At 43.5% G+C, this 72,089-nt stretch overlaps 1 protein-coding gene and 2 long non-coding RNA genes across 7 annotated transcripts; 2 read left to right on the top strand and 1 right to left on the bottom strand.

Annotated features, from left to right (window-relative positions):
- Positions 1-16,002: 16,002 nt before the first annotated feature.
- LOC130272977 (uncharacterized) lies at positions 16,003-63,404 on the bottom strand. Of its 5 annotated transcripts, none has more exons than XR_008843808.1 (5): positions 63,066-63,404; positions 51,081-51,231; positions 49,227-49,327; positions 33,942-34,037; positions 16,003-16,678 (listed from the first exon to the last, which is right to left on the bottom strand). It is a non-coding gene; the product is annotated as an uncharacterized LOC130272977 (long non-coding RNA). The 5 variants fall into 5 exon arrangements; XR_008843807.1 differs by having other exon boundaries at positions 33,942-34,034; positions 63,066-63,398; XR_008843809.1 differs by lacking the exon at positions 33,942-34,037 and having other exon boundaries at positions 63,066-63,389.
- On the top strand, positions 31,982-33,933 carry FZD1 (frizzled class receptor 1). Its single transcript, XM_056519054.1, has one exon. It carries the CDS (start codon positions 32,143-32,145, stop codon positions 33,817-33,819), a length of 1,677 nt encoding a protein of 558 aa, XP_056375029.1. The 5' UTR covers positions 31,982-32,142; the 3' UTR covers positions 33,820-33,933.
- A 250-nt stretch (positions 63,405-63,654) lies between the features above and the next one.
- LOC130272978 (uncharacterized) lies at positions 63,655-69,083 on the top strand. The gene is made up of 3 exons (XR_008843811.1): positions 63,655-63,930; positions 68,409-68,518; positions 68,632-69,083. It is a non-coding gene; the product is annotated as an uncharacterized LOC130272978 (long non-coding RNA).
- The last annotated feature ends 3,006 nt before the right edge of the window (positions 69,084-72,089 follow it).

Below are 72,089 nucleotides of genomic sequence, written 5' to 3'. Positions count from 1 at the left end.
TATATAAATATATATATATATATATATATATATATATATATATACATACACATATATATATATATATATATATATATATATACAGTGACCCCCCCGACCTACGATGGCCCCGACATACGATCATTTCAACATAAGATGGCCTCTCAGAGGTCATCGCAGGTTGAAGGCAGCATCAACATACGATGATGTCGGGGCCATCGCATAAACGGCTATCCGGCAGCGCAGACTCCTTCAGCTGCCGCCGGATAGCCGTTTAAGGTGCCCCGTGTGGTCTGGTGATGATCACTCACCTGTCCCCTACATTCCAGACAGTCCTCTTGAGGATCCCCTGCATAGCCATCGCTCTCCTTTGTCGTCATCACGTCGCCGTGCACACCGTCCCATCAACTAATAAGAGCAGCGTGCACAGTGACGTGATGACGGAAAGTGATGATCCCCGGCAGCAGAGACGGTCCGGAGCGGCGGGGACACCCTGGGGAAGTGGTGACAGCGATGGAGGGCGACATCCAGAGCAGTGGTGACGGTCCAGAGCGGCGGCGACAGGTGAGTATGACTTCCTATTCTTTCCATTGCACGGATCCCTCAACATACGATGGTTTCAACAAACGATGGTTCATTTGGAACTGATTACCATCATATGTTGAGGGACCACTGTATATATCATCTGGCTCCAGAAAGTTAAACAGATTTGTAAATTACTTCTATTAAAAAATCTTAATCCTTCCATACAGCAGCTGATACCTACTGGAAGGATTAAGATTTTTAAAAGAAGCAATTTACAAATCGGTTTAACTTTCTGGAGCCAGACGATATATAAAAAAGTTTTTCCCTAGAAAACCCCTTTAAAAAGGTCCACACACACAAATCTGACATTTTTTTTTACAACCACTAGCTGAGATCCCACAAGATTTTGAGCAGATATGGACCCACTTTGCCAACCTCATCAGTTTGACTTTTGGCTACTCCAAAGGGTGTTGTCTAAGTGGTCCCTGGTTTTCAGTTGTGGTGGCCCAGTGCAGGAGATGTTACCCTGTACCCTTGCTGTCCTGTCAGGCAGCCTCCTTCAGTGTCCTCGGCCCCTTGCACCTGTTTCCCCCCTGTACATATGTTCTGCAGTATATTGTATTATAAAATGTGTTGTATCTTTAAGAGTTATGTCATGTGATTATCCAGGAGGTACCAGTGACCAGGTGACCCCAAGAGTGACCTATGGGCTCCCTGCTAGTCTCCCCCATATAAGCCCTGTGTGGAGCTTCTCTCTCTCTTCTGCTGAGGTCCAGTGCAGTCTTGTCTAGTGTGTGTGTCCAGAGTGTTGGAGGCCTCAAAGTCCAGTCCTGCAGCCGCCATCAAGTCAAGTAAGATAAAGTCACAGCTTTATGAGTCAAGTCACGTCAGTCCCTGTCATCTGTCAAGTCAGCGTGGTCTGCATTCAATTGTCCAGTCCTACTACAAGTCCCAGCAAGCCCTCAAGGACTCTGAGTCACTGGTCACCTCCTTGGGCCCTGGCTGAACTGTATAGACTTTACCATCTGTCTACCCTCAATAAAGCTACCGTTGTCCGTAACTTGGCGTTGGAGTCAATATTGCCCCCGTGCCTAGCCCAGGATCCAGCGGTATACCTTCGGGTGGTTATAGGCTAAACCACGCCCTGGCATCACGAATACAAGGGGTTAATGCCATCTGCCCCTAGGGTAACAACATCTGCCCTCATCACACCCTACCTACACTATCTACCACACAGTATTAAAAATAATTTGCTGTAGAGGACTTCCTGGTCACCATCGCCACTGGAGATTGGCCTTGAAGGCCAAGAAATGCTGGTGCAGAGCACCAAGGGCCAACGTCTGGGGTTGGCATTTTATGTGCATGGTCAAACAGGCAAAGTAGGGTTATGTTCTGTAATGGAACCTATAAATGGAGCACCTTCGCTGGAACACAAGACATGTAGGAACCTTATTAGTCAGGAAAGGTGGACAAGGTTGGGCTCAGGGGCATAACTATGTGAGGGTACAAAGGATGCAATTGCACTAAGTCCCTAGAGCCTGGGGGGCTCATTAGTCCCCGTTTTCCTATTAAAGGAGTTTTAGATTTGGCATTGGGGCCCCACAACTTTATGTTACTGGTGACACCATGTAACTGAAGGTGACTGTCTGGAAACTGGTTAGGATGCGTGTGGTGTCCCTTTAAGAAGCAGAAAAGGAGCGCATGTACACCCTGTGGGCAGAGTCAGGAACAGCAGGGAGTAGATGTCAACAGGAACAGGGACCACAGAACATGGAACAAAGGTAACCTGCCAACCGTGCCCACCGGGATGTTGGAATTACCTCCTCATGACCTTGTGACATCTCTTTGTAGGTCCTAGTGACTGTGTGATCACCAGGACTCATAGGGTTCTTGGAGAAAAGGAGGCCAGTCCTGACTAGTCCTATCTCATTTGGTATGGGTTGGTAAGGTCCTATGTAGTAGAAGTAGTTGGGGTTTTGTCTCAAGGGTCGTAGAAGGTGGATAACATCCCTGCACCATAATGGGGGCTCATCATGATGATATTTGGAGCCCACTGCCCCCAGGACAGGCACTGCCCCCAGGACAGGCACTGCCCCCAGGACCAGCACTGCCCCCAGCACCGGCACTGCCCCCAGGACAGGCACTGCCCCCAGGACCGGTACTGCCCCTAGGACTGGTACTGCCCCCAGGACCGGCACTGCCGCCAGGACCTGCACTGCCCCCAGGACCGGTACTGCCCCCAGGACAGGCACTGCCCCCAGGACCGGCACTGCCCCCAGGACCGGTACTGCCCCCAGGACCGGCACTGCCCCCAGGACCGGCACGGCCCCAGGACCGGTACTGCCCACAGGACCGGTACTGCCCCCAGGACCGGCACTGCCCCCAGGACCGGCACTGCCCCCAGGACCGGCACTGCCCCTAGGACCGGCACTGCCCCAAGGACCGGCACTGCCCCCAGGACCGGTACGTTCCCAAGTTCGGTGTACCATCTCTAAAGCCATTGTGAGCCCGGTGCAGTGTTGTCTCCTGTTAGCTCACTGCAGGCAGTTCATGGACTCAAAGGGTTCACCGCTCGATGCTTTTTTTATCGTTTCATAAAGAAAGAAAGAAGACAAATTGGCACAAAATGTAGCGATTTGAAAGTCCTGATTAATGTAATGTGTTCAATGAATTCTGATGAACCGAGGTTAAAAGAGCTGCACTCCGACGCTGATCACAACCCAACAAGTAGTGTACTAGAAGCACTTGTTATAGTCTCTGTTTGTAGTACAGAGGTGACCCCCAGATATATACATTCTACATAATTCATCAATATATCCTTTATACTCCTCCTATTTTATCTCTAGCCCTCTGATGTGCAGAACAAAGGCTGAAGTCGGCTGTGCTTTTACATAGGACTGCAGGTAAATCATTTGCTTTAGCTTACAGGGTTTTTTTTTCCCCAGGAATCTTCATTGATGGCCCTAGGGCCCCTCTGGAGTATAACAGGTGGGGGCCCAGGAGCCTGAAGTTAGGTTCATGGTGGTCTTTCATTAGGCATTGTGCGGCACTGTAGTATAGTACCTTATGTTTTTTAGTGCATAGTGGTGGGGGCACTTTGTATAATATTGGTATTTAAATAACGGTATCCAATGTTTTGCACTGCTATTTGGGCACCATCCTGTATCCTATATACCAGTGGTCTCCAACCTGCGGACCTCCAGATGTTGCAAAACTACAACTCCCAGCATGCCCGGACAGCCGTTGGCTGTCCGGGCATGCTGGGAGTTATAGTTTTGCAACATCTGGAGGTCCGCAGGTTGAAGACCACTGATATATACAGTGATTTTGCTCCAAAAGACCACCAGTGAGAAGATACCTCCCCCATATGCTAGAGCAGTGGTCTCCAAACTGCCCTCCAGATATTGCAAAACTCCAACTCCTAGCATGCCCGCACAGCGTTTAGTATGGTAGCCTATGTTAAAGTCTGGTCGGGCTTACTGGGAGTTGGCGTTTGGGGACCACTGTCATAGACTACCCTTAGCAAGGATGTAGTTTGAAAGAAAAGTGGCCTAGGCTATAAAGTCTCAGGTGGCATAGGAGCTAGCAACACAGACAAGGCTATGCAGTTCCTTCCTCTCTCACAGACTGCTCCCCATGATAGCTCATTCCTCACAGACTGTTCACCATGTCAGCTCCTCTCTCATAGACTACTCCCAATGTCCCTGCCTCTCTCACAGACTGCTCTCTATGTTCCTTCCTCTCTCACAGACTGCTCCCCATGATAGCTCCTCTCTCACAGACTGCTCCCCATGATAGCTCATTCCTCACAGACTGTTCCCCATGTCAGCTCCTCTCTCACAGACTGCTCCCCATGTTAGCTCCTCTCTCACAGACTGCTCCCCATGTCAGCTCCTCTCTCACAGACTGCTCCCCATGATAGCTCCTCTCTCACAGACTGCTCCCCATGATAGCTCCTCTCTCACAGACTGCTCCCCATGTCAGCTCCTCTCTCACAGACTGCTCCCCATGTTAGCTCCTCTCTCACAGACTGCTCCCCATGATAGCTCCTCTCTCACAGACTGCTCCCCATGTCAGCTCCTCTCTCACAGACTGCTCCCCATGTCAGCTCCTCTCTCACAGACTGCTCCCCATGATAGCTCCTCTCTCACAGACTGCTCCCCATGTCAGCTCCTCTCTCACAGACTGCTCCCCATGTTAGCTCCTCTCTCACAGACTGCTCCCCATGTCAGCTCCTCTCTCACAGACTGCTCCCCATGTCAGCTCCTCTCTCACAGACTGCTCCCCATAATAGCTCCTCTCTCACAGACTGTTCCCATGTCAGCTCCTCTCTCACAGACTGCTCCCCATGTTAGCTCCTCTCTCACAGACTGCTCCCCATGTTAGCTCCTCTCTCACAGACTGCTCCCCATAATAGCTCCTCTCTCACAGACTGCTCCCCATGTTAGCTCCTCTCTCACAGACTGCTCCCCATGTTAGCTCCTCTCTCACAGACTGCTCCCCATGATAGCTCCTCTCTCACAGACTGCTCCCCATGTTAGCTCCTCTCTCACAGACTGCTCCCCATGTCTGCTCCTCTCTCACAGACTGCTCCCCATGATAGCTTCTCTCTCACAGACTGCTCCCCATGATAGCTCCTCTCTCACAGACTGCTCCCCATGATAACTCCTCTCTCACAGACTGCTCCCCATGTCCCTTAATCTCTCACAAACTGCTCCCCATGCCCCCATCCCCTATTTAGAGTGCCCTGACACAAAATGGCAGGCAAAGAATATTGCTTGGGTGGCACCCTTACAGGCCCCGCCTCCATTACATTTCTATTAAAGTAGCTTGAATTAATAAAACAGCTGAAACAGTAAGATTTTTCACAAGGACCCATCATGTTTGAGCATTACGCAGGCTGCCCATTCATATAATGTTTTTTTTTTTTTAGTTTAGAAAACATTTTCAGACACCATAATAGTGAATTAATGGAGGGCTTCCCCTGTTAAAGATACTCATCTCATGTTGTCTCTCATTTTGGAGGCCCTGTCCTGTCCTGTATTACACAAACAGTAAATTGATGTGAATGGACGCTGTGTAATGCTTAGTCTCCCCTCAGGGGGCACTGCAGGGAAATTGAACCAGGTTTCTACACCGATTGCAGCCGATCACTAGAAGTCCCAGTTGGGGAAATGTGAACAGATCAGACAACCTTTTTAGTAATACTGACTGCCAAGTCTTCATTTCTACTAGAGTTCCTCTTTAACCCCTTAACGATGCAGGACGTATATTTACGTCCTGCGCCGGCTCCCGCGATATGAAGCGGGATCGCGCCGTGATCCCGCATCATATCGCGTGGGTCCCAGCGCTAATCAACGGCCGGGACCCGCGGCTAATACCACACATCGCCGATCGCGGCGATGTGCGGTATTAACCCTTTAGAAGCGGCGGTCAAAGCTGACCGCCGCTTCTAAAGTGAAACTGAAAGTATCCCGGCTGCTCAGTCGGGCTGTTCGGGACCGCCGCGGTGAAATCGCGGCGTCCCGAACAGCTGATCGGACACCGGGAGGGCCCTTACCTGCCTCCCTGGTGTCCGATCGACGAATGACTGCTCCGTGCCTGAGATCCAGGCAGGAGCAGTCAAGCGTCGATAATGCTGATCACAGGCGTGTTAATACACGCCTGTGATCAGGATGAAAGATCAGTGTGTGCAGTGTTATAGGTCCCTATGGGACCTATAACACTGCAAAAAAAAAGTTTAAAAAAAGTGTTAATAAAGGTCATTTAACCCCTTCCCTAATAAAAGTTTGAATCACCCCCCTTTTCCCATAAGAAAAATAAAACAGTGTAAAAAAAAATAAAAATAAACATATGTGGTATCGCCGCGTGCGTAAATGTCCGAACTATAAAAATATATAATTAATTAAGCCGTACGGTCAATGGCGTATGCGCAAAAAAATTCCAAAGTCCAAAAAAGCGTATTTTGGTAACTTTTTATAACATTAAAAAATGAATAAAAAGTGATCAAAAAGTCAGATCAAAACAAAAATCATACCAATAAAAACTTCAGATCACGGCGCAAAAAATGAGTCCTCATACCGCCCCGTACGTGGAAAAATAAAAAAGTTATAGGGGTCAGAAGATGACATTTTGAAACGTATAAATTTTCCTGCATGTAGTTATGATTTTTTCCAGAAGTGCGACAAAATCAAACCTATATAAGTAGGGTATCATTTTAACCGTATGGACCTACAGAATAATGATAAGGTGTAATTTTTACCGAAATATGCACTGCGTAGAAACGGAAGCCCCCAAAAGTTACAAAATGGCGTTTTTTTTTCGATTTTGTCGCACAATGATTTTTCTTTCCGTTTCGCCGTGCATTTTTGGGTAAAATGACTAATGTCACTGCAAAGTAGAATTGGCGACGCAAAAAATAAGCCATAATATGGATTTTTAGGTGGAAAATTGAAAGGGTTATGATTTTTTAAAGGTAAGGAGGAAAAAACGAAAGTGCAAAAACGGAAAAACCCTGAGTCCTTAAGGGGTTAAAGGGGTACTCCGGTGGTCAGCGTGTTTTTCCGTTTTTGACTTACCCTATTTGTTTTGTTTCATTTCTATTCTTGTTGTTTAGCCTACTCTATTTCCGTTCTTTGTTGTCTTTTTATCCCCCACTTTGTTTTCCTATCTTTGCTTCTATTTCCTGTTTCTTGCTGTGCTGAAAACTACAAATCCCAGCATGCCACATGCCTTGCTGGTTTGGGGCGGCTCCTTTTTTTTTTTTTTTGTTCCGCCCTTTACCCATCCTACTATTTTCCCGAGTCAGCCCCCTTATACACAGCACACTAATATAATCAGCCTTGGTTGGGATACACTGGCATACACACACACAAAAGGGACTACAACTCCCAGCATGTGTCATTCAGGAGTATTCAGTCTGTGGTATAACACCAGCATGCTGCCTCTGTAGTCTCCTGGGGGTTGTAGTTCACCACACCTCTGTAGGGCATACACCAGTGTTTCCCAACCAGGGTGGCTCCAGGTGTTGCAAAACTACAACTCCCAGCATGCCCTGACAGCCTTTGGGCATGCTAGGAGTTGTAGTTTTGCAACAGCTGGAGGCACACTGGTTGGGAAACACTGGTGTAACATGATGTGTATGCTGAATAGGCTAGAACAGTGTTTCCCAACCAGTGTACCTCCAGCTGTTGCAAATCTACAACTCCCAGCATGCCCAAAGTCTGTCTAGGCATGCTGGGAGTTGTAGTTTTGCAACAGCTGGAGGCACACTGGTTTGTAAACACTAGCATACACACACACACAACAGGGACTACAACTCCCAGCATGTGTCATTCAGGAGTCCCCCCCCCTCCCCCTTCACATATAGAGATCATTCCCAGTATGAGATTTATTCCCCTGCAGTCCATACATCCCCAGCCCCTGCACCTTCTCATCCTCCCCTTCAGATAACACTTATCTTCTCAGTGAGGTCCTTCTCTTGTGCAGACCTGCGTCCTTAGAATACAGAGCAGGGGGGAGGGGAGGAGCTGTGTACTCAGCTGGATGAGATGAGGGGGTGTGGCTTATTTATCTCATGCAGACAGAAAAAAAAAAAAAAAAAAGCTGTGACATCTTGTCCACAACAGACTCAGAACTGTGGACAACAGTAAAAGAAAACTCTCTGAACTACACAACTTCCTGCCCAACAAACAGGTAAGAAAAACACACACATGCTGCCAAAACATATAACACATGTATATTGCAAAAAAACTAAACTTACAAGGAAGATGCCATATAGTCAAAAAAAATTAACCACCGGAGTACCCCTTTAATGACAATGAAGCACGTTTTGTTTAGCTTGTACATGTTGATTTTTTGTCCTCTTCTCCTATTCTCTGATATCATGTGCACAGGGCACGTCAGGAAATCACAATGCTACTCAGAATATCGCATTACCCATATACTTTCCTTTTAGGAAACGGAGAGACAAGAACTTTGAAATACAAGATGTTCATTGAAGCATCAGAAATGTTCATTAAGCAGAATAAGAAAGCCGTCCCTTGTCTGCCCAGAAATGCCTGATTCAAGAACATAAAATTAATTCTCTGTCTGTGAGAGATACCCGTCTGGCACAACCTATTAACTCTTCGCAGGGCGGCACTTAACTTGTCATCTTCCTCTATTAATGTCTGTTTATTGTGGGATTTTTTAACCTTTAATTAGGTCTTTACATGGAATTTCCAGGAGACTTGACACTTTTTCTTTCCTAACAATAAAATAATATTTTGCTCTATGGAAAGATTGAGACGAGTGAAGGAAAAAGGAGGAAGAGACAACGCCCACAAGGCCTCCGACCAATTTTTGAACTTATTTTGTAGCTGGGTTCTTAAAGGGGTACTCAGCCCCTAGACATCTTATCCTCTATACAACGGATAGGGAATAAGATGTCTGATCGTGGGGTCCTGCTGCTGTGCAGCACCCGGCATTCTTTAGAACACTGGCAGCGGGTGGTGGGGTCATGACATCACGACCAAGCCCCCTCAATGCAAGTGTATGGGAGGGGGCATGGTGGCCACCATGCCCCCTCCCATAGACTTGCATTGAGGGGGCGTGGCCATGACATCTCGACCCTGGCAACCGCTCCAAGAATTCGGAACATAATGTACCGAATGCTGGGGCAGCAGAGTACCTCTTTAAGCAATAAGGATTAGGTTATTTATATTTTTAGCACAAGGGATTCTCATGGCAATAATCTGATCAGAAAAGGTCCTCCTGCTGGGAGCGCGGGCGATCAGCTACCATCTGTGGGGAAACCTTATTGGAAGCTCCAGCTCTGTAAAGCACCCGCTGCACCGCAGACTCTGCAAAAACCAACGATAGTCTATATCAAGTCCCCGTTGCCCCTAGCCATCAGTATTAACCCGGTAGTGCCGGCCAGTCTGGTTGCAAGACTATACACAACCGGGTGCCTGCAAAATAGAGGGGGAGCATCCATTACAGTACCCCCATTAGTCAAGTCAAAGCCGCTACAGTGCTACAGTAAGCATCTTAAAGAAGAATACACCATATTTCTCTTAAAGCGACTGGGCACTCAAAAATCAACAAGCTGTCAGAACACAGCTCTCCAGATCAACCAGGCGACAGCGCCCCTTCATCTCCAGCAATGAGGTCATCACCTGCCCCAGCAGTCGGGACCTTGTCCCCCCTGCCTGCAGTCAACATCAACAGTCCTGGTGTTCCAGCGTCTGCCTCGGTATTCATGGGGAATCCTGTCCTTCCCACCTACAATGGAGACCCCTTCACCTCGAAGGATTTCAAAGAAAGGATCTAGAGTTTGTTTGTCTTTTACTCTTTCCCTCCTAATCAACAGGTGCAATTGTTCACATGACGCCTCCAGGGACCAGCGTTAGAGGAGGCAGCACCTGGCCAGCCTCCGAGAAGGCGACTGTAGAGCAGATTTTTGAAGGACTGTACCAGGTATTTGAGTCACATTCTCCATCAGAGGTACATCTCCGGCTGTATGAAAGGCGACAGAAGCCAGGTAAGACCTTGAGAGCATATGCTGTAGCCCAACAGAATGCCCTAGAGACTGTCCAAAAATGATATGGTATAACCCCGGAGCAGGGCAACAAGGTGTTAATGGACAGTTTATTGATGGGGCCCTTAACAAATGGGACACAGCCAGAATGTTAGCGGTCCAAAGCTGAGAATGTTAGCGGTCCAAAACCCTAATATGTCATTCCCCTCTTTCAAAAGACTGGCTATCCAAGTGATTGAGTCCGGGACTGAGTTAGAGGAAGTTTGTGTACCCCTTAAAGGGGTACTCCGGTATAAACCTTTTTTCTTTTAAATCAACTGGTGCCAGAAAGTTAAACAGATTTGTAAATTACTTCTATTAAAAAAATAATTAATCCTTCCTGTACTTATTAGCTGCTGAATACTACAGAGGAAATTCTTTTCTTTTTGGAATTCTCTCTGATGACATCACGAGCACAGTGCTCTTTGCTGACGTAATTATAATAATAATAACAATAACTCTTTATTTGCTGTTGTCCTTAGTGGGATTTGAACCCAAGGCCCCAGCACTGCAAGGCAGCAGTGCTAACCACTGAGCCACCATGCTGCCCTTAGCATGCATCTGCTGTGCATGGTTGCTAAAATGGACAGAGATGTCAGCAGAGAGCACTGTGGTTGTAATGTCATCAGTGTTCCAAAAAGAAAGGAATTTTCTCTGTAGCATTCAGCAGCTAATAAGTACTGGAAGGATTAAGATTTTTTAATAGAAGTAATTTACAAATCTGTTTACCTTTCTGGCACCAGTTGATTTAAAAGAAAAAAGGTTTTCACCGGAGTCCCCCTTTAAACCCGTACAAGAGCCACTTGGGGCGGTAGCCAGACCTATACCACCACCGTCACCAGCCCCAGCCCCAGTGCCATATTCTTTGCCAGTCACTGCAGCCTCAGACTTACAGACTGTTAGGCAGGACATTGAACACCTGACCAAGGCTATGAAGGATCTTGCCACCTGGGCCACTCCACCTGACTGTGAACCGCCCCTGCCTAGAAAACCTGCCCCTGCATCTACCTCCCTCAATCCCAACTACCGCAATCCTCCACCCAACAGACCCTCGGGGACTCAAAGACCCCTTTGCACTTACTGTAATAAGTCAGGACATTGGAAAAAGCAGTGCTGGGATTTAAACGGATTTCCCCTGAGGTCGCGGACCGGCCCTGAGGAAAACAGTCACCAGGTCCAATCCTCGAATGACCTAAGTCAGGACTCTCATTTTATGTGGCCCCCTTCCCCTATGTAAAAGTTATTGTAGAAGGTGTACCATTGGAGGCATTGATAGATACAGGGTCACACGTGTCTACTATACCTAAAAATGTTTTCTATCAGCATTGTGATGCTAGTTTACTGTATGAGCCTGATGATGTTAACTTCAGGGTAGTTGCGAAAAATGGGCAACCAGTCCCCAGACATGGATACTGGGAGCCAACCATTCAGTTGGTAAAGCATGTACTTACCGGGCCGGGAGTGATTGTAACTAATGTGACAGATAAGGGGTCTGCTGAGTTTATATTGGGGATGAACACTATGAAGAATTGTTTCACTGAAGTGTTAGATGCCTTGTATGCCTCTCTTCCCCATATATGTCCCCTTCAGGCCAGCGGGCTATGCAGCACCACTTGAAGGTCCTACAAGCGGAGCAGAAGTTTGCCAACAAGCAAGGTGAAATCTGCAGAGTACGAGTTCAAGACATCAGGTCAGTGACCTTACAACCCAACACGGAGACCATCATCTGGTGTCGTGCACTTCTCGGAGTCAAGAATAGGGACTATCAGGCCCTGCTGGAACCTATGCAACTAGAAAATCCTCCTCTTGTTCAAGCTGCGAGAAGCCTTGTCACTGTCACCAATGGGAGAGTCCTGGTGCAGTTAGTCAACCTGTCTGATTCTGCTGCCTAAATACATCCCAGTAGCCCAGTTGTACTTCATAGAGTCGAAGGACATTTTTGACAGAATGTCTGGTTGCCCGACAGCGCGCAGCCCAAGTGGCCGAAGGATCCAGTGCGAGTCCTCAAGAGCCCTGGTGGGCGCAACTCCAGGTTGGAGATGACACTACCCCAAGGGACCAAGTCAATGAGTCATCAATCTCGCCAAATGGTACCATAAGGCTTTTAGCAAACACCCTACAGACTTCGGGCATACGTCCATGATCCAGCATAGAATCCTCACAGTCGACAGCCCACCTATCAAGAAAAGGCACCAGACATATATCAGACTGTCAAGAAGATGCTGGCCGACATGAAAGAAGCGGACGTGATCCAAGAAAGTCAGAGCACCTGGGCGGCGCCACTTGTCCTGGTCAAGAAGAAAGACAGAACCATCCACTTCTGTGTTTATTACAGGAAATTGAACAACGTTACACATAAAGATGCTTATTCTCTGCCAAGGATCGAGGAGTCACTCACAGCCCTCGGGTCTACTGCTTACTTCTCCACCTTGGACTTAACCAGCGGATACTGGCAAGTGCCCATGGCCGTGGAGGACCGGGAAAAAACTGCCTTTGTGACACCCATGGGGTTGATCGAGTTTAAAAGTATGCTGTTTGGGCTGTGCAATGCCCCTTCTACATTCCAGTGTCTGATGGAAAGGTGCCTGGGCCACCTGAATTTTCAGTGTGTCTTGTTATACCTTGATAATGTCATTGTGTATTTTAATTCTTACCAGGAACACCTCAGTCATCTGTCAGATGTCTTCCAAGTCCTGATTAAGCATGGGCTGAAGATTAAACCATCCAAGTGTCACCTGCTCAAACCACAGGTTCATTACTTGGGTCATGTCGTCAGCGCAGAGGGAGTCCAGCCAAATCCTGAAAAGGTGGAAGCTGTCAAGAACTTGCCGGGGTTGGCCAGTTCTTGACAACTTCCACTTTTCAGGATTTGGCTTGGGAAAGAAGCGGCGGTAGTTGCTGGCAAATCCCAGGAAGCTCCTGAATTCTTTCACCGTGAGGGGTTGTGCACGGTGAAAGATGTTAGGAGCTTCCTGGGATTTGCCAGCAACTACCGCCGCTTCATTCCCCACTTCTCCCAGATTGCAGAACCCCTTACAGCTCTCTTACGGGGTACGGCAAAGAACAACTACAATGGGAAACTCTCTGTTGAATGGGCTGAAGAACAAGAGACAGCGTTCTGACAGAACCACCCATCTTGGCGTATCCAGACTACAGTCAGCCGTTCCAGCTATATACTGATGCCAGTTTTGAAGGTCTGGGAGCTGTCCTGTCCCAAGCTTAGGATGGACAAGAGCGATTAATTGCTTATGCTAGTCGTAATCTTCGAGGCAGCCTCCCTGCAGTGTCCCCTGGGGTCCTGACACCTGTCCCCTTATGTATGTATATTTTCTGCTATATGTTATCCTGTAAAAATGTATCTAAGAGTGTTATTGCTTTAAGAAATCTTAACATGTGATCACCAGTTGTCATGTGAGTTGTCATGTGAATGTAACCCTGTGAGGGATCAGTGACCATGTGACCTAAGGGTGACTTATAGGAGCCCTTCTGGTCTCCCCCATATAAGCCCTGGGGGGAGCTAGCTCTCTCTCTCTTATGCACTTGATTTCCAGTTAAGTCCTAGAGTCCATAGGAGCCTCAAGTCCGTCCTGCAGCCACAAGCCTTCAAGTCTACCAGAGAGCTACAGTCACAGCTTAGTCAGTCTCAAGTCAAGTCAGTCACAGTCATCTATTGTCAAGTTAGAGTGGCCTGCACTAAAATTGTCCATATCTACTGCAAGTCCCAGCAAGCCCTTAAGGTCTCTGAAGTCACTGGTCACCTCCGTGGGCCCTGGCGGAACTGTATAGACTTTACCAACTGTCTGACTCAGTAAAGCTACTGTTGTCCGTAACTTGGCGTCGGGGGTCATTATTGCCCCCGTGCCTAGCCCAGGATCCTGCAGTATACCTTCAGGTGGTACTGAGGATAAACCACGCCCTGGCATCACGAATACAAGAGGTTAATGCCATCTGCCCCTAGGGTAATTCCCTCTGCCCTGTATAACACCCTCTACCACATTCTTAATAGAGTACCTGGTAGCCACTAGGGAAGATGATGTAGGTAATACTAGGCATAGTAGTCCCCGCTTTATATGTCACCTGGCAGAGTGGTAACTACCCCAATGTTCCTCTGTGACCCCCAACAAATTTGTCAGTGAATTTGTTCCTATATATACAAAGTGCAGGAATGGGACCTCTGGACATATGGATTCCATAAAACAACTTATAAACATTACTGAACTCCTTGTGTAAATCCAATGTAAGGCAGTAGGTAGGTTACAGCATTGGAGTCAGACTAATGGATATTTGGTCACTGTCCCTTTAATTAGTGCTTTTTCAGCAGCTTAACTGAATTTAGCAATCTTTGGGTACTCTCAGCATTTATTGGTGTAATGACAAATGCAGATCTTAATGGGGTTCTCCACCATAAAGTGATTTTAGTACTTACCTGCCAAACAGTAATAGACATGTGTAGGAAGGATCTGTGCTTGTCTTGGGCTAAATGACTGTGTTGTGAGTCCATTATAATGCTGTGGCTTTCTTTTTGTGAAGTGGCTATTTCCTGTTGGAGTTTCCTCCCTCTAACTACAAGACACAGGGTTCCTTGTTTGTAAGTGTGAGGTTACTTTTCTCCCTCCCAAACATCAACCACCCCACCCATTGCAGTACACCTGAGCTGCCTTCCATGCTGTTGTGCTGTAAACAACAGACCAGTGTTTTTTAAGCAAGGTGCCTCCAGCTGTTGCAAAAATACAATTCCATTCAATCCCCCCCATCATGAAAATAAACATGTTCATCTGATTGACAAGAGAAGTCCGGGTGAGTGCTTCGTGCTTTCCATTTCTAAAGTTTGTGTTTAGTAATATGTTTGACATGAGCGCCATATACCAGTGGCTCAAACAAATGCCGGAGGAGATTGTACCAGATCGTTAATCTGTGACAGTGGTGCCGAGACGCTCTATGAAGTGACTGTAAAAAATGTAGACGTCACTTTATTCACTCTGCGGTGACTTTTGTGACACAAACAGAGAACATCCAGGGAAATCATCCTGGCGTGGCAGATCGACAACACTGATCCGACCATAGGCTAAAAAAAAAATCAGTGTAATTCAGAGAGGCCCTTGTAAAACTTCTTCTCTCTTACGAAGATGACATTCTCTCTCTTAGAGACAGAAACAATGTAGAACAATTTCCTCTCAGCATAGACAGAAACTAGGAGAAGGAACATTGGCTAGATTGTAGGTCTAGGTGTGGGTATGTCTAGTAATAACAGGGGCTAGGAACTGTACACTTTGCTGGCTGACTATAATTCTTAGCAAGTGCAGGAGATTACTCTGTCAAGAGCCAGGCCTAGACTAACAGGTTTTGTTCCACCTCTTCTTCTGGGGAGAGAGAGGTTAGGATAGGGACTACTTCTGAAATCACTGGCTAGGAGGATCATGTGACCAAAGCATCATTCTTCTGTATGAAGTATATGCAAAAACCCAAACCACTCTCTGCATCTTCTTTTACTGTATATTATTCTAAGAGTAAAATATTTTGGACAATTGTAAAACAGCCAAAATGCATGAAAAAAAAATGCAGTAAATGCATGAAAAAAAATGCATGAAAAAATGCAGTGAAAATTCTACATGTGAACAAACTAAAGACTTTAAACGCTGGAGACGATGCCAGGAGCTCGTGACGTCATAGCCCCGCTCATCATGACATCACTTCCCGCCCCCTCAATGCAAATCTATGGGAGGGGGCGTGACAGCGCCACGCCCCTCCCATAGACTTGCATTGAGGGGGCGGGGCATGACAGCATGAGAGGGCAGGGCTATGATGTCACAAGCTCCCGTCGCCGTCTCCAGCGTTCGGAACAGTATGTTCCAAACGCTGAGCAGCAGAGTACCCCTTTAAATCTTCATAAAACCCCTTAATAAACATGTCTGATCGCGGGGGGGGGGGGGGGGGGGGGGTCTGGCCACTGGGGACCCCTGCGATCTCTGCCACAACACCCCATTCATTCGGTACACGGAGCGAATTCTGCTCCTTGCCGGATGACTGGCTATCGCTGCCGCCACTCCTCCTCCATTCATGTCTACGATTGGAGGGGGCGTGGTGTGATGTCACGATCACGGAAGCCCCAGGCTTCCTTGAATGTAACGCCGCTGTGCCGGGCCCGGAGATCGCGGGAGATCCCAGTGGCCGGACCCTCCGCGATCAGACATGTTTTGGATAGGGGATAACATGTCTAAGGGCGGAATACCCCTTTAAATTAGAAAGGTAGGGTAACTCCATATTAAAAAACTATCCTTGACATCAAAGTCTCCCACCAGACCAGAATACGGATGTTCTATGTAAGTCGGTTGTTACTATAATTTGGAAAGAAAATCAAAGAAAGGAAATGATTAAAATAATAAGACATTTAACACCAAAGTAGTTTACAGAAAGTGTCCTTCTCATCCGGACACAAGGAACCTTTCTAATTTGAGCGTTTTCAGACAACACATCTCCACCCCGGAGCATGTAGCAACATTGATCCAGAAATTGCGCATCATCAATTATTCTCCGTCTTTCTTCTACAACAATGAGGGATTAGGCCTCCATTTCAGACTTGTTTCCTTTCTTAACTTTAGTCTTTCGATCAAACCTCTGCGAAATCAGAACAAGTTACCAAACTTTATTTATTGTAAGTATTTACCAAACAAAGTTTATTGTAACACATTGTAAAGCAGTGATCTCTGATGTTACTCTCCGGCTATCACGAAATTACAACTCCCAGTGGGCTCTGACGACCACATATGTCAGTGTTTCCCAACCAAGGGGCCTTCAGCTGTTGCAAAACTACAACTCCCAGCATGCCCGGACAGCCTGCGGCTGTCCGGGCATGCTGGGAGTTGTAGTTTTGCAACAGCTGGTGGCACACTGTTTGGCAAACACTGCTATAAATGTATGTGTGATCCGCAGGCTGTCCAAGCATGCTGGGAGTTGTAGTTTTGCAACAGCTGGAGGCACACTGGTTGGCAAACACTGTTATAGATGTACGTGTGCTCCGCAGGCTGTGCAGGCATGCTGGGAGTTGTAGTTTTGCAACAGCTGGAGGCACACTGGTTGGCAAACACTGCTATAGATGTACGTGTGCTCCGCAGGCTGTGCGGGCATGCTGGGAGTTGTAGTTTTGCAACAGCTGGAAGCACACTGGTTGGCAAACACTGCTATAGATGTACGTGTGCTCCGCAGGCTGCCCAGGCATGCTGGGAGTTGTAGTTTTGCAACAGCTGGAGGCACACTGGTTGGCAAACACTGCTATAGATGTACGTGTGCTCCGCAGGCTGTTCAGGCATGCTGGAAGTTGTAGTTTTGCAATAGCTGGAGGCACACTGTTTGGCAAACACTGCTATAAATGTACGTGTGCTCCGCAGGCTGTCCGGGCATGGTGGGAGTTGTAGTTTTGCAACAGCTGGAGGCACACTGGTTGGCAAACACTGCTATAGATGTACATGTGCTCCGCAGGCTGTCCGGGCATGCTGGAAGTTGTAGTTTTGCAACAGCTGGAGGCACACTGGTTGGCAAACACTGCTATAAATGTACGTGTGCTCCGCAGGCTGTCCGGGCATGGTGGGAGTTGTAGTTTTGCAACAGCTGGAGGCACACTGGTTGGCAAACACTGCTATAGATGTACGTGTGCTCCGCAGGCTGTTCGGGCATGCTGGAAGTTGTAGTTTTGCAATAGCTGGAGGCACACTGGTTGGCAAACACTGCTATAGATATAATTTTTTTTCCTACCTGTGCTAGAACTACAACTCCCAGCATGGAAAGCACAGAATGTAAAGATGGTACTACCTCTCTCTGTATGCGCAATAGTAACTGAGGCCAGGTCAGCGGGCACATTTCTTTCCTACACTATTGACGTAGCAGTAGCAGGGACTCCTGTCTATTGCTTGATTCTCTGCTCCTGCGCAGAAGTGAGCAGCGATGCATACACTATATGCATTGCCGCTCACTTTACATCCATAGGGCTAGGCTAGGGGGGGGGGGATATAGATTCTGCATCCCTCAGCTTTGGCAACCACCCCTGTGTCATCATCCAAAATGTAACGCCATTGTCACCATGGACATGGACAGAGGTTTCAGCAGAGAGCACTATGGTCAGACAGAAAAGATCTACACAACTTCCTGTGGAGCATACAGCAGTTGATAAGTCCTGGAAGGATTAAGGATTAATTTTCAAATCTTTTTGGCACCAGTTGATTAAAAAAAATAATAATAATTCAGCGGAGTACCCCTTTAACACACTTTGGCCCAGATTTATCAAACTGTGTGAGCGAAAAAGTGGAGTGATTTTCCCACAGCGACCAATCACAGCTCAGCTTTCACTTTACCAGAGCTCCTTAGCTCAGCTGTGATTGGTTGCTGGGGGAAAATCACTTAATTTTTTCACACAGTTTGATAAATCTGGAAATTTGTGTTTCAATTTTCAAGATCTCTGCTTGCAGTCAACAAATGGGAATTCCCTAGCTTACAGCCAGATCAGTGTTCCCCAACCTGTGGCTCCACAGCTGTTGCAAAACTACAGATCCCAGCATCCAGTTGTTGTGTGCATACTGGGGGAGTTGTGGTTTTGCAACAGCTGGAGGCACATATTTGGAATCGTGCTCTAGCTGTAAACAAGGAAATTCCTAATCATTGACTGCCAGCAGAGATTTTGAAAATGGAAACACAAAGTATGTTAGAAAAGTTGTAGTACTTTTCAATAGACAATAGTTGTAATTGACAGTTGTAACAATTATAATCGTAATTTTAATTAATCCATTTTAATTGAAGAACTATAAGTATTATAATAATATATATATATTATTATTATTATTATTTAATCACATCTATTATCTATAATCATGTGACTACTTATCTCTACTCATGTTTATGTAACATGTTACACGTATCAATACTTTTTTTTATACTTTCTACTCCTTTTAGATGATACAGTCTTTTTACATAAGGACAATACTAAAATATTTCCGGGACAGAGAAGGGGTTAATAATCTTGTCTTCCCTGTTTTCCCAAAAAAGAAAAGAAAAAATAGTGTGTTCAGTCAGCCCCCAGATTTCGGGTACTCCCTTTACACCCCCCCCCCCCCCCCCCCCCCTCTTCCCCTTGGCCTCTCCCTCGGGCCAATCACAGCCAGGAACACCAGAACTGGGATTAAACTTGTAAGGGAACGTCTGCATTTTTACCATCACGCACAAAAAGGCAAAAAAGTAGCTTAGTCTATAAGGAAGGAGGGAATCATGTGACTGCAATTATTTTGGGGGGATATAAGAGAACAGCTGTTTGGACGTAATGGAGTAGAAAAAAAAAAATATTGCCACGCTTTTTATTTTTCACCGCAATTTAAAGAAAACTGAACGGCATGAAAATTGAAAGGCAACCCTGCGCGTTGCAGCATTTGCCGCTGTTTTTGGAAACGCATGTTTATGTCCAATTTTTGGAGGTACACAGCAGTTTTAAATTACACCTTTAAATTGATATGGCGCTGTCTTGACCTGATACATTTTGCCTTCCTCTAATACAGTGTTTCCCAACTTGAAAGCCTCCAGCTGTTCCAAAACTACAACTCCCAGCATGCCCGGACAGCCGTGACTGCAATTATTTTGGGGAGATATAAGAGAACAGCTGTTTGGACGTAATGGAGTAAAAAAAAAAATTGCCACGCTTTTTATTTTTCACCGCAATTTAAAGAAAACTGAATGGCATGAAAATTGAAAGGCGACCCTGCACGTTGCAGCATTTGCCGCTGTTTTTGGAAACGCATGTTTATGTCCAATTTTTGGAGGTACACAGCAGTTTTAAATTACACCTTTAAACTGATATGGCGCTGTCTTGACCTGATACATTTTGCCTTCCTCTAATACAGTGTTTCCCAACTTGAAAGCCTCCAGCTGTTCCAAAACTACAACTCCCAGCATGCCCGGACAGCCGTGACTGCAATTATTTTGGGGGGGATATAAGAGAACAGCTGTTTGGACGTAATGGAGTAAAAAAAAAATTGCCACGCTTTTTATTTTTCACCGCAATTTAAAGAAAACTGAACGGCATGAAAATTGAAAGGTGACCCTGTGCGTTGCAGCATTTGCCACTGTTTTTGGAAACGCATGTTTATGTCCAATTTTTGGAGGTACACAGCAGTTTTAAATTACACCTTTAAATTGATATGGCGCTGTCTTGACCTGATACATTTTGCCTTTTCTAATACAGTGTTTCCCAACTTGAAAGCCTCCAGCTGTTGCAAAACTACAACTCCCAGCATGCCCGGACAGCCGTAGGCTGTTGGGGCATGCTGGGAGTTGTAGTTTTGCAACAGCTTGAGGCTTCCAAGTTGGGAAACACTGCCTTAAGTTGTTGCAAAACTACAACTCCCATCATGCATGCCTTAAGGCATTTGCAATGTATTTGGGGTAGTGTTTTCCAAACAGTGTGTCTCCAGCTGTTGCAGCCGTAGGCTGTACGGGCATGCTGGGAGTTGTAGTTTTGAAACAGCTGGATTCACCCTGGTTGGCAAACACTGCCTTAAGCTGTTGCAAAACTACAACTCCCATCATGCATGCTTTAAGGCATTTGCAATTTATTTGGAGCAGTGTTTTCCAGTGTGTCTCCAGCTGTTGCAGCCATTGGCTGTCTAGGCATGCTAGAAGTTGAAGTTTTGCAACAGCTGGAGGCACCCTGGTTAGGAAACACTGCCTTAAGGCAAGATATTCGAGCCTGATGATCATGACTTCTTGTTTTAACTTCTAGCGATCAGTTGTCATCACTAGGGGGAGCAACATCTGGATAATTATTTCCTCTGACCAGGCCATAGAGGGGTCCCGACACCCCTATGATGTCCATGTCAGTGTTTCCCAACCAGAGTGCCTTCAGCTGTTGCAAAACTACAACTCTCAGCATGCCCGGACAGCCAAAGGCTGTCCGGGCATGCTGGGAATTGTAGTTTTATCAACAGCTGGAGGCACTCTGGTTTGGAAACACTGCTATATAGAAGTACATGTTCTCCAACCTGTTTTCAAACTACAACTCCCAGCATGCCCGGACATCCCAGGATGTATAGCTGGTACTACCTCTCTAAGAACGCACAATAGTAGCTGAGAATTCTGCAATTGTTGGAAAGTTACAAAAAAAAAAAAAAAAAATCAGAATTCCCTTTACGTTGATCCTCAGTTTGTCGCTAGTAATGAACAGCAGGGGCCATATTCGAATTAGCGATATGTCGCGAATATATTGACGATTATTCGCCTATTCGCTATGATCGTTCACTTTTTATTCCTTGCGAAAATTCGCCTTTGAAAATTTGCATAAAAATTTGCAAGTGAAAAACAAACACATAAAACGAATATCCGGCATTACGAATATATAGCACTATATTCTAAATATTCGCGCATGGCGAAGTGACGATATTCGCGCTATAAATACGCATTACAAATATTCGTGCTCAACACTATTTGTCGCATGTCCCCATGTAGTTCCAACCTAAATGTGTAGTTGAAGAACCGACCCGCGGGATGTCACTACAATGGCGTAAGAAAAATATATAACAACAACAACAACTAAAAAAAAATCATTGTAAAGGATCAAAGCTGATCTGTTTCTTATGTATCCATTGTGTTATGCCAAGGGCAGGAGGGGGCAGAGCATGGCACAGGAACTCTGCCCCCCTCTCTACTTCATGACATATTTAGAGCCTCCGCATTGTGTTACGGTGTTACCTTCGCATTTCACATTACAGTGGTCCCTCAACATACGATGGGAATCCGTTCCAAATGGACCATCGTTTGTTGAAACCATCGTATGTTGAGGGATCCGTGCAATGTAAAGTATAGGACAGTGGTCTACAACCTGCTGACCTCCAGATGTTGCAAAACTACAACACCCAGCATGCCCGGACAGCCGTTGGCTGTCCGGGCATGCTGGGAGTTGTAGTTTTGCAACATCTGGAGGTCCGCAGGTTGTAGACCACTGTTAGAGGAAGTTGTACTCACCTGTCCCCGCCGCTCCGGATCGTCACCGCTGCCCTGGATGTCGCCGTCCATCGCTGTCGCCGCGTCCCCAGGTTGTCCCCGACGCTCCGGCAAGGCCTCTGCTTCCCCGGCATCCTCGCTCTCCGTCGCCGCCATCACGTCGCTACGCACGCCGCTTCTATTGGATGACGGGACGGCGTGCGCAGCGACGTCATGAAGACGATGGAGAGCGCCGACGATGCAGGGGATCCCGAAGAGGACGCGCCGGAGCCCCGAGGACAGGTAAGTGATCGTCAGCGGACCACACGGGGCACCGTAAACAGCTATCCGGTGGCAGCTGAAGCAGTCTGCGCTGCCGGATAGCCGTTTATGCGATGGCCCCCGACATACAAAAGCATCGTATGTTGATGCTGCCTTCAACATGCGATGAACTCTGAGAGGCCATATTGCATGTTGAAATTATCGTATGTCGGGGCCATCGTAGGTCGGGGGGTCACGGTACTTTCCATCTGTTTGATACCTCTAAACATAAAGCCGCTTTAACTTAGGATGTATCCAATTGTAATTTATTTATATTGTACTAGGACAATGTAGACAATGAAAATCACAATAAGCAGATCTGCAGCTACAAATCCACAGTAGTCAAATCTGCAAATCGCAGTGTGTAAATTAGTGTTGAGCGGCATGGGCCATATTCGAATTCGCGATATATCGCGAATATACGGACGAATATTCTTCATATATATATTCGCTAAATTCGCATATTCGTAATATTCGCGTAATAGTTTCGCATATGCAAAAAATTAGCGTATGCGAAAATTAGCATGAGCGAAAATTCACATATGCGAAAATTCGTACGCCAGTCTCACACAGTAGTATTAGAGTCTTCTTTACACCACACAAGCTGGAAGCAGAGACGGATGATCACTGTGATGTGTACTGTGAAAAAAAATTTAAAATAAAATAACAAATATTCGTAATTGCGAATATATAGTGCTATATTCACGAATATTCGCAAATTTGCGAATATGCGATATTCGCAAATAAAATTTGCATTGCGAATATTCGCGAGCAACACTAGTGTAAATGCAATTCTACGAAAAGAACTGTGTACCATGTGACTACCAATACAATGTCAGGAATGACCATAATGTCATTCATTATAGACCAATAGCACAAGCAATAAATTGACAAATCATATGCATTGAGTGCAAAGGCCCCTAATGGTCAGCACCTTCTTAAAGGGCTATTCTGGTATCACAAAATTATGTATTTAAATAAAGTTATCCCCCCACCCCCTTCCCGATATATATTACTTGCTAATATAGTGTTTTCTTACATTGTACTGGCTTCCGCATGGTTTTTCATTCAACCCTGACATGAAGTTGTATAGTCCTCTCATTGTTAGTGTGGTGTTGTCTCCAGCTCCCTGGCTCCTCCCTCTCTCCTGACAGACAGTTGTGTAGTCCTTTTATTATTAGTATGGTGTTGTCTCCAGCTCCCTGGCTCCTCCCTCTCTCCTGACAGACAGTTGTGTAGTCCCCTTATTATTAGTATGGTGTTGTCTCAGCAGCTGCCCAAGCTCCTCCCTCTCTCCTGACAGACAGTTGTGTAGTCCCCTTATTATTAGTATGGTGTTGTCTCAGCAGCTCCCCGGCTCCTCCTTCTCTCCTGACAGGAAGGAAGTTGTGTAGTCCTTTCATAGTCTGTGTGGTGTTGTTTAAGCAGCTCCTCCCTCTCTCACATGATGATGCATAATTATTTGCTGTCTCAGGAGGTGTAGCTGAATCTCGTCTCTGAGCTCTACCCCTGCCCCCCAAGTAGAGTAACCACCTCTGACAGGCCCCTACAGCTGAAAATGTCATATACATTCTTATTGGGACATTTAGGGAAGAATGAGGTGTGTTTACAGTACGCTGCCTTGTGCTGAACAAAGCCACATACAGAGGAGCAGACATGGAATGCATACAGCAGGTGCTGCAACCTCACTGATGCAATTGCTTCTTGATGGGATTTCCTCTTCTGTGTGTGGTGTATAGAGACTAGTCTACTGCTTTTGAGGGTGTTTTAAAGAGATAAAGGGGAACAGGATCTCCTCTTCTGTGCATGCAGTGTGTAGAGACATCGTAGCAGTAAGCCTACACCCACTAGCTGAGGGACAACAAAAAAATTACAGATTAAAGGGGTACTCCGGTGGAAAACAATTTTTTTTTTTTTAAATCTACTGGTGCCAAAAAAGTTAAAAAGATTTGTAAATTACTTCTATTTAAAAATATTAATCCTTCCAGTACTTTTCAGCTGCTGTATACTACAGAAGAAGTTATTTTCTTTTTTAATTTCTTTCCAGTCGGACACAGTGCTCCCTGCTGACACCTCTGTCCGTGTCAGGAACTGTCCAGAGCAGGAGAAGTTTGCTATGGGGATTTGCTCCTGCTCTGGACAGTTCCTGACACGGACAGAGGTGTCAGCAGAGAGCACAGTGGTCAGACAGAAAAAGAACTACACAACTTCCTCTGGAGCATACAGCAGCTGATAAGTTCTGGAAGGATTAAGATTTTTAAATAGAAGTTATTTAAAACTATTTTTAACTTTATGGCACCAGTTGTCTTTAAAAAAACAACTTCACGTACAAACACAGGTATGCAGGTTGGAGGTATGCAGGTACATATACTTTGATCCTAACTTTCATCCAGACACATATACACTTATACAGTGATCCCTCAACTTACAATGGCCATTGTAACTTGAAACCAGACTCAACTTACAATGCTATGGAATCTGCGAAACGTTTCAATGGCTGGAAGAACCGACCAATCAGAATGGACATTTCACTGGTAAAACCCCTGTATTCCTAAAGTGCATGCACTGAATGTTGTCTGGTTGCTCCCCCTACAGTACAGGGATGTACTACATTTTCTATATTACTCTTTACCTGTATTACTGAAGTGCATGCACTGACTGGTGTCTGGTAGCGCCCCCTACAGTACAGGGAGGTATTACATGTTCTGTACTACTCTTTACCTGTATTACTGAAGTGTATGCACTGACTGGTGTCTGGTAGCGCCCCCTACAGTACAGGGAGGTATTACATGTTCTGTACTCTTTACCTGTATTACTGAAGCGTATGCACTGACTGGTGTCTGGTAGCGCCCCCTACAGTACAGGGAGGTATTACATGGTCTGTACACTTTACCTGTATTACTGAAGCGCATGCACTGACTGGTGTCTGGTAGCACCCCCTACAGTACAAGGAGGTATTACATGTTCTGTACTCTTTACCTGTACCGGGGTTAGCTGCTCCTTTGGACACCAGGTGAGGGCGGCTCCATGTTACTTTTTTTTAGGACATTGCGTGTTCTGTACAGGACCCTGAAGAAGCTCCTGTCCTCTACCTAGACCGGTGCTTCCCAAAGAGGATGCCTCCAGCTGTTGCAAAACTACAACTCCCAGCATACCCGGACAGCCTTTGGCTGTCCGGGCATGCTGGGAGTTGTAGTTTTGCAACAGCTGGAGGCTCCCTGCTTGGGAAACACTGACATAGACAGTGATTTACAGCTCCCAGCAGATCTTTATTACTTTTATATGTAAGGATTTGCTTTATCTATATTAGTTATCTACTTATTTTTCTTTAATCCTCACTTCTTCCTATTTTTGGATGACATTTTGGTGCCTTTAGAACCAATTACCAGGTTTCCATAGAGTTCTGGTCTCAACATACAATGGTTTCAACATACAATGGTCGTCCCGTAACCGATTAATATTGTAACTTGAGGGATCACTGTACATGTGATGCTTCACAATCCTTCTAGCCGGGTCATATACAACACAGACATGAGCGTTCCCGTCCACTGTAGCTTTCTCTATATTTCCTCTATATATACAGTCATTTTTCGTGCTCGGCTTTTATCCCTGTTTGCTGTAATTCTACATACACAGCAGACTGATAAATTAGCGCTCTCATCTATCTGGTGGAGGAAATTCAGTAACAACGCCGTATAAGGTTCCATTAACTCCGCGCCTTTCATTTTTGATTAATTCTGGAATTTCTCCGACAGAATTCCTGAAAGAAAAAATCAGCAGCGTTCTCACAGTAAATGATTCAAAGAAGGGGGGGGGGGGGGAATGAACAAAGTGCAGCGTACCGCGCCAAAGTTATGATGAGTTTTAGTCAATTTTTACACCTATTTCAAATGGTTTTTAAAATATTTAGAACAGTGTTTCCTAACACTAGTTGGGAAGCACTGGTCATTAAATAGACCCCAAGCAGGGGTTAAGTCTTGGGGGGAAAAAAGTGCAGGAACTCACTAGCGTTGCGCGCGAATATTCGCAATTCAAATTATATTCGCGAATATAGCACTATATTTTCGCAATTACGAATATTCGTTTTTTTCACAGTGTTGTCTAAAGAAGGCTCTAATACTACCGTGTGAGACTGGCGTGCGAATTTTCGCATATCCGAAAATTTTGTATATGCATATTTTCGCATTTGCGAATTTTCACATAAGCAAATTAATGCATATGCGAATTTGCGCATATGCGAAAATAAAACGCGAATATTACGAATATGCGAATTTAAATAATATATGACGAATATTCATCCATATATTCGCGAAATATCGCGAATTCGAATATGGCCTAAGCCGCTCAACACTAGGACTCACCCAAGATTTCCACTCAAGGGCTGGTCCTGCAGAACTCCTGCTAATGGGAATTGTGTTCCTGCTGTGGAAAAAGTGCAGGAACTCAGTTCCCACGCGTTCCTGCAGGACTTGAGTCTGATCCCAAGGATCCCATCGATCACCTGTATCTTTAGATTCTACAGAAACAGGTCATCGATGGGATCCTTGGGATCAGGGCTCAAGTCCTGCAGGAACGCGTGGGAACTGGGTGGCGCTGTAGAGCAGTGTAGAGGGATCCGAAAGCAGGTCTTCAATTCCTCTACAGCGCCACCCAGGAGAAATAAGGAATTACACTGCTCTTATTAAAGGGGTACTCCACTCCTAGACATCTTATCCTCTATCTAAAGGATAGGGGATAAGATGTCTGATCACGGGGGGCGGGGGGTCCTGTCGCTGGGTCCCCCGCAATCTCTGTGCAGCACCCGGTGTTCGTTTAGAACACTGGGTTGTGGGCGGCTGGGATCGTGACGTCACAGCCACACCTCTCGTGACGTCACACCACACCCCCTCAATGCAAGTCTATGGGAGGGGGCGTGGCGATCACCACGCCCCCTCCCATAGACTTGCATTGAGGGGTGTGGTGTGATGTCACGAGGGGGCATGGCCGTGACGTCACGGCCCCCTGCCACCTCCAGGCGTTCGGAACAAAATGTTCCGAACGCTGGGGCAGCGGAGTACCCCTTTAAATCATCAGACTGGCCACATAATTCAAATACATTCCTGGTCCTCTAGGAGGAGAGCTACTTAATGCAGCTTGGATTTTCCAAAATAATTTTATGCTTTTGTTCCAGATTTCTACCCAAATTGTGGCAAAAATTGTATTTATTTATTTATTTATTTTTAATAAAACTGCAAAAATATCAACTAGTGTTTTACTTTATTCATCAGTATAAGTGTTACTTGGCGACCCAGATGATGATCATTATTTGATCTCTTTTATTTATTACAATGTGTTTCCTTAGCCACCGCTTTTAGTTCTCGTCCACTTGGACATTATCTTTGGAACTATATAGTCATCTTTATCTGTTTTTATCATGTTATGTTGATTCTATGTCAATATTTGTATCAATAAAATATACTTTTTCATCCATTTGTTCTTTTACTAATTCATCTGGCAAAGGAGTTTATCTTTCTATACCCTCCATGCTTTTTCATCAGATGGCATAAGAATCTATCTTCTCCACAGAGCGTTATCTCCACACATACCGTTGCTGACAGGACATACCTATGCCTATTATTGCCTCATTACCCCTGAGGATGCCACCTTATCTCATGAAACATGTTGGTGGAGTCACTACATCATATTTTTAGAATCAGTCAAGCTCATGTATAAACGTATTCCTGGGTGCATACTTAAAGGGGTACTCTGGTGGGAAAACTTTTTTGAACTGGTGCCAGAAAGTTAAATAGATTTGTAAATTACTTCTTTTTAACAATCTTAATCCTTTCAGTACTTATTAGCAGCTGTATACTACAGGGGAAATTCTTTTCATTTTGAATTTCTTTTTTGTGTTGTCCACAGTGCTCTCTGCTGATGCCTCTGTCCGTGTCAGGAACTGTCCAGAGCCGCATAGGTTTTCAATGAGGATTTTCTCCTGCTCTGGACAGTTCCTGATACGGGCATCAGGTGTCAGCAGAGAGCACTGTGGACAAGACAAAAAAAGAAATTCAAAAAGAAAATAATTTCCTCTGTAGCATACAGCTGCTAATAAGTACTGGAAGGGTAAAGATTGATTTTTTTTTAATAGAAGTAATTTACAAATCTAATATATAAGGAAAAAAGGGGAGGTACCAAATGCCTCTAGACTAATACCATACAATGGTACATGATGATGGAATTACAGAAAAAATAAATCGGACTGTGCTTCACTTTAAATGATGTACAAATTTAATATAAATTTATATAGAATATTGCAAATAAGACATAAAATAAATAATGCAAATCTAATACATAAATGCCTCCTACCACAGGGCCCTTGTGGGGAGGTATGATATTTGAATACAAAGCATGTATTAAAAGATGTTAAAATATAGCATGTGGATTATATTCTACCGCTATCCCAATATATTGCAAACCGACATAGTGTACTTTTGTACGGTACACTCTGTTCTCATGTGATCTAGAACAGTTCACAAAATGATATAGTTACCAACTCCTAATGGTGGTTTTGGCTGGACGTCCGAGAGATGGATATGTGGGGGCTGTGTCCAGCGCTAGCGTGCGCTTACGGTGACGGGGACGGATGCCACAGGCCAAAAAAGGGTCACCGGTCACGGAGTAATTGCAGACTCGATGGCAGATGTGGTGGAGGCTGTGTCCAGCACTGGCATGCGCTTGCGGTGACGGGCCTGGTTGCCGCAGGCCGAAGAGAAGTCACCGGTCACGGAGTAGCTCCGGAGGTGGAGATGTACTCGGAGATAGATGGATCTTGCTCCGGAAACAAGGAAAGAGAAGCCTCGTGGAAGATCTCTCGGCGTCTGGTGGAATGGCGGATAGATTGCAGCCAGGTGTAAAATCAGCAGATGATGGAGTTGTATCGGAGGTAAGTGATGGCGGTTTGTGGATTGCGGTGGTCATGCGGTAGATAATTCTTTCTCTAGACGCGTTTCAGGGTACTTTATATATGACCCTTTCCTCAGTAGAGATATCCTACTGAGATTTCTCTACTGAGGAAAGGGTCATATATAAAGTACCCTGAAACGCGTCTAGAGAAAGAATTATCTACCGCATGACCACCGCAATCCTATTGATTCTACCTGCCGACACAGCGCTACCATCTACATCAGAATTGCGCTGTCATCTCCAGGAGGTGAGAGTATTAGACCGGAGACACCTTCTAATGGCGAGACACCTTCTAATGGCGAGACACCTTCTAATGGCGAGACACCTTCTAATGTATCTAATTCATAAACTGCTTACAATAAGGAAGAACGGGCATATATCATACCAGATAAAAGTACAACTAACCTGACTATACTAACCTATTGGAATTGTACTATTGATACCAGGATTTGTGACCATATTTGGAACTTTCTCTATATCAGGACTACTAATCCCAGCATGCCCACATAACAAATATAGGTCATACAGATCCAATCTAAGATGCAATAGCAACAGAACTATTTATAGTGATGTTTTATGTTTTTTAGCATATTTTAAATATATATACTATTGATGTTGACTTGTATACTGTATTTGATCACCAGCCCGAAGTGAGCCACAAGGGCCCTGTGATCTCAGGGAAAGTATTTTATTATCAATATCTGTCTACATTTTATTGCGACCATTAAATATATTAATGAGACCTCATATCCAGTTGTTCCTTGAGCTCTGTACCATTTTTTGTATTTTTGTATCATGTTTTCAACACTAAGGATATTAGTGTTTATTCCTAAATGTTATACCCTACATACACTAGGGCAGGTTTTTCCCAACCAGTGTGCCTCCAGCTGCTGCAAAACTACAACTCACAGCATGTTTGGACAGCGAAAGTGTGTCTGTGCATGCTGGGAGTTGTAGTTTTGCAACAGCTACAGGAATCCTGTTTGGAAACACTATATTGATGTCTAATTCTGGTGTTCTTTTTCATCAGATTTTACACAGATCTGAGACAAATGGGACCCACAGTGTACTTACTGTATGACAGGAAAAAGTACCGTGTTCCTGAAAAAGTAGGATATTTACAGATCTTTTTTCCCTAGAGAGTTACTCCCAGAAAAGAATCGCCCTGTACAATGGGACATGTAGTGCACTATATTAGGCATGTAGGGCAGTGTGTTAGGGGAAGTAGGGCAGTGTATTGGGGGCATGTAGGGCAGTGTATTGGGGGCATGTTGGGCAGTGTATTGGGGCATGTAGGGCAGTGTATTGGGGGCATGTAGGACAGTGTATTGGGGTATGTAGGGCAGTGTATTGTGGCATGTAGGGCAGTGTATGGGGGCATGTTGGGCAGTGTATTGGGCATGTAGGGCAGTGTATTGGGGGTATGTAGGGCAGTGTATTGGGGGCATGTAGGGCAGTGTATTGGGGGCATGTAGGGCAGTGTATTGGGGGCATGTTGGGCAGTGTATTGGGTTATGTTTGGCAGTGTATTGGGGCATGTAGGGCAGCATACTGGGGCATGTTGGGCAGCATATTGGGGCATGTAGTGCATTGTATGGGAGTATGGTAGGGCAAAGTACTGGGGCATGTAGGGCTGCATATTTGTGCATGTAGAGCAGTGTATGGGGGCATGTAGGGCAGTGTATGGGGGCATGTAGGGCAGTGTATGGGGGCATGTAGGGCAGCATACTGGGGCATGTAGGGCAGTGTATGGGGGCATGTAGGGCAGTGTATGGGGGCATGTAGGGCAGTGTATGGGGGCATGTAGGGCAGTGTATGGGGGCATGTAGGGCAGTGTATGGAGGCATGTAGGGCAGTGTATGGGGGCATGTAGGGCAGTGTATGGGGGCATGTAGGGCAGTGTATGGGGGCATGTAGGGCAGTGTATGGGGGCATGTAGGGCAGTGTATGGAGGCATGTAGGGCAGTGTATGGGGGCATGTAGGGCAGTGTATGGGGGCATGTAGGGCAGTGTATGGGGGCATGTAGGGCAGTGTATGGAGGCATGTAGGGCAGTGTATGGGGGCATGTAGGGCAGTGTATGGGGGCATGTAGAGCAGATACAGCTGTATTCCAGCAGAAGACGAAACATATTCAATCTTCCCTCGGAATTCAATTCCACTTTCTGTGGCGGAACTTCCATTGTGTGAACTGAGCCCCACAAAAACCACCGAACTCAATAAACGTGTGCTGCAATGTGTAATTCCTTATGGATATCCTCCACAGTGTGAACAGGTCCTTGGGTAATGAATGATAAATAAAAAAAATAGGGCGTATTTCCGGATCTATTTTCCCTTAGAGCATTACTTCCAGAGAAGAATGGCCCCATACATCCAGCTGCTGATGGGACATGGCGTGAAGTCCCCATAATGTCCATCGTGTCACATGATCACCATAACACAGTTATTGACCCATCAGTCACTACACAGACATGAACCTATTTAAAGGGCCCGCTCCCCTCAGTTGCTGTCATCACTCATGCCTGGCATGCCTCTGGGGCGGGGGGCTCTTTTTATAGCCGTGTATCCCCTCAGTCTGATAAGAAGTCAGCGCCAGAACTTTCCTACAGGCTGTCTCACTTGTGAGAGGATCCCTTACTTAGCAGACAAGTTCGGCATCGGTTTCAAGGCTCCTCCCTCTCGCTGAAGAGGCGGGCAGGGGGAGCCTGGAAACGGCCCAGATGAGTTGAAGGATTGATACAAATGTATCAGAGTGAGTTGCGCTCTTCTCCTGACTGCAGCCGCCGAGGAGAGCCGGACCCAGAGCCGATTGTTACCCAGGGAGGAGAGCACCCCCAAGGCTTCATGCTGCACCCACTCAACTATCATGGCAAGGGATCCTGGCAGCAGCATGGCACAGCGGGGCTCCACTAAACTTTGCAGCCTGCTGGCGCTGCTCTGTGCCAGTCTGGCGGTGGAGGCGCAGTATAATGGAGAGAAGGGCATCTCTATCCCGGACCATGGTTACTGCCAACCCATCTCCATCCCCCTGTGCACGGATATCGCCTACAACCAGACGATCATGCCCAATCTGCTAGGGCACACCAACCAGGAGGACGCTGGGCTGGAGGTGCACCAGTTCTACCCGCTGGTGAAGGTCCAATGTTCCCAGGAGCTGAAGTTCTTCCTGTGCTCCATGTATGCCCCTGTGTGCACTGTGCTGGAGCAGGCACTGCCCCCATGTAGGTCCCTATGTGAGAGGGCCAGGCAGGGCTGCGAGGCTCTCATGAACAAGTTTGGCTTCCAGTGGCCTGAGAGTCTGCGCTGTGAGAAGTTCCCAGTCAATGGGGCAGGGGAGCTGTGTGTGGGGCAGAACACCTCAGACAAGGGCACCCCTACACCAGCTGTGCCAGTGCTGTGGACCAGCAACCCTAACTACAGATCCCCCCACAGGGACAAGTTCTCCTGCCCCAGGGCACTCAAGGTACCAGCTTATGTCAACTACCACTTCTTGGGGGAGAAGGACTGTGGTGCCCCTTGCGAAGCTGGCAAAGTTCACGGGTTGATGTATTTTGCGCCAGAGGAATTGCGCTTCTCCCGAATATGGATAGGCATCTGGTCGGTACTTTGTTGTGCGTCTACCCTGTTCACGGTACTGACTTACCTGGTGGACATGAAACGCTTCAGTTACCCGGAGAGACCCATCATCTTCCTCTCTGGGTGCTACACCATGGTGGCCATAGCTTACATTGCCGGCTTCCTACTAGAAGACAAAGTGGTGTGCAATGAGAGGTTCTCAGAGGATGGCTACAAGACGGTGGTCCAGGGCACCAAGAAAGAGGGCTGCACCTTCCTCTTCATGATGCTTTACTTCTTCAGCATGGCCAGTTCCATCTGGTGGGTCATCCTTTCGCTCACTTGGTTTTTAGCAGCTGGCATGAAATGGGGACATGAAGCCATAGAAGCCAATTCTCAGTACTTCCACTTGGCAGCGTGGGCAGTGCCAGCCATCAAAACCATCACGATCTTGGCTGTGGGGCAAGTGGACGGGGATATTCTCAGCGGGGTTTGCTTTGTTGGAATAAACAATGTGGATGCCCTGCGCGGATTTGTCTTGGCCCCACTTTTTGTTTACTTGTTCATTGGCACTTCCTTTCTCCTGGCCGGTTTTGTGTCCCTCTTTAGGATCAGAACCATTATGAAACATGATGGCACCAAAACCGAAAAGTTGGAGAAGCTGATGGTGAGGATAGGCATCTTCAGCGTCCTCTACACCGTCCCGGCCACCATTGTCATTGCCTGTTATTTTTACGAACAAGCTTTTAGGGAACAGTGGGAGAAAAGTTGGGTGAGCCAAAGTTGCAAGACCTATGCTGTCCAATGCCCCAGTAGCAACCACCCGCCCATGACGCCGGATTTTACCGTATTCATGATCAAATATCTCATGACCCTAATCGTAGGAATAACCTCTGGTTTTTGGATCTGGTCTGGCAAAACTCTTAATTCCTGGAGAAAGTTTTATACAAGACTCACCAACAGCAAACAAGGAGAAACAACAGTGTGACCCCCCTCCCCCCACCCCAGCGCCCACCCTCCTGACTTGTACACTGTATATGTTTTGTTGTAAATAACAAACCTGTAACATTTTGTAAGTATATTTTGTATTTAAATGACAACAGATCATACCTTTTTTAATGTAGGATGTTCTAACTTGGTGGGTTCTAAGGCTGCTGGGTTCTTAATGGGACACCATTTTTTTTTTGTCTTTTGCAAAGCCTTCTACTTGGAGAAAATAAGAAAAAAAATGCTTTATTTTTGTGGGGGAGGGTGGGCCTTTAAGAATAAGGACTTTTATAGCACTTGTAAGCAGCTTCTTATCTAGCTTCATAAGATACCTCTCTGCCTCAGCTTACTACCCCCCCCCCCAACCAGGTCAGAGACCTTTGACCTTTTCCAGACACCACATATGTTTCTTTTGTAACAAGTTGGTATCAACAGAGCAACAGTCCCAACGCCGGATAAATGATACCAATACAGTTGGAATGTACAGTGATCCCTCAAGTTACAATATTAATTGGTTCCGGGACGACCATTGTATGTTGAAACTGTTGTATGTTGAGATCAGAACTCTATGGAAACCTGGTAATTGGTTCTAAAGGCACCAAAATGTCATCCAAAAAATAGGGAAAAGTGAGGATTAAAGAAAAATAAGTAGATAACTAATATAGATAAAGCAAATCCTTACATACAAAGAAAGATCTGCTGGGAGCTGTAATCACTGTCTAGGTCAGTGTTTCCCAAGCAGAGAGCCTCCAGCTGTTGCAAAACTACAATTCCCAGCATGCCCGGACAGCCAAAGGCTGTCCGGGCATGCTGGGAGTTGTAGTTTTGCAACAGCTGGGGGCACCCTGCTTGGGAAGCACTGGTCTATGTAGAGGACAGGAGCTTCTTCGGGGTCCTCTACAGTACACAGTGTCCTAAAAAAGTAACATGGAGCCGCCCTCACCTGGTGTCCAAAGGAGCAGCTAATCCTGGCCCAAAGAGTACAGAACATGTAATACCTCCCTGTACTGTAGGGGGTGCTACCAGACACCAGGCAGTGCATACACTTCAGTAATACAGGTAAAGAGTACAGAACATGTAATACCTCCCTGTACTGTAGGGGGTGCTACCAGACACCAGGCAGTGCATACACTTCAGTAATACAGGTAAAGAGTACAGAACATTTAATACCTCCCTGTACTGTAGGGGGCGCTACCAGACACCAGGCAGTGCATACACTTCAGTAATACAGGTAAAGAGTACAGAACATGTAATACCTCCCTGTACTGTAGGGGGCGCTACCAGACACCAGGCAGTGTATACACTTCAGTAATACAGGTAAAGACTACAGAACATGTAATACCTCCCTGTACTGTAGGGGGCGCTACGAGACACCAGTCAGTGCATACACTTCAGTAATACAGGAGTTTTACCAGTTCTGATTGCCCATTCTGATTGGTCAGTTCATTGACACGTTTCACAGATCTGGGCTGTCCATAACATTGTATGCTGAGTCTGGTTTCAACTTACAATGGTCCAGGAAAGACCATTGTACGTTGAAACCATTGTATGTTGAGGTCATTGTAAGTTGAGGGATCACTGTATTTCCTTATTTTTGATAGTTTCCTGAGTCAGAATAATGTTTTAGTTTTTTTTTTTTTACTTAAATTTTGTCCATTTATTTCACAAAAAATTGCAAATCCCCATTTTTCATAGAAGTGGAAGGGAATTAAAAGTCATTGGTTGTGCATGACGTAACTATTGTTGAACGTTGTAGTCGATATCTATAACTAGATTTTCTTGTTGGGGGTAAATCTCCATCTGAGCACTTGTGTTCTGGATCAGTCCAGGGCTTCTCCCCCCATTGATTCATTCAGTGCAGTCTGGAAGTTGAGTCTTTTGTTGGATGCACTCTTAGACCCGCCTTTGTTAACCGTGTCCAACCCTGCTACAAATCGTCTTGGAATACCCCCAGATTGATTTAACTAGATAATTGCCAGTGCCGGCCTGATTAATTGTACAGGGGGGGTTAATGAAGAGTCTATGGAGCCAGATAACAATGGCCTAAAATAATGTATTATTTAGACTTCTCCCTTCCTGCATAGCAGTGTGTGTTAATGGCAACAGGGTGTGGAGCAAATTTACATGGAATGAATGCAATTTGGCTTTGTTTGTGGTTAAAAGCTTGTAATGGGTGCTTTAAATCGGCTCAGACTAATACAATGCAGCCAGTAACTCAATAGAATATTTGTAATTTTTTTTTCATTTTTATATATATATTTTTTTTCCATTTTTATATATTATTTTTTTTATCCTTTCTAAGCATAATTATTTTTCTTTTTCTTTTGCTATTTTCTGACATAGATCTGGTGGTGATTTATCAGTTTTCTATTTGCTTTCTTCTAAAATTGATATTGTTCAACTTTTTGACTTTTCTTTTCCCGACATGTCGTTTTAAAAAAAAAAAAAAAATTCTAAATTTTTCACGCAGAGCTGATGTCACGCTGTCATGGTCTCCAAATTTCAATAAGTGTTTCTGATTTTATTATTATTTTTTTTTTATTATCCTATTTGTATATTTTTATGCCCTGAAACAAAAAAAAAAAATGCAATGTGTTCTTTTTGTTTTGTTTTGTTTTCCCTTGGAAAAGTATAGTATTTTTTTTTTTTTTTGTTTGCTTTCAAAAGATCATTTATATTTATAGAGAAAATAGTTTATATATATATATATATACATATATCATTTTTAATTTCTTTGCAATAAATACAGAATCGAGGACTGGTGCTGAGTGCCTTCATTTCTGGGAAGCTTTCACGTGAGCAGGGAAGGGATTCATGAGAAATGTGTCGGATTTGGTAATAATTGAGGATTTTACAGTGGTTTATCCTAAACAAAAATGTTTCCCTTAAAAAGAATGTAATGTCGTCGCTTGTTTTATTTTACTGTTGATCTCCCTAGAAGATAAAATATTAAAATACAAAAATAGATAAATCAACATATAAATAAATGGAAAAGCATCTAATAGAATGAATAAACAAAACTATGAAATTATACATAATGCAGCACTAACCTTAAGTAGCGCATAGGTTATGTGTGTATGTATATATATATATATATATATATATATATATATATATACATATATATATATATATATATATATATATACATATATATATATATATATATACATACATATATACATATATATATATATATATATATATATACATATATATATATATATATATACATATATATATATATATATATATATATACATATATATATATATATATATTCACATATATATATATATTCACATATATATATATACACACACATATATATATACACACACACACACATATAGGTATGTATATAAAATTACATAAAACATCCAGTAATTCTCAACCAGCACAGTTAAAGTCATGTATAATTTAATTGGTATTTTATTGTGTTTTTGTTGTTGCTATTGTGTTTTTTTTTAACTCTATTAGTTGTTTTTAGCCTGTAAAATTTTTGGACTATATTTTACTTTACTGATTTATTGATTTTGACCTTATCTTATCTTCTACTAACTCTGATTTACCCATTTAAAATATTTTTAAATCCCGTAACCAGGACTCTGACCTGTATGAGACATATGTCTATATACTTTGTGTGTACATTGTGTCCTTTTAGTTAACCGTATCAGGCTGGAGTTTGTGTCAGAATATCTTCACCATAATGCCCAGGAGGGACACATGCCCCTCTGGCTAAATGTTTTTTTTTTTAGGAGGCCTCATTCTTGACAGAAAGGCTAATTGTCCATCATACCGCTCAGTCTCTTACACTAGGCTAGTGATCATTTTGGACATGTAGCTGTCAGCTTTTACTGAGTTTCCTATCCCAGTGTTTCCCAACCAGGGTGCCTCCAGCTGTTGCAAAACTACAACTCCCAGCATGCCCGGACAGCCTTTGGCTGTCCGGGCATGCTGGGAGTTGTAGTTTTGCAACAGCTGGAGGCACCCTGGTTGGGAAACACTGTCCTATCGTATGACCAAGGCTTTAGAAATCCCAGTATTTGACAGTCCTCCATTCATTCTGTGCAGTTTTGTGTAAGCTTAACATTCTGTGCAGACTACAATATCACCTATAAATATCTGAAAGCCGCTTAATATTTTCTGAATATTTTTAAACTTTTTTTTTTTACATTCACAACCAACAAGATGGCACCATAGTCTAAAATCCGTTCACATCTGAAAATGTGCCTTCTGGTTAAAGAAAAAAAAATAAAAAATAATACAAAAAAAAAACAAATATTTCTTCAAAAAATAAATAAATAAATAAAAATATGTTTATAATATATATATATATTTATATATATATATATATATATATATATATATATAATATATATATATATATATATATTATTATTATTATTATTTTTTTTTATTTAAGCAAAGATGCAATTTTATTTTGTATTTTACATGCTTTTTTTTTACAGCCATAAACAAATCAGAAGGTCATTTAGTATAATGGTGTTTTTTAAGGTCTATATTGCATAACTGGAGTTTATTATGATGTCAATTTTTTGAATCTTTGAGATGCCTTGAGTACTCCGTGTTGTGTTGTGTGGGGGCAGGGATTGCATTTCTTATTTTTAGCTGTATTTCTAAGGCTATGAGCAATCTAGTGATTATTGAAACCATATTTGTTGTAGTGTTCCCATGATAGGTCGGGTAAGCACAACACTGTATTCTGGTTTAGAATGGAACATTATTATTATTATTACAGTGTATTTCATTATCTAATTAGTACAATATTGTGATAATCATAGAAGCCGTCATTGGAATTTTGTACAGTTCTCAAAATATTTACAGTCTGACTGTTATGTTTATAAAGAATAGACGTTTCGAAATAGTCACCCCTTTTTTTTTTTTTTTAGGCTAATTTTCCATATGTAAAAAAAAATAAAATAAATACATATTAAATCATATTTAAAGATTATTTGGGGAATAATATATATATATATATATATATATATATATATATATATTTATATATATTTAAAGTGATCAGGATTAAGTAAATAAATACAAACATAGTTACTAACGTCCCCGATTCCCCCTGCTGCTGCTGTTCTGACATCATTTCCTGTTCCCCGCCTCGACCCACAGGAAATGCTTGTTCAGCCAATCATTGGCTGCCGTAATGTTCTGCCTTAGCCAGTGATGGCGTGGAGAAGGGACCGGCATGTGGTGATTAGTGGGCAGCATCAGGGGATCGGTGAGCTATCTTTTTTTTTTCATGCCACCCTGATTACTTTTTAAGACAATTGTTCAGACAAATCACCAGAGAACCCCCTCCCATAGACTTGCATTGAGGGGGCGGGGCGTGACGTCACATGGGGGCGGAGTCGTGATGTCACGGTCTTCCGTCCCCGTGGTCGGGAGGAATTAGCCAGAGAACCTCCAGCGCTTCCGGAAGCAGTTATAGGTGGGTGCTGCTTGCTATATTGCGGGGGTCCCCAGCGGCGGGACCCCGGCGATCTGACATCTTATCCCCTATCCTTTGGATAGAGGATAAGATGTCTAGGGGCGGAGTACCCCTTTAAGGTACATTCACATGGGCTGTTTTTTTTTTTTTTTTTTGTAGCGGCAATTTTGCGAGTAAAACCTGCAGAAAATTTGCCGGTGTAAAATGTACTCTTAAAAGGGTTATCCGGCCTGTTAAAAACATTATATGGTGCTGGGTCAGTGGGTAAATAGAAAAAAAAAAACATACTTACCTAGCCCTGGTTACCCCAAAGCTTGCTGGTTTCCCCAGTCTTCTCTTTTCTTCCTGCTTCTGAGATAAGTGCTTGAAACAGGACCTGCCCGTTCAGCCAATCACTCGCCAAGATAGGACAGCAGTGCCGCCTGTGATTGGATGAGTTGGCAGGTCCTGCTCCAAGCGGTCATCTTAAAGGGGTACTCCACCCCTAGACATCTTATCCCCTATCCAAAGGATAGGGGATAAGATGTCTGATCGCGGCGGGACCCCCACGATCAGACAACTTATCCCCTATCCTATGGATAGGGGATAAGATGTCTAGGGGTGGAGTACCCCTTTAAAAGAAGACAAAAGATCGTGGGGATGGACAAAGCTAAATGGGAGAGGCAGGACTAGGTAAGTATGTTTTTTTAATTCTATTTTCCCTTTATCCCAGTACCATATTATTATATTTTTAAAGCCTGGCTATCCCTTTAAGACAGGCCCACTTGATGCATCAGGTCAAATAATTGCCCAGGTATGTCAATCCTTAGTTTGCAGGTGGGCTGAATGTATCCAGTTTAAAGGGGTATTCCAGGAGAAAACTTTTTTTAATATATTAACTGGCTCCAGAAAGTTAAACAGATTTGTAAATTACTTCTATAAAAAAAAATCTTAATCCTTTCAGTACTTATGAGCTGCTGAAGTTGAGTTGTTCTTTTCTGTCTAAGTGCTCTCTGATGACACGTGTCTCGGGAACCGCCCAGTTTAGAAGCAAATCCCCATAGCAAACCTCTTCTACTCTGTGCAGTTCCCGAGACAAGCAGAGATGTCAGCAGAGAGCACTGTTGCCAGACAGAAAAGAACAACTCAACTTCAGCATCTGATAATTATTGAAAGGATTAAGATTTTTTTATAGAAGTAATTTACAAATCTGTTTAACTTTCTGGAGCCAGTTGATATATAAAAAAAAAAGTTTTTTTCCTGGAATACCCCTTTAAGGTTGCGTTCACACGCTAGTAGCTAGCAGCGAGTTTCCCACTGCGAGTTACGCTACCATTGATTTAAATGGGTCCGCGGACAGTCCGCGGACAGTCCGCAAATCTGACACTATTGCGGACTGTCTGTGGACCAATTCAAATCAATGGTTGCATAAGTCGCAGCAGGTTTCTCGCATCGTGAAACTCGCTGCTAGTAAAAGTGTGTGAACGTCCCCTCAAAGGGTACTCTGCTATAGGTTGATTAAAAAGTCTTCCTCTTTTGGGAGCTTCTGAGATTAAAGGGGTATTCCAGGGAAAAACTTTTTTATATATATATATCAACTGGCTACAGAAAGTTAAACAGATTAGTAAATTACTTCTATTAAAAAATCTTAATCCTTTCAGTACTTATGAGCTTCTGAAGTTAAGGTTGTTCTATTCTGTCTAAATCCTCTCTGATGACCCCTGTCTCGGGAAACGCCCAGTTTAGAAGAGGTTTGCTATGGAGATTTGCTTCTAAACTGGGCGGTTCCCGAGACAGGTGTCATCAGAGAGGATTTAGACAGAAAAGAACAACCTTAACTTCAGAAGCTCATAAGTACTGAAAGGATTAAGATTTTTTAATAGAAGTAATTTACAAATCTGTTTAACTTTCTGGAGCCAGTTGATATATATAAAAAAAGTTTTTTCCTGGATAACCCCTTTAATCTGTGGAGAAGCCTAGCAGTAAGACTTGGTTCACTCTTTCTGTCCGGGGATCCCGACTGAATCGGTGCTAGTACCGCACGGACATTGCCATCCCCATAGACAGCAATGTAATCGAGGCATACAGTATTTCGTCAAAAGAACATTCTTTTGGCAGAGGAATTTCAGCAGTGGAAAGTCCGACGTTGAAATTCCGTAGTGTGCACTGCCCAGTGGATTCCCATTGCCAGCAAGGGGATTCTTCTGTATCGGAAATTGTCATTTGTAAGTGGAATTACACTCGGAAATTCAGTCTTCCTGCAGCACCACCACCACCACAAGGGAAAATTACAGTAGTTCTCCGGTGAAATATTTTTTTTTAAATCAACTGGTGTCAGAACGTTTAACATATTTGTAAATTACTTCTGTTTAAAAATCTTAACCCTTCCAGTACTTATCAGCTGCTGTATGCTCCAGAGGAAGTTGTTTTCTTTATACATTTTTTTTTTTCTGTCTGACCGCAGTGCTCTCTGCTGACACCTCTGTCCATGTCAGGAACTTTACAGAGCAGGAGCAAATCCCCACAGCAAACCTCTCCTGCTCTGGACAGTTCCTAACATGGACAGAGGTGTCAGCGGAGAGCACTGTGGTCAGACTGGAAAGAACTACACAACTTCCTCTGTAGTATACAGCAGCTTATAAGTCCTGGAAGGGTTAAGATTATTTAATAGAAGTAATTTACAAATCTGTTTAACTTTCTGGCACCAGTTGATATAAAAAAAAAACAATAAAAAAAAGTTTTTCACTGGAGTACCCCTTTAAGTATTACACAGTGTCTATTCAGATGACTGGCTTCTCTGTGTGAGGCTGGGTTCACACTACGTTTTGTCCCATACGGGAGCGCATACGGCAGGAGGGAGCTAAAACCTAGCGCTCCCGTATGTGACCGTATGCGCTCCCGTATGCCATTCATTTCAATGAGCCGACCGGAGTGAAACGTTCGGTCCGGTCGGCTCATTTTTGCGCCGTATGCGCTTTTACAACCGGACCTAAAACCGTGGTCAACCACGGTTTTAGGTCCGGTTGTAAAAGCGCATACGGCGCAAAAATGAGCCGACCGGACCGAACGTTTCACTCCGGTCGGCTCATTGAAATGAATGACATACGGGAGCGCATACGGTTACATACGGGAGCGCGAGGTTTTAGCTCCCTCCTGCCGTATGCGCTCCCGTATGGGACAAAACGTAGTGTGGACCCAGCCTTATACAGGACAGAACATGTCCTCCAGAAGGAGATACTCTTTTTAACCAGTCTCCATTCTGTTTGAAGGGGTACTCCTGTGGAAAACTTTTTATTTTATTTTAAATCAACTGGTGCCAGAAAGTTAAACAGATTTGTAAATTACTTTTATTAAAAAATCTAAATATTTCCAGTACTTTATAGGGTCTGTATACTACAGAGGAAATTATTTTCTTTTTGAAACACAGAGCTTTCTGTTGACATCATGACCACAGTGCTCTCTGCTGACATCTCTGTCCATTTTAGGAACTGTCCAGAGCAGCATATGTTTGCTAGGGGGATTTTCTCCTACTCTGGACAGTTCTTAAAATGGACAGAGATGTCAGCAGAGAGCACTGTGCTCGTGATGTCAGCAGAGAGCTCTGTGTTCCAAAAAGAAAACCATTTCCTCTGTAGTATTCAGCAGCTAATAAGTACTGGAAGGATTAAGATTTTTTTATTAGACATAATTTACAAATCTGTTTAACTTTCTGGCACCAGTTGATAAAAAAAAAAAAAAAAAAAAAAAGTTTTCCAAGGGAGTACCCCTTTAAGAGAAGTGAAGATCCCAAACACAGACCCCCCACCCCCCCCCGCCTCTTTCTCTATTTACTCAGAACTCTTAACCTTACTTAATTTCTCTAAATTTGGCTACCCCTTTAATTTAATAATAATGTGTTCCATATGGTACTTTCTAAGATAAAAGTTTGCATCCATGGTTTTATTAAAAAATAATATAGTGCAGAAAAAAAAGTGTATTGAAGTTAGCAACCAATCAGGTCACTGCCTTTATGACATAACCTTTTCAAGAATTATTATGAATGCAATCCAAATGGTTGCTATTGGCAACACCTTTTTATTTTTATTTTCTGTTTTTTTTTTGTTGTTATTTGTGCATATTTTCAGCTCCCAATTCTTTTTCGTGTACATTGTTTTGGGCCTAGGCCAGTGTGTCCCAATCAGTGTGCCCCCAGCTGTTGCAAAACTACAACTCCCAGCATGCCCCCTAACCCTTTAACTCAGTGGTCTTGCAAAACGGCTGTCCGGGCATGCTGGGAGTTGTAGTTTTCCAACATCTGGAGGCACCCTGGTAAGAAAACACTGGACTAGGCTAGGAAATGCCAAGGTTTTGATGATACTTTCACAAGTTCTAAACTCCCTGTCTCTAGTGAAAGCAGTTGTATCTAAACTGCGACCCTCCAGCTCTTGCAAAACTACAGCTCCCAGCATGCCCGGACAGCCAACGGCTGTCCGGGCATGCTGGGTGCTGTAGTTTTGCAAGAGCTGGAGGGACCGAGTTTGGAGACCGCTGAGTTAAAGGGGTACTCCGGTGGAAGACTTTTTTTTTTTTTTATCAACTGGTGCCAGAAAGTTAAACCGATTTGTAAATTACTTCTATTAAAAAATCTGAATCCTTCCAGTACTTATTAGCTGCTGAATACTACACAGGAAATTCTTTTCTTTTTGGAACACAGAGCTCTCACGACCATAGTGCTCTCAGCTGACACCTCTGTCTATTTTAAGAATTTTAAGACACCACACAGGTCCTTTTTAAAGGGGTACTCTGGTGGAAAACCTTTTTATTTATTTTATTATTATTATTATTATTATTATTATTATTTTAATCAACTGGTGCCAGAAAGTTAAACAGATTTGTAAATGACTTCTATTAAAAAATATTAATCCTTCCAGTACTTATTAGCTGCTGAATACTACAGAGGAAATTATTTTCTTTTTGGAACACAGAGCTCTCTGCTGACATCACGAGCACAGTGCTCTCTGCTGACATCTCTGTCCATTTTTAGAGTCCTTTCCAGAGTAGGAGAAAATCCCCATAGCAAACATATGCTGCTCTGGACAGTTCCTAAAATGGACAAAGATGTCAGCAGAGAGCACTGTGGTCCTGATGTCAGCAGAGAGCACTGTGTTCCAAAAAGAAAATAATTTCCTATGTAGTATTCAGCAGCTAATAAGTACTGGAAGGATTAAGATTTTTTAATAGAAGTCATTTACAAATCTGTTTAACTTTCTGGCACCAGTTGATTTAAAAAAAAAAAATAAAAATAGTTTTCCACGGGAGTACCCCTTTAAAGGGTTAAAAAATAAAAATAAAAATAGTATATTATGTTTACAGTTTTTTTTAGTTAAAGGGGTTATTCTGTTTAAGACATTTATGGCGTATCCGCAAAATAGGCCATCCGTTTCGGAGGTGGGCATAAAAGGTATGTACAATTTTGTAATCTGTTACTACCATGTTTTTACTATTGCTGCAAATCATCTAAAATAAAAAAAAAAAAAAAAAATGGCGCAACTTTTGTAACCAGCCTCGGTGTAAAATCTTCTACCGTTTTGTGTCTTCAGCTCCTATGCAGACCTATGTGTTTCCAAGGATACAAACTACAACGCATACTTTGTAATCCTGTATTGCTCTACTTCTTCTTCTGCCCCCCCCCCCCCCCACCACTACTTATAGAGAGTAAAAGAGGGGACAGATACAAGGGAAATAGAATCTTACTGCTTATTATTATCTTTATAGTTTGTAACCATGGAGACGCAAAGGCCTGGATAAGAGCCGTATACACAAAACCATAGGAGATTTTTAAAGGGTTACTCCGCTCCCCAGCGTCTGGAACATTGAGTTCCGAACGCTGTGTGCTTCCGTATTCACACCCGCCCCCTCGTGACATCACGGCCTGCCCCCTCAATCAAAGTCTATGGGAAGAGGGAGCAATTGCCGTCACCAGGGGGCGGGCGTGAACACGGAAGCCCGCACACAGCGTTCGGAACTCAATGTTCCGGATGCTGGGTACTGGAGTAACCCTTTAATGTTATTTTTTTAGTGATACGGGTTGCGTTTGTACAGCGTATACCATCTATAATATTTATCAATTATATATATATCTATATACCGTATTTTTCGTCATATAAGACGTTCCGGCATATAGGACGCACCTAATTTTATAGGATAAAAATCTAGAAAATAAAGATTCTGAACCAAATACAACGTAAAGTAAAGGACAGTGATCTTCAACCTGCGGACCTTCAGATGTTGCAAAACTACAACTCCCAGCATGCCCGGACAGCCGTTGGCTGTCCGGGCATGCTGGGAGTTGTAGTTTTGCAACATCTGGAGGTCCGCAGGTTGAAGACCACTGGTATAGGAGATAGTACTCACGTGTCCCCGCCGCTCCGGACCCGTCACCGCTCGTTACCGCTGTCCTGGATGTCGCCCTCCATCGCTGTCGCCGTTTCCCCGTCTCTCCGGAATGTCTCTGCTGCCGGGTATCCTCGCTCTCCATCGCCGCCATCACGTCGCTACGCACGTGCGCGACGACGTGATGACGACGAAGGAGATCGACGGCCATGTAGGGGATCCCGGGACGGGGCAGACACCGAGGAGGCAGGTAAGGTCCCTCCCGGTGTCCTGTAAGCTGTTTGGGACGCCGTGATTTCACTGCGGCGGTCCTGAACAGCCCGAGGTTAGTGTTATTTTCGCTTCAGACGCGGCGGTCAGCTTTGATCGCCGCGTCTGAAGGGTTAATACAGGGCATCACCGCAATCGGGGATGTCCTGTATTAGCCGTGGGTCCCAGCCGTTGATGGGCGCAGGGACCGCCGCGATAGGACAGGTATTCGCCGTATAAGACGCACCAAGTTTTCCCTCCCTGTTTTGGGGAAGAAAAAGTGCGTCTTATACGGCGAAAAATATGATATATATATATATATATATATATATATATATATATATATATATATATATGGCTATTAGAGATGAGCGAACTTACAGTAAATTCAATTTGTCACGAACTTCTCGGCTCGGCAGTTGATGACTTATCCTGCGTAAATTAGTTCAGCCTTCAGGTGCTCCGGTGGGCTGGAAAAGGTGGATACATTCCTAGGAAAGAGTCTCCTAGGACTGTATCCACCTTTTCCAGCCCACCGGAGCACCTGAAAGCTGAACTAATTTATGCAGGAAAAGGCATCAACTGCCGAGCCGAGAAGTTCGTGACAAATCGAATTTACTGTAAGTTCGCTCATCTCTAATGGCTATTGTAGTAATAAAGGACTGATCACATGTGGTTGGATATTTTGGCCCAAGGTGAAGACCAAGCGGGAAGGTTTATCAAAACCTGTGCACAGAAAGAGTAAAACAGTTGCCCATAGCAACCAATCAGATTGCTTCTTTCACTTTTAAAAGGGCCACTGAAAAATGAAAGTAGCGATCTGATTGGTTGCTATGGGCAACTTGTCAACTTTTCCTCAACACAGGTTTTATTGAATGCCCCCATGATCTTATATGGGGTTACAACTAAATTAAGCTTCCGCTCAGATTGCGTTCTGCCAAGCTGGCAGCGTATTTTTTGAAGTTTTACGGATTGCGCTCGGAATGTGCCCAGGATTTACACTGAATTTATGCGCAATTCCTCTCAAACTACCGCAAAGCTTGACGCGTTTTTTTTTTTAACGGACTTTATGGCAGAATTTCGGCTGAATTTCTGAGTGCTCAAAACACAGACTTCTGCCGAAATTCCACCCGCACTTCAGCAAAATTTTAAGACAGATCAATTTTGCAGAAAGCGGAAATTCTGCTGTGTAAATAGGACGGCGGAATCCCATTGAACAAAATGGGCATAAGATTGTGGCGAAATTATTCAGAGGAATACTGACGTGGGAATATAGCCTAACACACAGATACGGGACGGAATTTAGAGTCGCAATGATGTTAATGGGATTCTAACGTGGAATTCTGCAGAAAGAATTGACATGTTTTTTTGCAGAGTCCAGAAAATCTTCGGTATGAATGGGACAGCGGAAATTCCATTCACCACATTGTTAACGTCATGTAGTAGAATTTCCAAACTGAATTTTTCCACCGGATTCTTCAAAGAAATTCCGCCATGTGAACATACCCTAAGGGAGACACATATTCCAGAATTTGCTGAATATTTTATTATAATAAAGCAAAGGACTGTATATAATAGGAATGGGAAATACACTGCTCAAAAAATAAAGGGAACACTAAGATAACACATCCTAGATCTGAATGAACGAACTAATCGTATGAAATACTTTCGTCTTTACATAGAATGAATGTGCTGACAAGAAAATCACACAAAAATTATCAATGGGAATCAAATGTATCAACCCATGGAGGTCTGGATATGGAGTCACACTCAAAATCACAGTGGAAAACCCCACTACAGGCTGATCCAACTTTATGTAATGTCCTTAATACAAGTCACAATGAGGCTCAGTAGTGTGTGTGGCCTCCACGTGCCCATATGACCTCCCTACAACGCCTGGGCATGCTCCTGATGAGGTGGCGGATGGTCTCCTGAGGGATGTCCTCCCAGACCTGGACTAAAGCATCCGCCAACTCCTGGACAGTCTGTGGTGGATGGAGCGAGACATCCCAGATGTGCTCAATCGGATTCAGGTCTGGGGAACGGGCGGGCCAGTCCATAGCATCAATGCCTTCCTCTTGCAGGAACTGCTGACACACTCCAGCCACATGAGGTCTAGCATTGTCTTGCATTAGGAGGAACCCAGGGCCAACCGCACCAGCATATGGTCTCACAGGGGTCTGAGGATCTCGTCTCCGTACCTAATGGCAGTCAGGCTACCTCTGGCAAGCACATGGAGGGTTGTGCGGCCCCCCAAAGAAATGCCACCCCCATCATTACTGACCCACCGCCAAAACGGTCATGCTGAAGGATGTTGCAGGCAGCAGAACGTTCTCCACGGCATCTCCAGACTCTGTCATGTCTGTCACATGTGCTCATTGTGAATCTGCTTTCATCTGTGAAGAGCACAGGGCACCAGTGGCGAATTTGCCAATCTTGGTGTTCTCTGGCAAATGCCAAATGTCCTGCAGTGTTTGGCTATAAGCAGAACCCCCATCTGTGGACGTCGGGCCCTCATACCACCCTCATGGAGTCTGTTTCTGACCATTTGAGTGGACACATGCACATTTGTGGCCTGCTGGTGGTCATTTTGCAGGGCTCTGGCAGTGCTCCTCCTGCTCCTCCTTGCACAAAGGCGGAGGTAGCGGTCCTGCTGCTGGGTTGTTGCCCTCCTACAGCCTTCCCCACGTCTCCTGGTAGCGCCTCCATGCTCTGGACACTACACTGACAGACACAGCAAACCTTGCCACAGATGTGCCATCCTGGATGCGCTGCACTACCTGAGCCACTTGTGTGGGTTGTAGAGTCCGTCTCATGCTACCACTAGAGTGAAAGCACCGCTAGCATTCAAAAGTGACCAAAACATCAGCCAGGAAGCATAGGAACTGAGAAGTGGTCTGAGGTCACCAACTACAGAATCACTCCTTTATTGGGGTGTCTTGCTAATTACCTATAATTTCCACCTGTTGTCTGTTCCATTTGCACAACAGCATGTGAAATTGATTGTCAATCAGTGTTCTTCCTGAGTGGACAGTGGGATTTCACAGAAGTGTCGTTGACTTGGAGTTACATTGTGTTGTTTAAGTGTTCCCTTTATTATTTTGAGCAGTGTATAAAGGAAGGACTTATACTTCTCCTTCCTGCTGGATACACTTCTGACTTTGGCACTTTTCCAAGAAAAAAAAAAAAAAACGCCAGAAAAGAACCCTGTGTGGAAACCTTGCCTTAGAAGTATATACCTCGAACATATTGTAAACAAAGCCTTTAAAAAGAGCTCCAGGATTTTCTTTTTAATGCTTATATAGTGAATATTGTAGAAGTTCTTGAGTACGTCTTGTGCTTACCTGTTTGAGAAGATGTGGCAGGCGTCGATTTGTGACCATTCTGATGGCAATTCTATCACTGAAATTATTTTCTCATGCTTCCTATACTTCCCTGAAATTATCTGGATTTGCAGAGAGAGGGAGAGGTTTGCTATCCCATTCAATTTAGGCTTATAGGGGTACTCCAGTGGAATATTTTTTTTTTTTAAGTTTAGGATTTGCTCCTGCTCTGGACAGTTCCTGATATGGACAGAGGTGTCAGCAGAGAGCACTGTGGTCAGACTGGAAAGATCTACACAACTTCCTCTGGAGCATACAGCAGCTGATAAGTACTGGAAGGATTAAGATTTTTATATAGAAGTAATTTACAAATCTGTATACATTTTGGCACCAGTTGATTTAAAAAAAAATTCCACCAGAGTACCCCTTTAAGCCTAAATTGAGTGGGTTGGAGTCAGTTAACATTTTGTGCAGTTTTGATCCATTTTTTTTATTAAGGGTACATTCACACTTGCATATTTTATTGCATATTTTCTGCTGATGATTTTCCCACTCATTGTAGTCAAAATGTAGCAAAATCAGCGGCAGAAAATATGTCGCAAAATGCGGCAGGCGTGATCATACCCTCAAAGTGCATTGTTTAAATATAGTCATGAAGAGAAAGGGATTTGACCTATAACCACAAATGTTTTATGAAGATATGACATTTTTAGGTTGTGTTCACATGTTGAATTTGTCCTGCTTTTTTCACACATAATTACAGCATTTTTTTGCTGTAATTTTCCAAAATCATGGTAAGAATTATTTTTTTAACCATAATTTGCATAATCAGAGCAAAAAAACAAACAAACGAAAAAAAAAAAACATAATTAAAATGCAACGTGTGAACACAGCCTCGGGAGAGCTGGATGCTTTACGTCCTGATCCCATAGAGACAGCAGCAGCAGCAGTATATAGATAGAGCTGGAGTAGAGATGTATAACTACTAAATACCCTGATCCCATAGAGATAGCAGCAGTATATAGATAGAGCTGGAGTAGAGATGTATAACTACTAAATACCCTGATCCCATAGAGATAGCAGCAGTATATAGATAGAGCTGGAGTAGAGATGTATAACTACTATATATCCTGATCCCATAGAGATAGCAGCAGTATACAGATCGAGCTGGAGGGGAGGTGTATAACTACTATATATCCTGATCCCATAGAGATAGCAGCAGCAGTATACAGATAGAGCTGTGAGGGGAGGTGTATAACTACTATATAACCTGATCCCATAGAGATCCATGGGTTTCCGTGTCCGGAGACATGACGTCACGCCATGCCCTCTCTATTCACGCCCCCTCCCATAGACTTACATTGAGGGGACAGGGCGTGATGTCATGAGGGGGGGGGGGGGGGGGGCTATGACGTCATGGGCTCCCGGCACCGGCTCTAAGCATTCGAAAAAATTGGTTCCAAATGCTGAGCAGTGGAGTACCCCTTTAAGGTCAGAGGTCACATCCCTACATTCTATTGTAAACCCTGGATCTGTGGAAAGGGGGAGGGATGTGGAGGGAGCACTGAAGACATTTTTGGGGGGGCGTCAGCATTGAGAATTAGTTTGGGAACAGATGTCCCTGCTTATTTTGTGGAAATAGTGTAATTATTCCTATTGTTATCTAGAAATGTATTTATTTTGCAATTGTAGTCATTGGAGGAAACATCTGTAGCATTATACTGAAGCTTGGAATGAGAAGAATGGCGGGAATGAGGAAGAAATCATACATTACAAGATATTTCTTTTTCTATGAATGTCTCTTTGTTCTGTCATATTTGACTTGTTTTACAGCCTTGCGTGAACTTATAATTTGAGGTTTACTGCTGGTGTTACCTTTAAAGAGCTCCTCCAAATGAATTGACTTTTTGAAGGATTATTCATTTTGGACAATTCCTTTTTGTTACAAGGATCTGATGATAATAATAAGCTGATCGCGATCTCACTCATGGGATCCCCAAAAATCTGCCCTGCATAGAAATATGACCTGAAATAGTAATATAGTCATAATAATAATTAAAAGTTATGTCAAACAGAACATGGAGAAATTACCTACGATACTTAAATGGGCACTGCCACATATCAAAACTGTTAATATGTGACAGAGCATCTAAAAAAAAGTATTTGTAATATACGTAATGAAGCAAATATGTTATATATATATATATATATATATATATATATATATATATATATATATATATATAAATCAACTGGCTCCAGAAAGTTAAACAGATTTGTAAAATACTTCTATAAAAAAAATTTCAGTACTTATGAGCTTCTGAAGTTAAGGTTGTTCCTTTCTGTCTAAGTGCTCTCTGATGACACCTGTCTCGGGAAACGCCCAGTTTAGAAGAGGTTTGCTATGGGGATTTGCTTCTAAACTGGGCATTTCCCGAGACACGTGTCATCAGAGAGGACTTAGACAGAAAAGAACAACCTTAACTTCAGAAGCTCATAAGTACTGAAAGGATTAAGATTTTTTAATAGAAGTCATTTACAAATCTGTTTAACTTTCTGGAGCCAGTTGATATATATAAAAAAGTTTTTTCCTGGATAACCTCTTTAATATAAAATACTCACATACATGTAACAAAGGAAGGAGGGTAGTGGGGGAACATTGGATGGCGACCAAGCTCCGTTTCGCACAGTATATGAATGAACTGTGACTTTTGGATCTGAGCACCACTACTAGTGCATCAACATATCCACTACCATCTACCATCTAGTATCCCAGTCCACACCGGTATAGGTGCAGTGCCGTGCCACTCTACTTCTGTCATACTTTATTTATATTATCGGTCAATAGAGGTCCTTGTTTCTTTCTGAATGTTGTCCTGTCCTGCTCGCACAATGCCGGAGGTGCGGGCGGGACGTGCAGGACCAGCAGAGCCCTGGAGAAGGGTAAACGTTCCCCAATGAAGGATAAGGGCAAATGTAACTCTTCCAGAATAGAACTTCCCCCTCCTCCTCAGTGAACTGTAAGCAAATGACCACCAGATGGAGGGGATGCCAGAAGAAGTTTTTTTTTTCCTGATAGGCACGCTTTAAAGCAAAAATGGGATGATAACTCAAAAATTATAACTAAATAAATAAAACATAATTGGTATCTTGACAAGTGGAAACGTCCGAACTTTTAAAATATAGCGTAACTTATCCCTCACATTAAATGCTGCTAACAAGAAAAAAAATCCCCAGTTTCAGAAATGCGGTTATTTATGGACATTTATCAACGGGTTTAGTCAGGTTTTCTTTACTATAATTGTCGCAAAATTGTCGCAACTGCGACTACGTGATTTTTTGTGCGACATTTTGACTGGAAAGCGAGAAAAGCAAGTTTTCAAAAAATTTACTACGTAGTAATAATTTTTAAATGGACTACGGGTAGTCAGGTATTTATTAACTGCGACAGTCGCAACTGCGCAAAAAAAGTCGCAGCAGGGTTAAAAATTGACTAAATTTACTCCAGCTCAAACTTGGAGCAGAAAAAGCTACTACCAAAGTAAAAAAAGGAAAAATTGCTTAAGAGAAAGAAAATTATCAACAGGCTGAAACCAGTTGATAAATAAGTCGCACATAAGCAAAAAAAAAAGTAAGGAAAAAATTACTAAAAAAAAAGAATACATAAGCAAACATTGATAAATGTCCCTCATTGAATCCCAAATGTCAGGGATTAAAAAATGATTATAAAGTCTTATGCACCCCAAGATGGTAAAAATAAAAACTACAGCTCAACCCACAAAACAAGCCCTCATACAGCTCCATAGATGGAAAAATTAAAAAGGTATAGGGGTATATGTAATGTAAAGCATTGGCATCCTCCGTATACAGCAGATCATACACAGTGGGCGCCGACTGTTACCCACAGCTGATACTTCCCAATCTTTTTACAACCTAAATGCCACAGTCAGTAGCAATTCCGGCATTTAGGAATTTGTCTGATAGGTGTTGTTCCTGTGAGACCTCTACTCTGCACCCCTACAACCCAATTTCAAGGGGCCAATCAGTTAACATGACAGCCAAAGGCCTTCTGCCTTGGTGGATCTCCTTGTACAACCTGTATCAATTTTTTTTTTACTATAAATATAATGTATATTAAAAAATTAAGTAGCTCAGAAAGTTAGACCTAAAATAGCATAGTACTAAATGCAGTAAATGAAGCTTTATTAGAGCTGCTCCCCTTTATGATTAAAATTTTCCCTGTATAAAGATAAGACCTATGACCCTGGAGCAAAGCATAAAGTCCAGTGATCAGTTTTCCATGGATCAGCATAAATAAATGGGAGAATCCCGTGACCTGAGGGACTTGGAGCGAGGCCTGGTCATTGGGGCTAGACTGGCCGGGGCCAGGACTTCACTGCCAACCTTGTGTGGTTTTCTCATGTAGTGGTGTGGAGAGTATACGGAGCATGGTGTGACTGAGGAGGAACATCCAGCGGAAGGGGATGCTGAGGACCAAAACAACTCGTTGTTCAAAGAGGTCAGAGGAGGATGTCAGGAATTGTTCTGACAAACAGGTGAAGCACAGTCAGGAAACTGTAGCCAATGAAGGTGTCCGAATAATGTGTCCGAACCTAAAGTTCATCATTCCATAGCATGGATCGGCCATAACAGCAAATGACCAGCTCCAGAGTCATAGGGGAGATTTATCAAAACCTGTGTAGAGGAATAGTGGTGCAGTTGCCCATAGCAACCAATCAGATGGCTTCTTTAATTTTTTTAAATGCCCCTGAATAAATGAAAGAAGCGATCTTATTGGTTGCTATGGGCAACTGCACCACTCTTCCTTTACACTGGTTTTGATAAATCTCCCCCAATGTGTGTAAATAAAACAGAAAAGTGAGACTCCAGGGGGGACAAAGTGCAAAAACTTTATCACTGAGCGGTGGAGAAACATGACCTGGTCAGATGGATCCAGATCTCTGTGGAGGAACATGGCCTGGTCAGATGGATACATGTCTCTGTGGAGGAACATGGCCTGGTCAGATGGATACATGTCTCTGTGGAGAAACATGGCCTTGTCAGATGGATCCAGATCTCTGTGGAGGAACATGGCCTGGTCAGATGGATACAGATCTATGTAGAGAAACATGGCCTGGTCAGATGGAAACAGATCTCTGTGGAGAAACATGGCCTGGTCAGATGGATCCAGATCTCTGTGGAGAAACATGGCCTGGTCAGATGGATCTAGATCTCTGTGGAGAAACATGGTCTGGACAGATGGAAACAGATCTCTGTGGAGAAACATGGACTGGTCAGATGGATCCAGATCTCTGTAGAGAAACATGGCCTGGTCAGATGGATCTAGATCTCTGTGGAGAAACATGGTCTGGACAGATGGATACAGATCTCTGTGGAGAAACATGGCCTGGTCAGATGGATCCAGATCTCTGTGGAGAAACATGGCCTGGTCAATGGATACAGATCTCTGTGGAGAAACATGGTCTGGTCAGATGGATACAGATCTCTGTGGAGAAACATGGCCTGGTCAGATAGATCCGGATCTCTGTGGAGAAACATGGCCTGGTCAGATGGATCCAGATCTATGTAGAGAAACATGGCCTGGTCAGATGGATACATGTCTCTGTGGAAAAACATGGCCTGGTCAGATGGATCCGGATCTATGTAGAGAAACATGGCCTGGTCAGATGGATACAGATCTCTGTGGAGGTACATGGCCTGGTCAGATGGATACAGATCTTTGTGGAGAAACATGGCCTGGTTAGATGGATCCAGATCTCTGTGGATAAACATGGCCTGGTTAGATGGATCCAGATCTCTGTGGAGGTACATGGCCTGGTCAGATGGATCCAGATCTATGTAGAGAAACATGGCCTGGTCAGATGGATACAGATCTCTGTGGAGGAACATGGCCTGGTCAGATGGATCCAGATCTTTGTGGAGAAACATGGCCTGGTCAGATGGATCCAGATCTCTGTGGAGAAACATGGCCTGGTTAGATGGATCCAGATCTCTGTGGAGGAACATGGCCTGGTCAGGTGGATCCAGATCTCTCTGGAATAACATGGCCTGGTCAGATGGATCCAGATCTTTGTGGAGGAACATGGCCTGGTCAGGTGGATCCAGATCTCTCTGGAATAACATGGCCTGGTGAGATGGATCCAGATCTCTCTGGAGAAACATGGCCTGGTCAGATGGATCCAGATCTCTGTGGAGAAACATGGCCTGGTCAGATGGATCCAGTGGCACCATGGTAATGGAAGAGTCCAGGTTTTGCACAAGAAGCATGAATCGACTCTTCTCTGCCAGGTGTGAACAGTTCAAGCTGGTAGAGGAGGTGCAATGGCTTTGGAAATGGCTCATGCTAGGTCATCTGATACCATGTCAGGACCTCTAGCGAGTAGAGCTCCTGTCTGTATGGGCTCATATTCCTGTAGAATAGTTTCATCATGAAGTTAAATCTATATCATGTGAAATTGTTGTGGTTCTGAGGGTCAAAGAAGGTCCAAGGCACTATGGATGGTGGCTTCTAATTCAGCGGCCATTCAGTTTAGAATTGTAAAGGATGATGACCCAGGACCATAGATTTTGTCAGCCATTTTTATGTGAGCAGGAAAGCACTTGCTGTTAAGGTCCTGGCTGACTTGCTGTCTGGGCTCTGTATAATGGATGATTTTTTTTTTCCTGCCCAATTACAACTAATTCGTCTTTAAATATATTTTCTGCTGTGAACACAAGGGTCGGCGTTATACGCCCCAGGAGAGGGCTCGCTCTTCAAACCAGATTTCCAAATATATATTTTTAAGCAAATTCATTCTGTGCCATCGAAAATAAGTGTGGTAGCGGGGTGTGATGAGGGCAGATGTTGTTATCCTAGGGGCAGATGGCATTAACACCTTGTATTTGTGATGCCAGGGTGTGGTTTAGCCTAAAACCACCCGAAGGTATACTGCTGGATCCTGGGCTAGGCACGAGGACAACAGTAGCTTTACTGAGGGTAGACAGATGGTAAAGTCTATACAGTTCAGCCAGGGCCCAAGGAGGTGACCAGTGACTCAGAGACCTTAAGGGCTTGCTGGGACTTGTAGTAGGACTGGACAATTGAATGCAGACCACGCTGACTTGACAGATGACAGGGACTGACTTGACTCATAAAGCTGTGACTTTATCTTACTTGACTTGATGGTGGCTGCAGGACTGGACTTTGAGGCCTCCAACACTCTGGACACACACACTAGACAACTGCACTGGACCTCAGCAGAAGAGAGAGAAGCTCCACCCAGGGCTTATATGGGGGAGACTAGCAGGGAGCCCATAGGTCACTCTTGGGGTCACCTGGTCACTGGTACCTCCTGGGTAACAATCACATGACATAACTCTTAAAGATACAACACATTTTATAATACAATACACTGCAGAACATATGTAGAGGGGGGAACAGGTGCGAGGGGCCCTGGGGACACTGAAGGAGGCTGCCTGACAGGACAGCAAGGGTATGGGGTAATATCTCCCGTACTGGGCCACCGCATAAGAATAACCCAAATAAAATAAACATGAATCCCTAAACGGATGTATTTAGTCAGTCTAGAATTACAGAGCATTGATAGGACCTGGTTAACCAAGAGGAATCGATTTAAACGTCCACTGCGGTAAACGAGGCCTTTTCAGCAGACTTTTGGTCAGCAATTTCTTTCCATTTTTTTTATTTTTGGCTTTGCTGTAATTGAAAAGATTCTGCTGTATATGGTAGATAGAACACACTGTAGAATCCTAAAGTGAATGCTCCCCCCTCTCCATAGGTTCTGTATCCTGCTTATATAACATCATGTTACATATCTATATCATGGCACCGCAGCTTAAACCCATATATTACACAACAGTAGTGACTGTGGCATCTCGGGGGTTATACTGAGGCAAGGGCCCCATTCAATAGTTTAAAATGGGACTTATCCTTTTCTAGTTATGCCGATAGCTAGGTAGATATGGCATAAATAGATAGTTATGAAATGACAGATATGAGATGATAGATATTAGATAAATAGATATGAAATAGATATACAGCATATGAGCTAGACAAATGATAGATAAATAGATAGAAGTGACTGTGGCATCTAGGTGGCTATACAGAGGCAGGGGCCCCATTCAAAAGTTTCCAATGCCGATAGATAGATATGAGATAGATATATAGATTAATATTAGATAGATAGATAGATACACACAGAGGCATATTCATAGTGTAGGGTCCGTCCCAATGAGCTCACCTTACCGTGGTGGGACGGTTCAAGCTATTTGGCCGCCAAATTGCAACCTAAGTATCTCACTATTTCATTACTGCACTATAGCTGAATAGCTTCTCATGTTGTATCTATATACTCATGTTTTACCTATATCTTTGTGCTAGCAGTGTGCTGCTGTATTCTCCTGTTGCTGTATATTTAGCCCAGCAGCCTGCACCTGTAAGCCAGGTCCGTATGATAGTTTGGAATCAATAGTGCTGGATAACTTATTCTTTGTTTGTATTACACATATGGGGGAGTGGCTAAGTCCATGTTGGTTCTTGCACCCCACCCACCTCTATCAGGTGTATATAAGGTGATTTGGATGTTCCAGATCTTGCAATGCCTGCTGATCTGTTCACACAGAGGCATATTCATAGTGTAGGGTCCGTCCCAATGAGATCACCTTACCATAGTGGGACGGTTCAAGCTATTTGGCCGCCAAATTGCAAGCTAAGTATCTCACTATTTCATTACTGCACCATAGCTGAATAGCTTCTCATGTTGTATCTATATACTCATGTTTTATCTATATCTTTGTGCTAGCAGTGTGCTACTGTATTCTCCTGTTGCTGTATATTTAGCCCAGCAGCCTGCACCTGTAAGCTAGGTCCGTATGATAGTTTGGAATCAATAGTGCTGGCCAACTTATTCTTTGTTTGTATTACACATACGGGGGAGTAGCTACCTCCATGTTGGTTCTTGCACCCCACCCACCTCTATCAGGTGTATGTAAGGTTATTTGGATGTTCCAGATCTTGCAATGCCTTCTGATCTGTTCAAACAGAGGCATATTCATAGTGCAGGGTCCGTCCCAATGAGATCACCTTACCGTGGTGGGACGGTTCAAGCTATTTGGACGCCAAATTACAAGCTAAGTATCTCACTATTTCATTACTGCACCATAGCTGAATAGCTTCTCATGTTGTATCTATATACTCATGTTTTATCTATATCTTTGTGCTAGCAGTGTGCTACTGTATTCTCCTGTTGCTGTATATTTAGCCCAGCAGCCTGCACCTGTAAGCCAGGTCCGTATGATAGTTTGGAATCAATAGTGCTGGCCAACTTATTCTTTGTTTGTATTACACATACGGGGGAGTAGCTACCTTCATGTTGGTTCTTGCACCCCACCCACCTCTATCAGGTGTATGTAAGATGATTTGGATGTTCCAGATCTTGCAATGCCTTCTGATCTGTTCACACAGAGGCATATTCATAGTGCAGGGTCCGTCCCAATGAGATCACCTTACCGTGGTGGGACGGTTCAAGCTATTTGGACGCCAAATTACAAGCTAAGTATCTCACTATTTCATTACTGCACCATAGCTGAATAGCTTCTCATGTTGTATCTATATAGTCCTGTTTTATCTATATCTTTGTGCTAGCAGTGTGCTGCTGTATTCTCCTGTTGCTGTATATTTAGCCCAGCAGCCTGCACCTGTAAGCCAGGTCCGTATGATAGTTTGGAATCAATAGTGCTGGCCAACTTATTCTTTGTTTACATAGATAGATAGATATGAGATAGATAGATAGATAGATATGAGATAGATAGATACAGAGATATATAAAAAATCCAAATAGAAGCAGCACATCAAGTAGAATCAGGTGATGGTCAGTATGGGGTGCTCGCATAATTGGAGCCTGGGTCCACCGGTTCCTTAATTCAAATAGGCAAAATAGAATGCAGCACACCACTGTTGCAGTCAAAACAAATAGATTTATTCCATAGCGTGCAGAGGACTACGTTTCACCGGTCTCACACCGGCTTTATCAAGCTTAATAAAGCCGGTGTGAGACCGGGGAAACGTAGTCCTCTGCACGCTATGGAATAAATCTATTTGTTTTGACTGCAACAGTGGTGTGCTGCATTCTATTTTGCCTATTTACATAGATATATAGATAGATATGAGATATATATATATAGAGAGATAAATACAAGTAGATTGGAAAGCAGCACTCCGGTATAAACTGGTAATAGGGTGCAAGAAGCGTTTAGATCCTGGTCACAGATCCTCCAATGTACAAATAACGAATATCAAGTAGCTTGATAATGGTTGGGTGAGCTTGCCGAAACGTCGCCTTCACTTTAGTGTGAATAAAGACCAATGGGGGGAGTTATTAAAACCTGTGCAGAGGAAAAGCTGCTGAGTTGCCCATAGCAACCAATCAGATCGCTTCTTTAATTTTCCAGAGGTCTTTTTAAAAGTGAAAGTAGCGATCTGATTGGTTGCTATGGGCAACTCAGCAACTTTTCCTCTGGACCGAATTTGATAAATCTCCCCTCAAGTCTTTTTTTGCATCTTATGGGGGTGATGTTGCATATTCGTTTTTTGTAGATAGATAGATAGATAGATACTGTAGATATGAGATGATACATAGATAGATATGAAATAGATATGAGATAGATAGATAGATATGAGATAGATAGATAGATATGAGATATAGATAGATGATAGATAGATATGAGATATAGATAGATGATAGATAGATATGAGATAGATATGAGATAGATAGATAGATAGATATGAGATAGATAGATAGATGATAGATAGATATGAGATATAGATAGATGATAGATAGATATGAGATAGATAGATAGATATGAGATAGATAGATATGAGATAAATTGATAGATAGATATGATATATATATATATATATATATATATGAGATAGATAGGTAGATAGATAGATAGATAGATAAGAGATAGATAGATAGATATGAGATAGATAGATAGATAGATATGAGATAGATAGATATGAGATAGATAGATAGATAGATATGAGATATAGATAGATGATAGATAGATAGATATGAGATATAGATAGATGATAGATAGATATGAGATAGATAGATAGATAGATATGAGATATAGATAGATGATAGATAGATATGAGATAGATAGATAGATATGAGATAGATAGATATGAGATAGATAAATAGATAGGTAGATAGATAGATAGATATGAGATAGATAGATAGATATGAGATAGATAGATATGAGATAGATAAATAGATAGGTAGATAGATAGATAGATATGAGATAGATAGATATGAGATAGATAGTATCCAGAAATGGGCAGCACTGGTAGCACAAAAGAGGATGGTGCGCACTGGAACAACTTGGTCAGAGTCCAATAGATCCAGAAAGAAATCAGCAGCCCTCAATACATCCGTGGATGGTTTTATTCACTAAAGCGTTTGTGATGTCTCGTGAATAAAGCCACACCATTCCACGGATGTATTGAGCGCTGCTGATTTCTTTCTTTCTAGATAGATTGATAGACAGATAGATAACAGACTTTAGGATGACTGGCCCTTTAAGATCCTTGCAGCTGCCGAGACATTATGGAATATTCCTGTGTCTTGCTATTGGATTGTTTTCAGGACTGAGCATCTGGGATGGTTTTTTATCTCTATATAAGCTCAGTGTGATTCTCAATCCATCTGTCCTGGTGAACATTAGAACAGTCACCTCAAACAATGTTCTCTTCATTGAAAGGTTTAAAATTGATTTCAAAAGAAATGCAAGTTCTGCTGTCTCGTTTTTGTCTCTTTTCCTTCCTGTCTCTATATGTGGATTACGGTAAATATAGCAAAAAAAAAAAGAAATCAATATTTTTAAAGTTGGAAAAATGATTTACAAGACATTAGAATCAATTTCCAGTTCATATACAGTGGTCCCTCAAGTTACAATATTAATTGGTTCCAGGACGACCATTGTAAGTTGAAACCATTGTATGTTGAGACCATAACTCTATGGAAACCTGGTAATTGGTTCTGAAGCCACCAAAATGTCATCCAAAAAATAGGAAAAAGTGAGGATTAAAGAAAAATAAGTAGATAACTAATATAGATAAATCAAGTTCTTCCATATAAAATTAAGAAAGAACTACTGGAAGCTGTAAATCACTGTCTATGTCAGTGTTTCCCAACCAGGGTGCCTCCAGCTGTTGCAAAACTACAACTCCCAGCATGCCCGGACAGCCGCTGGCTGTCCGGGCATGCTGGGAGTTGTAGTTTTGCAACAGCTGGAGGCACCCTGGTTGGGAAACAATGGTTTATGTAGAGGACAGGAGCTTCTTCAGGGTCCTATACAATACACACAGTGTCCCAAATGGAGCCGTCCTTACTTGGTGTCCAAAGGAGCAGCTAACCCTGGCACAGGTAAGGAGTAATACAGAACTTGTAGTTCCTCCCTGTACTGTAGGGGGCGCTACCAGACAGCCATTCAGTGCATGTACTTCAGTAATAGAGGTGATTTACAAGTAAAATGTCCATTCTGATTGGTCAGTTCCTCCAGTTGTGACACGTTTCACAGATCTGGACTGTCTGCACATTGTATGTTGAGTCTGATTTCAACTTACGATGGTCCAGAAAAGACCATTGTATGTTGAAACTATTGTATGTTGAGGCCATTGTAAGTTGAGGGATCACTGTATTTAGTTTATATTAAAATGTAATTGACATACTGCTGCATGCAGGTTGCTGATGCTGGATGTCCTGGTTTCCAGTGTAGATTCTTTTGCACTGCACACTGCAGAATTTCTAATGGGAAATTCAAATGCTGTCATTTTTATCGATACCATTGTGGGATTGATCAGACTTTCTTATCCCTTTTTACTCAGTTTATTCTGGGATGTGATGTGATCCAAAAAAATCAGTCAATTCTGAGGTGTGGTATCTTTTGTGTTACATTTTTGCCATTCACCGTATGGGATAAATAATGTTATATTTTAATAGTTTGGACAATTGTGCACTCACTGCAATACCAAATATGTTTATTTTTATTATGTTTACATTTTTTATATTGGAAATATATAATTGTTAATATACATCTGTAAAACCTTTACTATTATTTTTATTTTACACTTTATTGGAGCAGGTGAACTTGGTGAGCAGCCACTGTCTCAGACTTCAAAGCAATTCTGTCTGAAGACGTACACTGACTAAAGACTTTAGACTGGATTTTGACTAGACTGACTGAATAACGGTTACTGGGAACCCTAGACCCTAGACTTGGCTCTATGTGGCGGGGTTCCAATTTAAAGGGGGTACTCCGCCCCTAGACATCTTATCCCCTATCCAAAGGATAGGGGAAAAGATGTCTGATCGCGGGAGTCCTGCCGCTGGGGTCTCCACGATCTCCCTGCTGCACCCAGCATTCGTTTAGAGCGTTGGGTGCAGGGTAGAGGCTCGTGAAGTCACGGACACACCCCCTTAATGCAAGTCTATGGGAGGGGGTGTGACGGCCATCACGCCCCATCCCATAGACTTGCATTGAGGGGGCGTGGCCGCGACGTCACAAGCCTCCGGCCCAGCATCGCCAGTCATCTGGCACGGAGCAAACTTAGCTCCGTGCATTGGATGACTGGGGCGCCGCAGCCGAGATCGTGGGGGTGCCCAGGGGCGGGACCCCCACGATCTGATATCTTATCCTCTATCCTTTGCATAGGGTAAAAGATGTCTAGGGGCGGAGTACCCCTTTAAGTGCACACTGAGAGTACCCCTTTAAGTGCACAATGAGATTCTCACGAAGGGCAGTGTGTGGCAATAAGCAAAGTCCCTCTCCCTCACCTACCTTTCCTTGGGTACAGTTGAGACGCCCCTGACTGGAGAGCATCCAACAGAGGGAGCCCAGACACTAGTCTGTCACAGGGATAGGTGCGGCCCAGAGGAGAACCCGTACCTTCATCCTAAAGCTATGGGGCCCGTCAGCAATGCTTTTTGTCCCTAAAAATGTTGCTTGTGTTGTGATACTATCTCGGTAGCGGGATCTGACAGAGAGGACATGTGGCAACAACAATGGCTTCTCTGATTGGCTGCAGAGAACATGTGACATACAGTTGGGATTTTCTTCCCTATCCCAGAGGGATAGGGTGGCAACAAGAATGGCTTCCCTGATTGGCTGAAGGAGACATGTGGCTATTCAACAGCTCTTACAGTTGAATACAGTTAACCCTCGCACAGCAGTTAAACTGACAGTATGCTGATAAACACAAAAAATACATATTTATATCAAAACTACACACAGGACTCAGACCTATAATAGAGACAGGCACCTTGGGGAACTCCAACCACCCGAACAGAGTTCAAGTAGTGAAAGAGTTACTGCTCTGGGACACGACACACACAGACATTACTGACACACACACAGAGACATTACTTACACATCCTACTCTGTGCAGAGAGGCTTTGGACCCTTCAGTCATGTGACTCAGCGGCAGGTCCTAAAAACAACTACATAGATCAGTTAAGGGGGAAGAGTTGCTGCACAGAAGTAATAGATATGTGGATGCCTTCTGCCTCCGTCCTACTTGCCCCCAGGCCACATTGCCCCCCCAGCTACCCTCCTGCACCAGCTGTTATTTATGGACCTCCAGCTGTGCATACACCCGCCCCAGGACTTTCATTCTTCCTTTATCTTAAGCAGCAGCCAGTCCTAGGTGGGTAGACCTCCCCTCTGGCCTGGACACTCAAGCAGTGTCCGACCCGTCAGTCCAACCCTGCTACCGGCTCAACAACTGCGTCTCTGAAGACAACACTTTATATTCTTGACCACAGCTTGCACATATTATGTGTACTTTTTTTATGTTTTATGAATTACGTTGATAAGATTTGTTTTTATTCTGTGAAGTTGTTCTGTAATCCTGTGTTTTACCCACCTCACGGCTCTGCCTGTGTCTGACTGAAGGATAGGGCGTAAGCTTTAGATTGCAGGGGGTCCGAGCGCTGGGGCCCCTCCATCACAGGGGCGCGCCATGACCCCCGCCTGAAGAGGGAGCTGCCACATCACTCCATATAGCTCTCTGGTGGAGCAGTTTGACAATCTTCGGCTCTCCCATGGAGCTTTATAGAGGGGGCGTGCGGTCTTGACGTATCCCTGTGACGGGGCTCCAAACAGCAGATTGCGGGAGGCCACAGCGCCCGGACCCCCCCTCCATCTAAAACTTATCCCCTAGCCTTCAGATAGGGGATACGTTTTTTTAATATGATACTTATTCTTTAAGGACTGGGTTAGGGACCTCTGCCATATAGGATGAAATCCAAGGTGCTTAGATTATGCTCCTAAGCTTGGCCCAAAGTCAAATCAATTGAGAGACACATTGTTACACCTTCACAGTTACATCTCTACAAAGGTCACGGAGCATGCCCACAACACCCACTTATTTTCCAATTTCACAGGGTCAGAAAAGAAGAAAAGATTACAAAATAAGAATACTGTATGTCTTAGCATCTGGTTTTGATTAGTACATGTAAGGCTGCATTCACACCACGTTTTTGCAATAGTTTCCGTATCTCTTTTAAATGTGAAAACCGTAAGGAACCGTATTGAAAACCGTATGCCAAACGATGCATCCGGTTGTATCCGTTTTGCATCTTGTACGGTTTTCCCCGTTTTTTTTTTCCCGTACCCAAAAACCTAGCTAACCTAACCGTAGCCTACCACGGTTTTTGGTCCGGGTGAAAAACCGTATTAAACCATATACGTTTTTTTTTTTTTAACATGGAAGTCAATGGGAACCGTACAGTGCATACGGTTCCATCCTGTTTTCACCATACGGTTTTTGACTTTGCACAGTTTTTTTTCTTGGAATTTCAATCAAACAAGTGAAACTTTATTCACAATTGGGTTAAAAGTTAAAAATGTATACGTTTTTTTTCTTAAAAAACGGATGCAACCGGACATCATTTTTCAAACCGTATACTGTTTTTAAAAATTGTACACCCGTTTTGATACAGTTTAGTCAAGTTTTGAAGAATCCGTTTTTCATCAAAAACCTGATATGGGAACTGCATAGCAAAAACGTGGTGTGAACCCAGCCTAATATAATAAATGTCACGCAGATGAAGCGTTTGTGATAAGCAGCAAATGAGTTAAAACCTTCTCCGACTGTGTAGTGTAGTAAACACAGTCACACTAAGCGGGAAATGATTGCTCATTACGATTACAATCCTCGGCCGCTTCTTCCTATAACCGGATACAATAATAACAGTTAATTAAACACTTAGGGCACCGAGCACAAGCGGCACTGCGAGCGAGCGCGTCTATTTAGCTGTTGGGATTCACATGGACTCTGCGCCGTGTAGTAAATGCAGCTCTTTGTATTGCAATACACAATGTTGTTTTCCATACACCGTTCCGTTGTCAATGCCAAAGCCTGGGAATGCCGCTGTTTTTTCTATCTAGGTATGCAGGGTTTCTGTTAAATAATGAATGTGCAGCTGAAAACCCGCTGTGATGTAATACAATCTCTCGAAAAAAACATTCTTTTCATGGCAGGTAGGTGTTGGTTCAATTCCCTTCAGAGACCAATCTGCTACATTTGCAACCAGGGTGTTATAAAAGTACAAACCACATCAGCGTCATGTTCTGGATCCCGTACCCTTCCCTGCATACGCTGGAAACATTACGCCATTGTCGTCTCCATTCATCTTATCCACGCTTCATGGTCGGAGAAATCAATGCTTGGTGTGGAATAATTCCTCAAAACATCTCCGCTTTCTACAATATGGCAGCTATGAAGACGGAGCTGTCACCGGCGTTCTTATGATTTTCACAAGGAATCTTCCAGGCCATTGTGCGCTCGTAAAATGCTTCCTCCGCGTCCTTCCTAAGATATTTCAGTGTCCTGTAGTTAGTTAGAGATTGAAGATTCTTTTGGCTCATTGGATAGAAATGTATACAAGAATGTAGGTAGATCAGCTCACCCTCTCTTATGAAACAGTCCTTGCACAGCACCAGCATGCACCTCGTATTGAGGCCCGGAGAGGAACACTGGAGCCCCGAGCACAGGTAAGAGACTATCACCGGAGCACACGGGGCACCGTAAACGACTATCCGGTGGCAGCTGAAGCAGTCAGCGCTGCCAGATAGCCGTTTATGCGATGGCCCCGACATACAAAAGCATCGTATGTTGATGCTGCCTTCAACATGCGAAGGCCTCTGAGAGGCTATCGCATGTTGAAATTATCGAGCTGTCATTGGCCAGATGGTTCCAGCCAATCACAACTCTGTGGGAAATATGAATATGTGTATATATACGTCAGTGCAGGGGACCATAGAAGAGCGGCCGCTGCATCTATACATCATACAGGAGAATCACAGCGGGTATCAGGAGTGACATTCACTGTGATCTTTCCTTAATTGCAGGTACTACTACTCCCAACATGGAGCACACTCTGCTCCATGCTGGGAGCTGTAGTACCTGCATTAATAGACAGATCGCAGCGAGTGTCAGAAATTACACTCGCTGCAATCTGTCTATTAATGCAGGTACTACAGCTGCCATCATGGAGCAGAGTGTGCTCCATGTTGGGAGTAGTAGTACTACCTAAAAAATTTTAAAAATAGGGGGAAAAAAAGTGAAACACATACACATTGATTAACAATTAATTAAAATGTTGTTTTAAAGCATATAAATTTCGTAAAATTAAATTTTTTTCCATCACTACTGCATCCTTTTTTTTTTTTTTTTTTTTGGTACCCAACAAATTTTGGGTACCAAAAAAAACTGCCAAGGTGCAATTTCCACAAAAATGAAAAAACGGCAGAAAAATCGCCAGACGCAGGAAATTGCACTGCCGTTTTTTCATGCGTTTTTTTTCTACCCAAAAAACGCAGGACAAAAAACAAGTAGAAGCTTAGGGGGTACTCCAGTGTAAAACTTTTTTCTTTAAATGAACTGGTGCCAGAAAGTTAGACAGATTTGTAAATTACTTCTATTAAAAAAATCTTAATCCTTTCAGTACTTTTTAGCAGCTGTATGCTACTGAGGAAAATCTTAATTTTTTTAATTTCTTTTTTTTGTGCTCTCTGCTGACACCTCATGCCCGTATCAGGAACTGTCCAGAGTAGAAGAAAATCCCCATAGCAAACCTATGCTGCTCTGGACAGTTCCTGACACGGAAAGAGGTGTCAGCAGAGAACACTGTGGACAAGACAAAAAAGAAATTCAAAAAGTAAAGAATTTCCTCTGTAGCATACAGCTGCTAAAATGTACTAAAAGGATTAAGATTTTTTAATAGAAGTAATTTACAAATCTGTTTAACTTTCTGGCGCCAGTTCATTTAAATAAAAAAAAAGTTTTCCACTGGAGTACCCCTTTAATAGAAAACCTTAAAAATTGAGATGGATCCAGTTACAAAAATAAAACGTAAAATCACAAACAAATTTTGAGGTAACCCCCTTAGGGGGAGGTTCTTCAACTTAAAGGTGCCCATACACCTTTAATAGCTGTTGGCCAGTCTGCCCATACACACGTACACATGGTCATGCCGAACGTTCATCTGGCCAACAGCTATCTCCCATTCTCACCATACACGTGTATGCATCATTGAGAACATTCATGTGTTCCTAGTGGAGAGAGAACTAGTAAGCTGCCACTCACTATTGAGTTCTGGTGGTGACTTATCTCTCTTAGGACAGTAGGATCAGGCAGATGAAATCTAACATACCTGATCCTTCTTTCTTCCAACATCATCTCTTGAGGGACAGTCAGGAGGCCTCCATACACAACCAAAGTTGACAGCGTCAGCTGACTTTTGTCTAAAATTTAAGGGGATTCTCAGACAACTGACTATGGCTGCCTTATTGTAAAGAAGGAAATAAAAGAAATAAAGCTTATCCCCTATCCACAGGTCTCATGTACAGAGGCTTTGGCATGCTCTGGCCTCTACCATCGGAGGGTTCCAACTCCGCCCGTGATTTGCTTAGCAGGCCGTCACTGAAGCCCATCTCCGAGGGTGGGGGCAGGAGCACACCAAGGACTGGTAAGTAGCCGGCCCCTGTACAGGAGATCCTGTGGACAGGGAATACGTTTTATTTCCCTAGACTACCCCACGAAATGTATGAGAGCTTGTTGAAAAAAAAACCATGAGTGTGTCTTTTTCCAGTGAACGGCAATTTAAATGATTTTCGCAGGTTTCTGTCTGAATACCTCTGACTGTTCTTCTCCAGCTTCCAGCATGTGGATACCTTCTGCCCCTGGTATAAAGCTCCTGCCGCCTCATTACCGCGGGTTAATTCATTAGGTCAGATCCGTTTTAATTGCGTAAAAAAAAAATAATAATACTGATTTAATTTGACGAGATTAATACAGTGCAAATATTTACTCTCCTCTCCGCCATGCCTTCTCCCGGTGCAGGTTTGGAAGCCGAAGAGCTGAACATCTGGACATCATTTGAGTTCCATCTCGCGAGGACCCGGGCCTGCGCGCACCTCTGGTGAATTTAAACTTTCAACATCTCCCTGCCTGTAATACATATTTTATATCTCCTGACTGTCAGGAATAAGAACATCCAGCTACCTACTGGGTTCGAATGAAAAAAACGTCTAGTGGAAAGAAGATTTATCTTTATTTAAGCGTGCACCAGGAAAAAAAAAATCTGTGACAGGAAGGCTCCCGGGAGATCTGCAGCTTATTGTACTTATTGCATAAGAATAATTAAGCTGGATAATTACAGTGCCGGCATACACTGTGGTTCCTTTATAAAGTGTCTAGAAGGGACCCCTCCTCCCCCTCCTTCCTTCTTCTTCTCGCTGGTGGTGGCAGTCATTGGGTTTAGAGCCCCTTGGGTCTTGAATACTAACTTGCACCCCCCCCCCCCCCCCTATTTTTCCGTCTCGCAATGTTGTGCGTTCTGTATTTGCAGATATTCTTCTCAATGTAAATCAGACAGTAATCACGTGTAAGCCGTGCCCTCTAATAGGAACATGTGGCGATTCTCACTCTCTCTTCAAAAAAAACTACCACGGGGAGTTCTCATGCAGAACATAATTATATCTCTCCCGGTTGGGCTCATTTAAATTCCATTACAGGTTAAGTTATTAAGACAGACGAATATGTCTGTAATACCTCGGATTCCAGGAGTCCTGCGAAACGCATCCGATTGTATATTTCACTACCAAAAATGCGAAGAACTTTAATTGTTTTTGATGTTTTTTGTTTGTGTAATGGTCCTAAAACCATCATTTTTTGGGGGAGATGGGGTAGCGTTTTTTTCACCATCCCTCCTGCCTATAGACTTTTGAACTAAAAAAAAGTTTGTTGTGTGTAATGACATGGCAGTGTAATCATCCCGCAGGATGTGTCCCTCTAATGTAGACCCTTTAATGAGGTTTCTTCTTGTTAGTTCTTTTGTATATATTTTTTTTATTTCGTCTTTAAAAATTGACAATCAGCATCATCGGCAGGAACCACCGCTGTGCCGCCTCGCCTGGATCTTTGCATAGATTACAAAGCCCCCCCCCCCCCCTATCAAAAAATATTTTTTTTATCTTTTTTAATGTGACGTTTATTTGTATAATGTTGTTTTTTGGAGGGATTTTTTGTGTTTCTTATTGCACTAATGGCTCATTTTATAAAGTTTGTAATTCTCCAGCTGAGCGCGAGGCACAATTTCGGTTTTCAGTTTGCAATTAAAAGTTTGCGGAATTTGCCTGACATGTTGCCCTCCCCACGTGAGAGATGTGACCTCATCCCAGTGTAGAGTATGCACAGTTTAATCTCTGCCTGCTAAAACAAATCATCCTTGTTTAGGCGGGGTTTTGGTCGGTATATGGTTAGTATTAAAGGGGTACTCCGCTGCTCAGCGTTTGGAACAAACTGTTCCGAACGCTGGAGCCGGCGCCGGGAGCTTGTGACGTCATAGACCCGCCCCCTCATGACACACCACTCCCCCTCAATGCAAGTCTATGGGAGGGGGCGTGACAGCCGTCACGCCCCCTCCCATAGACTTGCATTGAGGGGGTGGGCCTGCCGTCATGAGGGGGCAGGGCTATGCCAACAGAAGCTCCCGGCACAGTTTGTTCCAAATGCTGAGCAATGGAGTACCCCTTTAGTTAAGTCAGTATTTTTAACCAAAGCCGAGAGCAGGTGCAAAACACAAATAAAGGAGCAGATCTTTCCTTGTGCCATTTATAATTTTGGTTTTGGCTAAAAAATACCAAACAAATACTGACCAAAATACTATAGGTGATCCCATCCTTACATTCACAGCCTAAAAACCCTGACCTAGTGCTGCTGAGTATCTTAGATTGTGGTCACATGTATCTTACCATCTGGACCCATAAACAACTGATGGACTTTGCGATCAGTTGTGGTCAGTCACTGAGCCAGATTGCCGGATAAATGTGATGGCGCCCTTAGCGTTCTGCAGTATTCATCCGGTGAAAATGATAGAACCCAGCAGACCCTACTAGAAGTCAATGGAGGTCCATCAGGTTCGGCTGTTGACGATGAGTCCAGCATTGCTGTCATGGTTTACGCTGTAAAAGAAGCCATGGTGGTGGTGTGAACAGAGCCCCAAACTGTGGAGAGTATATACCTGGCCAAGGAGAACCCTTTACAGCTTACCTCTTCATACAAGTACCAACCCTGTCCATGATGTAGTTACAATGAAGTGACGTTTCATCTATTCTTTCTGAATGGTTGGGGTCCACTGCTGAGACCCCCTCTGATCCTGAGAATAAAGAGCCGCAGTGTTGCGGTCCCATCACCAGTTTTCCCTGCACATCTTTTCTCTAATTTGCAGGAAAAGTCTATTGTCAAGTGGATGGTGGTAGGGTTAGCGTCAAGGGTTAACTGTCAAGAGGGCAACGAACTGCATCTTTGCCATTTTCAATCAATGGAAAGCCAAGGTGCACTTCTTTGTGCTACTGCTATAAGTGGCTAATGAACTTGAGAGAAATGAAAGGGGTACTCCCGTGGAAATGTTTTTTTATTTTTTTTTTTTTAATCAACTGGTGCCAGAAAGTTGAACAGATTTGTAAATTACTTCTATTAAAAAAATCTTAATCCTTCCAGTACTTTTTAGGGGCTGTATATTACAGAGGAAATGCTTTTCTTTTTGGATTTCTCTTCTGTTACGACCACAGTGCTCTCTGCTGACCTCTGCTGTCCATTTTATCAACTGTCCAGAGCAGCATATGTTTGCTATGGGGATTTTCTCCTGCTCTGGACAGTTCCTAAAATGGACAGCAGAGGTCAGCAGAGAGCACTGTGGTCGTGACAGAAGAGGAATCCAAAAAGAAAACCATTTCCTCTGTAGTATACAGCCACTAATAAGTACTGGAAGGTTAAAGATTTTTCTGTTTAACTTTCTGGCACCAGTTGATTTAAAAAAAAAAAAAAAAAAAGTCATCCATGGGAGTACCCCTTTAAATTTAAGAATCGTGTCATGTTTGTCATCTACATTTGGCAGATATAATGGGAAATACTCCTAGATGTATGAAAAAAAAAAAAAAATATATATATTTATATATATATATATATATATATATATATATATATATATATATATATTCTTTTTGGTATATAAACTATATGCAATAAAAAAAGCAAAATCCACATTCTATATGTTTTTGTTCAATGTGACTCCAGGGAACATGAAAGTAACCGTGTAGGTTTTGGCTTGGGAAACACCATAGTAACATTTATAAAGTTTAAAAAAAGGCAAAAGTCTATCGAGTTCAACCTAGAACCCTACTGTGTTGATCCAGAGGAAGAAAAAAGAAACATAAAAAAAAAAAAGAAAAACATAAGGCTGATGCCAATTGCCCCATGACAGAGGAAAAACTCCTTCCCGACCCCAATATGGCGAA

The sequence above is a fragment of the Hyla sarda genome, chromosome 5 (genome assembly GCF_029499605.1).
Source record: "Hyla sarda isolate aHylSar1 chromosome 5, aHylSar1.hap1, whole genome shotgun sequence".
NCBI lineage: Eukaryota > Metazoa > Chordata > Amphibia > Anura > Hylidae > Hyla > Hyla sarda.
Note: the sequence above shows the minus strand (reverse complement) of the source record. Positions and strands in the feature narration are given on the sequence as shown.

Coding starts and splice junctions, on each gene's coding strand:
- FZD1 (XM_056519054.1), top strand. CDS start 32,143: ATGGCAAGGGATCCTGGCAGCAGCATGGCACAGCGGGGCTCCACTAAA.